The 72,089-nt window shown below is 40.9% G+C and overlaps 1 protein-coding gene across 11 annotated transcripts; it reads right to left on the bottom strand.

Annotated features, from left to right (window-relative positions):
• Window positions 1-11,596: 11,596 nt before the first annotated feature.
• On the bottom strand, window positions 11,597-51,009 carry LOC121142004 (rho GTPase-activating protein 20-like). Of its 11 annotated transcripts, none has more exons than XM_040751087.1 (15): window positions 48,543-49,981; window positions 47,565-47,709; window positions 46,576-46,689; window positions 43,131-43,315; window positions 41,863-42,012; window positions 36,411-36,452; window positions 35,774-35,858; window positions 31,081-31,158; window positions 28,312-28,378; window positions 24,521-24,706; window positions 22,139-22,311; window positions 20,579-20,740; window positions 17,027-17,136; window positions 15,905-16,094; window positions 13,737-14,399 (listed from the first exon to the last, which is right to left on the bottom strand). In XM_040751087.1, the coding sequence occupies exons 4-15, from the start codon at window positions 43,277-43,279 to the stop codon at window positions 14,112-14,114; spliced, it is 1,680 nt and encodes a 559-aa protein (XP_040607021.1). In that variant the 5' UTR covers window positions 43,280-43,315; window positions 46,576-46,689; window positions 47,565-47,709; window positions 48,543-49,981; the 3' UTR covers window positions 13,737-14,111. The 11 variants fall into 11 exon arrangements, with proteins under 11 accessions (XP_040607026.1, XP_040607025.1, XP_040607021.1 ...); XM_040751086.1 differs by having other exon boundaries at window positions 43,131-45,457; XM_040751092.1 differs by lacking the exons at window positions 13,737-14,399; window positions 46,576-46,689 and adding an exon at window positions 11,597-13,367.
• Window positions 51,010-72,089: the final 21,080 nt, after the last annotated feature.

Raw genomic sequence — 72,089 nt, forward strand, 5'->3', positions numbered from 1 at the left:
TTTTTTTATTGTCTCTATTTCAGTTTTCAACCCTTGCAGTGTTTGCATTGCTTCTTGCAATTTTCGGTTTATCTTTTCGTCCATTTGTTGCCTTTTATGAATTTTTTGGTTTGTTCTTTCTTCCATTTCTTGCATTTTTTGGTTTGCTTTTTGTTCCATTTCTTTCATTTTTTGCTTTGTTTCTTCTTCCATTTCCTGCCTTTTTTGGTTTGTTTTTTCTTCCATTTCTTTCATTTTTTGCTTTGTTTTTTCTTCCATTTCTTTGAGGGAATTTCCTATATCCTCTTTTAGGGACTCTATAATTTTCATGAAAATGGTTTTAAGGTCGTTCTCTTCTGCTTCGTTCGCATTGGGATGTTGGAGTTTTGCTGGTGTGGAGTCTCTAGAATCTGGTGGTGTCATATTTGTTTTTCTGTTGATGAGTGTGTTTTTGTATTGTCTCTTTCCCATCTCTTCTTCTAGTGGGTGCAGAAAGAGCCCCTTACTGGTCTGGGGACCAGAGTTCCCTTTTGGTGGGTGCTAGCAAGTCCAATAATGTGGTGGTTCTTCTATTCCTTGTCTTCGTTCTGGTCCCATGGGTGGAGAAGAAGAACAGGAATCTGGGGCGCTTGGCCTCCTACCTGGTCCCCTGGACCCTGTGCTGGATTCTGTTGTACCTGATCCTGCGGCAGGCTGGAACTGCTGCTTCCCTGGCCTCCCTGACTCTTCTGGTTTCCTGGTCTCGTTGGTGGGAGAGAAGACCTGGAGTCTGGGGTGCTTGGCTCCTGTCGGGATTGGAAGCTCTGTGCAGTTCCCAGGCAATCTGCAGGCACTGGAACACAGGCCGAGAAGCTGGCCTGTTTTCCTGATGCTGCCGCCGGAACAGCTGCTTCCCTGGACTCTCTTTTTCATTGTTTTTGTTCAGATCCCCATCTATTGGAGAAAATGGGCCACTGAAATCACACACACACTATTTCTGAGTTGGGTTCATTTTGTTCTTGTTTGTTTTTTTGTTTTTGAGACAGGGTTTCTCTGTGTAGTCCTTGTTTTGCTTAAACCCAGACTGGCCTTGAATTCACACAGATCCACTTGCCTCTGCCTCATGATTGCTGGAATTAAAGGCATGTGCCTCCATCTCCTGGCCCTCGTCTGTTTCTTTATGTCCAGTATCTGCTTTTCATGAAAATGGGTGCACCTGTGCTTGGTGCTTCTCTCTGGGATTATAATCTGTTCTTGGTTAATTGTTCTCCTAAAGAGAATGGAGTCTCCTTCTTTATCTCCTCTTACTAATTTTAGTTTGAAGTCAGTTTTGTCAGTGAATGGTAAGATCATAGCAATTATTATCCTACATGGGAAGAAATGATGGCCTTTCTTCTGATACCATGAGAAAGCATGCCCACACTGACATTTCTTTACCTACACTTCTTCAAAATGTGATTTATGGTTTTACTTATCACACACACACACACGCACGCATGCGCATGCATGCATGCACACACACACACACACACACACACACACACACACACGAGGGTGAGGAGGTTGCCTTGGGTATCATAAGAGTGTACCAGATTCCCAGGAGCTGAAGTTTCAGGCAGTCCTGTGTTACTTGAATGTTGGAGTTGAGAAGCAAACCTGGTCCTCCAGTTAGAGGTGTATTGCCCTTCACCACTGAGCCATCTCTCTACTCTGTCCTGCCTGCTCCACTCTTGTGAACATTATAATATATTTGTTGTTACTTAGTGTAGGAATGTTTGCCTGCATGGATGAATGTCTGCCGTAGATATGAATATAACATGTATTTGTAACAATAATTAAAAGTAAAAAAGACCAGAAGACATGGAAATGAGAGGGGAGGGGCATACTAGAGGGGTTACAGGGGGATAGGGAAAATGGATTATGATATAATTATATTTTAGTTAAAATGACTCACTTTAATTGTGACTGTTACAAAGGATCATAAATAGGAAAATACAATATTAACAACATGAAGAAAAGCAACTAATATAATGTGGTTGTTAAACTTAATGCTTACAATTAATGTTTGATTCCACATCCTATAATGTAATTATACAGTTAGGTGCCTAACAATACACAGGAGACTGTTCAACAGTGACAAAAAGAACAGTGCAAACAAAAAGAACACAAAGGATGCGTGAGGAATGTGTGATCAGAAAACTGCAGCTCAGAGCACTGCCAATTAGACTGGCTAGAGCTCTTGTTTTCAAAAACAATATAGGCAGATTGCTTTAAAACTATATTAAATATTTCAACAGGAAACATACAAAATATGGGTAATATGTTATACGATGACACTCAAATGGCAAGTTTATATGTTATACTCTGTAATTAATAATGCTTGAAACATGGTGTTTTGTAATGAGTGATTCCTATTTTCCCAGTGTCCCTGTTGAATTTAGCAATGCCATTTGATGTCTTGAGGCCAGATTTTGATGTCTTTTAGTGTTCATATAGGAGAAATTCTATTCAGAGCACCCTAACATCAAGGGTAGACATTCCTTCAGGGTAAAAGGATGGAAAAGGATATTCCAAGTAAATTGACCTGGGAAGCAAGCTGGTCCAACCATATTAATATCTGATAAAACAGACTTCAATCTAAAATCAGAAGGGATAGGGAAGGACAATACATGCTCATGAATTGAAAAATCCACTAAGAAGGTAGTGCAATTCTAAACATCTATGCACAAAACCCATGGCCACCCAAGTTGGTAAAGGAAACACTACTGCAGATTAAATCGTAGACTGACCTTTACACACTTAAAGTGGTTGTGGTGGTTAGAAAGAAAATAGCCCCCAAACTCCGGTGAGCCCAGCTTCAGGTGAGATGGGGTCTCCGGCGGAGACACCCCCCATCCACTGCCCAACACCCATCCCCTCGATATTCCGGGGACACTCCTGGCATCCAGAAGACCCACCCACACAGGAAAGACATCAGCCCTTCCAGGCCCCAGACTCCAGCGAGCCCAGCTTCAGGAAGGACATCAACCCTTCCAGGCCCCAAATTCTGGCAACCCCAGCTTCAGCTTAAGCTTCAGTGTCAGCATCCCCATCTTCAGCTTCAAGGAAGGAGACCAGTGGAGACAGAAAGACCCCACCAGCACCCACTGGAAGAAGAGATGGGAAGAAGACAGACTAAGAGCTCACTCAGCAATAGAAAGGCCAACATGACTCCACCAGAATCTAGGGAACCAGCAGCAGCAAGACCTGAAAAGCAATACATAGACGAAGCAGAGGAGACAGACCTTAAAAATTATTTTATGGAGATGATAGAGACCCTCAAAGAAGAAACGAGGAAATCCCTTAAAGAAATAGAAGAAAAAACAAACAAAAATCCATGAAATGGGGGAAAAATTCAAGAAATAAACAAATCTCTCAAAGAATCTAAAGAGTACCAAGAAAAAACAACCAAACAAATGAAGGAAACAACTCAAACAGTTGAAGGATTGAAAGCTGAAATAGAAATGATAAAGAAAACACAGTACGAGGTGATGCTGGAAATGGAAAAGCTGGGTAAAAGATCAGGAACTACAGATGCAAGTATCACCAATAGAATACAAGAGATAGAAAAGAGAATCTCAGGTGTTGAAGACTCATTAGAGGATACAGAGTCGTCAACCAAAGAAAATCTTGAAACCAAGAAATCCCTAACACAAAATATCCAGGAAATATGGGACACCGTGAAGAAGCCAAACCTGAGAATAATAGGTATAGAAGGAGGCGAAGAAATACATCTCAAAGGTACAGAAAATATATTCAACAAAATCATAGAAGAAAACTTCCCTAACCTAAAGAAAGATATGCCTATGAAAATACAAGAATCTTACAGAACACCAAATAGGCTGGACCAGAAAAAGAAGTCACCTCGGCATATAATGATCAAAACATTAAACCTACAGAATAAAGAGATAAAGAGAAAATATTAAGAGCAGCTAAAGGAAAAGGCCAAGTAACATATAAAGGCAGACCTATCTGAATTACACCTGACTTCTCAATGGAAACGATGAAAGCCAGAAGATCCTGGACAGATGTCCTACAAATGCTAAGGGAACAAGGATGCCAGCCCAGACTACTATATCTAGCAAAGCTTTCAATTACCACAGATGGAGAAAACAGAATATTCCATGACAAAGCCAGATTTAAACAATACATATCCATGAATCCAGCTCTGCAGAAAGTGCTAGAAGGAAAACTTAGATCCAAGGAAGATAACTACACTCACAAAGACACAGGCAATATATAATCCCACTTTACAAAACACCAAAAGAAAAAGGGATAAGAAACTACACAAAATAACTTCACTAGCAATAAATCAAGCACAAACAAGAATCATCAATCAATGGTCATTAATATCCCTCAATGTCAATGGCCTCAACTTGCCAATAAAAAGAAACAGACTAGCAGAATGGATACAAAGACAGAACTCTTACTTCTGCTGCATACAAGAAACACATCTGAACATCAAAGACAGACATTATCTCAGAGTAAAGGGTTAGGAAAAGATCTTCCAATCAAACGGTTCCAAGAAACAAACGGGTGTAGCAATCCCAATATCTAACAAACTAGACTTCAAATTAAAATCAATCAAAACAGATGAAGAAGGCCACTTCATATTCATCAAAGGAAAAGTCCATCAAGATGAAGTATCAAATTTAAATATCTATGCCCCAAATACAAAGGTGCCTACATTCGTGAAAGAAACATTACTAAAGCTCAAAATGCACATAAAATCTCACACACTAATAGTAGGAGACTTCAACACTCCGCTCTCACCGCTAGACAGGACCTCCAGACAGAAACTTAACAAAGAAACAAAAGAACTAATAGAAGTTATGACCCAACTAGGTTTAACAGACATCTATAGAACCTTCCACCCAAACACAAAGGGATATACCTTCTTCTCAGCGTCACATGGAACCTTCTCTAAAATTGACCACATAATAGCAAACATAGCAAATCTTCACAGATACAAAAAATTGGAATAACCTCCTGTATCTTATCAGACCACCATGCATTTAAAATTAAAATTCAACAATAACACAAATTGCAGAAACCCTACAAACTCATGGAAATTGAACAATCATCAATTGCACCATCCCTGGGTAAAGGAAAAAATAAAAAAAGAAATTAAAGACTTCCTCGAATTCAATGAGAATGAAGGCACAACACACACAAACTTATGGGACACTTTGAAAGCAGTGTTGAGAAGTAAGTTTATAGCACTAAGTGCCCACATGAAGAAACTGGAGAACAGTCATACTAGAGAATTAATAGCACAGCTGAATGTTCTAGAACAAAAAGAAGCAAATTCACCCGGGATGAGCAGACCCCAGGAAATAATCAAATTGAGGGCTGAAATCAATCAAGTAGAAACCAGGAAAACACTGAGAACAACCAATGAAACAAAGAGTTGGTTCTTTGAGAAAATCAACAAAATAGACAAACCTCTGCCCAAACTAACCAAAAGACAGAGAGAGAGCATGTTAATTAACAAAATCAGAAATGAAAAAGGAGACATAACAACAGACTCTGAGGAAATCCAGAGAATCACCAGGGCATACTTTGAAAATCTGTACTCCACAAAATTTGAAAATTTAAAGGAAATGGACAATTTCCTGGATAGATATCATTTGCCAAAACTAAACCAAGAGCAGATAAACAATCTAAACAGACTTATAACCCCTAATGAAATAGAAGCAACCATCAAAAGTCTCCCAAACAAAAAAAGCCCAGGCCCAGATGGCTTCAGTGCAGAATTCTACCAGAAATTCAAAGAAGAGCTAATTCCAATACTCCTCAAAGTATTCCAAACAATAGAAGCAGGAGGATCACTGTCAAACTCTTTTTACAAGGCTACAATTATCTTGATACCCAAGCCACACAAAGACACAACTAAGAAAGAGAACTATAGACCAATTTCCCTCATGAACATCGATGCAAAAATACTCAATAAAGTACTTGCAAACCGGATTCAAGAACACATCAGAAAAATCATCCACCATGGTCAAGTAGGCTTCATCCCAGGAAAGCAGGGATGGTTCAACATTAGAAAATCTATCAATTTATTCCACCATATACAGAAACTGCGAAAGAAAAACCACACGATCATCTCACTAGATGCTGAAAACGCCTTTGACATAATCCAGCACCCCTCCATGATAAAGGTCCTAGAGAGATCAGGGATAACAGGAACATACCTGAGTATAATAAAAGCAATATACAGTAAACCAACAGTTAACATCAAACTAAATGGAGAGACACTCAAAGCAATTCCTCTAAAATCAGGAACAAGACAAGGCTGTCCACTCTCTCCATATCTCTTCAATATTGTACTTGAAGTTCTAGCTACAGCAATAAGACAAAAAAGGAGATAAAGGTGATACAAATAGGAAAAGAAGAAGTCAAACTTTCACTATTTGCAGATAATATGATAGTTTACATAAGTGACCCGAGAAACTCCGCAAGGGAACTCCTAGAGCTGATAAACGCCTTCAGCAATGTGGCAGGATACAAGGTAAACACAAGGTAAACACAAAAAAGTCAGTGGCCCTATTATATGCAGATGATGAAGTGACTGAGAAAGATATCAGAAAAACATCACCCTTTACAATAGCCATAAACAGCATCAAATATCTGGGGATAATGTTAACCAAGAAAGTGAAAGACCTTTATATCAAGAACTTTGAGTGTTTAAAGAAAGAAAACAAAGAGGATACCAGAAAATGGAAAGATCTCCCATGCTCTTGGATTGGTAGGATTAACATAATAAAAATGTCAATCTTGCCAAAAGCAGTCTACAGATTCAATGCAATCCCTATCAAAGTTCCATCACAATTCTTCAAGGACCTGGAAAGAACAATAATCAACTTTATATGGAAAAACAAAAGACCTAGGATAGCCAAAACAACCCTATACAATAAAGGAACTTCAGGAGGCATCATCATACCTGACTTCAAGCTCTATTATAGAGCCATAGTCCTGAAAACAGCTTGGTATTGGCACAAAAATAGGCAGGTAGACCAATGGAATTGAAAACCCTGATTTTAACCCACACATCTATGAACCCTTGATTTTTGACAAAGAAGCTAAAACTATACAATGGAAAAAAGAAAGCATCTTCAACAAAGTGTGCTGGCATAACTGAGTACAGGTATGCAGAAGACTGCAGATAGATCCATGTTTATCGCCTTGTACAACACTTAAGTCCAAATGGATCAAAGATCTCAACATAAATCCAGCCACACTTAAACTTTTAGAAGAGAAAGTGGGAGATACTCTTCAACGAGTTGGTACAGGAGACCACTTCCTGAACATAACACCAGTGGCACAAACACTGAGATCGACAATTACCAAATGGAACCTCCTGAAACTAAAAAGCTTCTGTAAGGCAAAGGACACAGTCAACAAGACAAAAAGGCAGTCCACCGAATGAGAAAAGATATTCACTAACCCTACATATGACATAGGGCTAATCTCCAAATTTTACAAAGAACTCAAGAAGCAAGTCTCCAAAACACCAAAGGATCCAATTAAAAGGTGGGGTGGAGAACTAAACAGAGAATTCTCAATAGAGGAGGCTAAAATGGCCACGAGACACTTAAGAAAGTGCTCAACATCCTTAGCCATCAGAGAAATGCAAATCAAAACAACATTGAGATACCATCTTACTCCTGTCAGAATGGCTAAAATCAAAAACACCGAAGAAAATTTATGCTGGAGAGGATGTGGAGAGAGGGGAACACTACTCCACTGCTGGTGGGAGTGCCAACTCATACAGCCACTTTGGAAAGCAGTATGGAGATTCCTCAGGAAAATGGGAATCAATCTACCACAAGACCCAGCAATTCCACTCTTAGGCATATATCCAAAGTAGGCAAATTCATACAACAAGGGCATCTGCTCCACTATATTCATAGCAGCATTATTTGTAATAGCCAGAACTTGGAAGCAACCTAGATGCACCTCAACTGAAGAGTGGATAGAGAAAATGTGGTACATTTACACAATGGAGTATTACTCAGCAGAAAAAAAACAATGGAATCTTGAAATTTGCAGGTAAATGGATAGCACTGGAAGAAACCATCCTGAGTGAGGTAACCCAGTTGCAAAAAGACAAGCATGGTATGTACTCACTCATATATGGATTTTAGACATGGATCAGGATAGTGACAGTCTGTACTTCCACTGATAGAGAGTCTGGGAAACAGGAAATAACCTAAAAGATACACATAGTACCCAAGAGAAGAGGAATGAGGCAAGATCCTCTGAACAGATGGGGAACATTGCGAGGGGTCGAGGGGAGTGGGAGCTGGGAAGAAGAGGGGGGAGAAAAAGAAGAGAGAGTAGGTCATGGGGGAACAGGAAGGTTGAGTAGGGGCGGTAGAATAGGGGGAAGAGGGAATCATAGGTTAGAAGACAGATCAGGCACCAGTGTGACCTCTAGTGATCTAAAGGGATGACACCAATTGGCAAGCTAAGTAAATGTGGAGAGACCACCTCGAATGCCCATTCCTGATAATGAACTTGATGTCTGTAAGCATCCGGGAGCCTTCAACCAGTGACCGATGGAGGCAGAGGCAAACACCCACAGTTAAACACTGAACTGAACCCAAGGAACCCAGTGCCAGAGGGAGAGGAACGATCAGCAAATTGGTAAAGAATGGGCTGGCAAAACCAGCAGAGACAGCTGATCTGAACAAGGGAGATCTCTTGGACCCCAGAAGGACAGCGGGGAGGCCAGCATGGGACTGATCCGGACCCCCTAATGTGAGTGTCAGTGAAGAGGGTTGGGCAACCTCTGGGGCTCTGAGCTGTGGATCAGTGTCTATCCCTGGAATACAAACAGACATTGTGTGACCATAGCACAAAGAGGGATCCTCTCTCAGCCTGGACTCAGGGGAGTGCCTGGACCCTACCCTGAGTGAAATGACAGACCCAAATATCCCCTATGTGGAAGGAATGGCAATAGGGTGGGAGGCTGGGATTGGATGGGGGGTTGCGGGAGGAGGAGAGGGAGAGGGAACTGGGATTGACATGTAAAACAAGCTATTTAAAATTAAAATAAAAAATAAAAAAATAAAATTGAGTGCTAAACCAAAAAAAAAAGGCCCCCCAAAGGGAGTGGCACCATTTGGAGGCATGGCTGTGTTGGAGTAGATGTGACCTTGTTGGTGGAAGCGTGTTCCTGTGGGGGTGGACTTTAAGGTCTCCTATGATCAAGCTACACTTGGCAAGAGGCATCATTTCCTGTTGCATGTGGATGAAGCTGTGCGACTCTCAGCTCCCTTTCTCGCATCATGTGTATCTGCATGCTCCCTTGTCTTACCATGATGATATTCGACTTGTTTTCTCTCAGAAGGGCTTCCGTGGTCATGGTACATCTTCACTGTAATGGAAACCCTAACAAAGCCAGTGGGAGACTTCAATACTCGGCTTTCAACAATAGACAGATCATCCAGACAATAGCTAAACAAAGAAATGCTGGAGCTAACTGACATCATAAAGCAAATGGAACTAGCAGACATCTACAGAACATTTCACCCAAATAATAAAGAATACATGTTCTTATCTGCTCCTCAGAGAATTTTCTCTAAAATTGAGAACATGCTTGGATACAAAGATAGCAGGATAACAAGGAAATTCAGTTAACATTCTGCAACCTATATGACACCTTGGATTAAAGCTGTATTTAAAACATAAAAAACAGAAAGCCAACAAACTCATGGAAACAACTCACTACTGTGAATGAAAATGGGTCAAAAGAGAAGTTAGGAAAGAAATGTAAAACTTTCTAGAATTGAATGAAAATAACACAACGTAACTCAGACTTCTGGGACACAATGAAGGGAGTTCTAAGAGGAAAATAGCTCTACGTGCCTACAATAAAAAGAAAGTAACTTAACATCACACCCGACAAGTTCTAGACCAACAAGAAGAAATCACATGCAAAAGGAGTATATAGAAAGAATATTCAAACTCAGGTCTCAAATCAATAAAATAGAAACAAACAAAAACAACAGTAAAACATAAAAACATCAATGGGAGGAGATGGTCATCAATGGGAGGAGATGGTTCTTTGAGACTATCAATAAGACTGACATGCCCTTATCCAAATTAACTAAAAGGCAGAGTCAGAAGATCCAAATTAACAAAATTAGAAATGAAAAGAGAGGCATAACGACAGAGACCAAAGAAATCCAGAGAATCATAATGACAAACTTTATAAACCTGTACTCCACCAAGTTGGAAAATCTAAAACAAATAGGTAATTTTCTCAATACATGGCACTTAAGAATGTTAAATCAATATAAGAAAAACCAATTTAAATATGCCTCTAACCCCTGGTGAAATAGGACAAGTTAAGAATAACCATTCTCTCCATATCTATGTCTTAGCTAGAGCAAAGTGGGAACTGGAGGGAATTCAAAGGATCTTTATTTGCAAATGGTATGATTTTATACTTAAGTGACCCTTAAAATTCCACAAGGAAACCACTACAGCTGATAAATACTTTCATCAAAGTGATGAGATACAAAATTAACTCACAAAAATCAGGAACCTCCTATGTACAAATGACAAAGAGACCGAGAAAGAAAACAGGAAAATACCTGTCACAATAGCCTCAAAAGTTTTAATCTCTTGGGGTAATGCTAACAAGCAAGTGAAAACTTGTATGATTAAAAACATTAGGTGTTTGACGAAAGAAGCTGAAGATGATATCAGAAGATTTAAAGATCCCCCATGCTCTTGGATTAGTAGGATTAATATAGTAAAAATGGCCATCCTACCAAAAAAGCAATATACACATTCAATGAAATCCCCATGAAAATTCCAACATAATTTTTTACAGAATTTGAAAGGGCAATTTTCATCTTCATATACAAACACACACACACACACAATCCAGGATAGCTAAAACAATATTCAAAAATAAAAGAACTGCTTGAGATATTGACATCTCTGATCTCAAAGAGCACTACAGAACTCTACTAATAGAAACACCAAGGTATGGGCACAAAACAGACATGTGATCAACAGAATAGCGCTGAAGACCCAGCCATAAGTCCACACAACTCTGGACAGCTGATTTTTGATAAAGAAATCAGAATTTCACACTGGAATAAAGACAGCATCATCTACAATATTACTTTTCACACTGGATGGTTGCATGTAGAAGAATGTAAGTAGATCCATCCTTACCACCTTGCACAAAACTCAAATCTAAATGAGTCAAAGGCCTCAATATAAGGCCAGACACACCCAATCTGCCAGAAGAGAAGGTGAAGACTAGAACACTTCGTAAACAGATCACTGACAGCGCATGTAGAAAGAAAACAATTAAAACATGATCTCATGAAACTGACAAAGCTTCAGGCTACAGAATGGAATAAGATTTTTTCCACCTGCACATCCAATGAAGGATTCTTATCTGCAATAGTCAAGATAATAGCCTGATAGTCAAGACAACCTGAGAGTCACAGAATCAAGTCATCTGCTCAACATGTCAGGCATAATTACCAGTGCCCCCTCCTAGTAGCACCAATTTCTTTGGAAACACGTTTTGTCCTTTGTATTAAAAAAACTACTTGTTCTGGACAAATAAGATTAATCACTTACACTTCTTTAATTCCAGTACGTGGGAGGCAGCGGCAGGTGGATCTCTGACTTCAAGGCCAGCCTGGTTTATACATCGAGTTCCAGGACAGATGTGGCCACAATGGAAAAAACAAAAACCCAAACAAACAAATGGGTTGATTACCCCAAACACAGCAATCACTGTATTATGACTTTTGCCAGGACAGCTAATACTTAACTTTAGTTAATAATTCTAAAAAATTGTTCTCTAATAAATATTATCACCTCACATGGAGAGAACACTCCCAAATGGCAAACTCTACATGTAAGTTATTCTATTGTCTTATTCTGACTTTATGTTGTCATGGGCATGCTCATCAGGTCTTACAAGTTTAAGTTGGAAATGATTTATATTGCTTATTGTGAAGGAAAAGTTACTCTAATCAGTTTCTTAATCTTTCTTTTCATGAACACCTTTTCAAATAGCAGATGACCAGAATTAACCATACCTGTATACACATGTGAGAATGTTTTTTCTTTTATGTTTAACAAATTAATAGCACATATTTCTTGATTTGAACGTTCTCAGATTTTATGATACATATGTCTGCAAAACCCACTGTGTCCACTGATGACCTAATGACAAGATTTCTACACAGTTTTGTATTTTGATTTGTTACATACAGTAGAGTACAGAAATCCAATTTTGTATAAGCTTTTGTCACTGAGAAGTTTAACTTATTCCCTAAGGTTAGGATGTGGCTCAGTTCCTTTGGAATGTGTTTCCAGTGCATTCAGGAAATGTCTAAAGCTGAGAAGATGATGATGTGTTGTAGTGAGTTTACACTGAATTGACTCAGCAGCTTGACACTTTTCAAATAAGAGCCTCCCAGAAACATGAAGGCCTCATTTCTAAACCCTAGCAGCTGGAATTCTACTGACTTCTCATCAACTCCTGTAGAAATTCTGGTTTTAACTCTCTCATCCTAGACCTTGACCAGTGGAATATTAGTACACTTGACTGTGACAAGGGAGCAGTGTCAGTGTCTCCTTTGCTGGTATACTTTTACTCTACAACATGAAGAAACAGGGACTAACTTATCATAGACAAAGGGGCAGGTAACAAGCCATCTGCACGTGATATACATGTACAGGAACCGCAGTTAAGCTCCCAGAAAACTGAATATTAATTACAACTGAGGACAGGCATAAGGCTCCTCTGAGCATTTTCTAAAGTGTTACTGGAAATCTCGAACAAAACATTGTCTAAGCAATCAGATTCTAGAATACTTATTATAACAATAAAATATAGGTAATACAATGAAAAAATTCAATATAAATGCTAAGTAGAATTCCTATAGTAAACATAATAATATGGAGATAGGGATATTTTGGAGAAAGAAAGGTCTTCTCAAATATAAACAATGAAGGAGGAAAAGGAACAATCCCGAGTAATGAACTGGAACCCGAGTGAAGCTGGTTCAGGTCTCAGGTGAAGAAAGTTTAAGAACACCTTCAGGTGCTTAGTTTTTGGTGTCTGTACAGCATTTTGTTGGAGAATCAATTTCAGACAAGAGGATTTAAGCCATGTTCTGACATATCCTGGGAACACAGCACTAAAGGAATAAGCAAATATGGTCGTGAGGATTATAGTTGCCAGTGAAGAAATCCCAGGCTGGTTCCAGGTGGACGGGTCCCGACAGGGCCTCACACATCATGCTGCAGCTCTGGAGTTGTTCCTTCTGTAGAATACTGGGCATTTAACAGTCTAGGATCCAGAGGTTGTTCCATACTCACTGCTGAATGAAACATAGATGTATCATCTGGTATAAACACCCCCCCCGAAGACACTAGACCACTAGACTAACCTCACTTCTGGTTATAATGCATTTTGTAAGTTTTTTCCCAAGCAACAAATTAAATATCATACAACCATGAAATGCCAGAAACATGAAGGGATTCAAGGCTGTGTCCTCTGGTCTGACTCTCATCTCCACTCTGAACAGCAAAATGCTGCTAGCTGCTTTAAAACCTGAGCTTGGGTGATGTTAACTGTTGATTCAGGGGAAATTTTGTTGGCTTCCATACAACATTGAAACTCATGTAATGCAATGCTTTTATTTAATCTTTATGAAAATAATATATTTTCTGTATTTGAGATGAAATCAGTAAGACTTACAGAATTTATTTGGACACTTAACAACACAGGTTAGAAGGTGAACCACAAGACTTTGTTTTATACAATGTTTCTTTGATGTTAAATAGAGTAATAGTTTTTCTCAAACATCTTGACTCTTTCAAATAGTTTTAAAGAGCACTAGTCATCTGGGTGTTCTCTGGGACCTCTGGGAAGAGAGAAGATAAATACAAACGTGTCTCTACCGGGCACCTCACATAGTTACAATAGGGCACATTGACTGAGTGCAAGGATGAGCTTCCACGTACAGTTTTATTGAGAAAGTTGTCAAATTCTGTGATGGCATAGTGTGTTTTGATGCTGTTGTCAGGGAAACAGCTGTTACTGAGTGTGTGCATATCCTCTAACCCTGATTTTCATTGTCAGAGTTAGATGACCACTCAACTGAGCATTCACCCTCATGAGGAGCGGCAGGTGGATGCCGCGGCTCTGTGTCACCACTGGAATGCCTCGTTTCACTAGCACAGGTTTTCTCATCATCCTGGACAGCATCCATTTCACGTAAACCGATGAATGTATCCAAAGACTCCTTGCCATTACTAGGCATCACTGAGCCTTGTCCTAAATGTATATTCGTGTTGCCTTCAAATATCTTTTCAAAATTTTCAATAAAGAACTGTACAAGAGAAATCTGTTGACAACAAAGGACAAAAATGGCAGCTGTCATCTGATATGGTTAGGAACCACATTTCGTATAGAAGAGTGAGATAGGGGACTTTGAAATTCAAATTTCTGATCAAAATCGGTATAAAAGATATGAGTTGTTTTTCTTTTAAAAGGAAACTGTGTAAGTTACAATAGAACAGACCTTAAAATACAATCAATAAAGTACAATTTGTTAATGTTCCAGGTATTCAGTATGATGATCATGCTTTGTTGTACTAGAATGGCATTATATTCACAGAGAAGACACAGCTCCGTGTCTGTCTGTGAGGGTGTGTATACAGAGGATCAGTTAAAGATGAATACTCATCGTGACTGAGGATGTACAACCTTTGCACATGAAGTCAGAATGAGCAGAAAGGGAGTGAATGAAGAAGCCAGGTTAGCACTCCTCCCCTTGTTCTCTGCTTCCTGACTGCACAGCCAATTGTACAGTACTTCAAGTCCCTGAACGTGTACTTCACATGTAATGACTGCATCAGGTCATGCTGTGAGCTAAATCAATCTCCGCACTTTCTCAGGTGTTTTTGTCATTACAAGGAGAAAGAGAACTAATAAACTAATATGGGGTGGGCTGGGCGTTGGTGGCACATGCCTTTAATCCCAGCACTCAGGAGGCAGAGGCAGGCAGATCTCTGTGAGTTCGAGGCCTGCCTGGTCTACAGAACGAGTTCCAGGAGAGGCTCCAAAACAATACAGAGAAACTCTGTCTCGAAAAACCAAAAAAAAAAGTTATGGGGTGAAGAGTAGAGTTTGTTGTTGAGGTTTACAAACCACCAAATTAAAGGAAAACAAGAGAACTTCAGGTTTTACATGAATTGTGTATACTTTGGGCAGCAGAGCTCCCTGGGTCTTCTGTGTAGGAAGAAGGCATCTGCAAAGAAACACCATCACTACCTCCATGCATTGGTGTTCAGCAGCTGCCTGTTTAGTTGACCTTAGTAAATTGTTTAGCCACTTTTACTTCCAGGAAATTCTAGAAGTTTTGCTTGGCTTCTTCTTCCATTATCAAAGATGAAATGTGCCCTAGTTTAGTGTTCAATGTCCCCCAGGAGGCTTACATGTTGAAGGCTTGCTCCTGGATTAACGTGGAGGTATGCTTGAAGAAGCAAGGCCTAGAGATGGATAGTAAGATGGGTCCCTAGCCTCTCTTCATTCTTTTCTGATTCCTCACAAAAGTACACAATTTGTTGGATCAGGCACTCTATTTAAAATATTCTTCTCATGGCTTGAAAATTTATAGGATCAATCACTGACAAGTTAGAAATTTGAAAAATGGGTGAAGATGAACAATTCATCTCCAGATAGAATAGTTTCATCTATTTTTGGTATAGAACGAGGAAGGTACCTAACTCAGAAATGGTTACTCTTCTGCTCTCCTGAAGGGAAGAAATGGATAAGAGAACCTTCCTTGCAAAACACCAGGGCAGATCATTGTACTGAACCGAAGCACAAAAGTATACATCTAATTACCTGTTTTGAGATTTCTTTTCCTAATTCCAACATGCTGGTGTTAGGCAGACACAGAAGACTGGGTGCCATACACACAGATAAGTTATAAGATGTCATATAGTTAGTTGATGAATGTCTCTCAATGCTGTGTAAGACATGGAATAGCTGTCTCAAGAGGACCACGTTTGGTGTTGGCAGTTGCTCTAAAAGACTGAACAGAAACAAATTCTTTTGAAATGGGAAATTTTACTAATGAAGTTCTATGTATGGAGAAAAGAAACAGAAAACATTTTGTATATCATATATAGTTAATTGAGATTAAAAAGAAACAGGAACATGTCCTAAAATATTGCTTTGTTTTACCAAGAGTTCTATATTTTCATTTGAACAAAATTTATCCAAATATATATATATTTTTTTGTTTTTTGAGACAGTGTTTCTCTGTGGCTTTGTAGACTGTACTGAATCTAGGTCTTGTCGACCAGGCTGGTTTCGAACTCACAGAGATTGCCTGCCTCTGCCCCCTGAGTGCTGGGACTAAAGGTGTGTACCACCATTGCCTTAGTTTTAGGTAAAAAGCATTTCTGTGTGAAGATTAGAACCCAAATCTTATCTGGTATCTGAGAGTTCATTCCAGGACTTCATAGACACAGAAATGTTTCATAGAATTTAGTCCATATTTGGACATGGACCTCTCTGTTGAAAAATCATTTAAGACTCTTGAAATCATTCACTAATAGACTGGATGATGAAGTATATTCTGTGGGACAGTGAATTTCCTTTCACTGTGTCATTTATTCAGGCTGTATGTATTGGTTTATGTTCTATAATAATTGTACTAGGAGAAAATCAATATAACCATAATAGTAAGACATTGGTTTTGTTTTCTGAGACTGTCTCATAAAGTAGCCCCAGCTGTCCTAGAATCATTGAATAACTCTGAGGATAATCTTCACAATCGTCTGTCTCATGCTTAGATTACAGGGTTTGATACTCTGAAGTGCTTAGACTTTAGTTCTCCTTTAAAAAGATGCACATTATGTGTGGCCTAAATAAATCTTTGGTGCTGGGCATGATTTTAGTCATATTTATAAGAATACATTGTCTGCATTTTGTTCTTCCAATTCAAGAGTGCATCATTACCTCTGGATGGAAGCTATTCTTTCCTTCTCAATGTCTAGATCAGTGACTGACATCCATTTATCATAGAGGCTAGATGAGAATACTCCTCCGGGGATGTTTCGAAGAAAATCCTTACAAAGATGAAAATGCAGATTATTCTTATGAAAGTTTACATTGGAAAATTACTGAGAGAATTGTCAACTGAAGAATTCAGCTTAACCCCAATCGTTTCAAAGCTCCCCAGGCTGCACCCACACAGAACCTTGTCTGAGATCTACTGACTGGCACAGGCAGAAGAGGGGTTTGGATTCACTGTACTGAACATAGAGACCTAAGAGTAGAGTGTGGTGGTGGTGGGGACGTAGATGAATCTCTTCCCAGGTCAAATTTCCTCTAGGATGTTTGCAAAATCAGGTGAAAGTGAGAAAGGCTGGTGCAACTGTTCAGTATGCATACATCTTTAATAAATTAACATGTGCATTTTTTTATCGCTTTTGAATGCAGCCTTTACTTCCTAGTCAGAAAGGTTCTAAGGCAAGTGATCTAAATACTGTCTTGAATTACAGGTGAGGACAGGAATGTCCTCTGCTACCTGTGTTCTCCAGGAGTGACAGCAGTGCAATGAGTCACTCCTTAATGTGTAAAAGTTCAGTTCCTTAGGATTAAAGTAGCAGTTTGTTGGCAAAACACCAACAAGACATTGTACAAAATAATTTCTAAAAAGGACAATAAAATTTAAGCCAATCTCAATTTGGACCACTAATTATCACATTCAAGATATGAGCCCCTCTCGGATGCCCTGGCTTAGAGACTGCATCCAGGTCGAACTCCGGCCCCCCCCCCCAGCCAACAGACGACCAAACTACCAGGAGCTGCAGAGAGGACTGCTCCACTTCCACCCTCACTCAGGGCACAGGGCAGAGGACAGAGAGCAGAAGTCAGAGAATATTAGATTTGCTTACACCCACTGAAAGGGAACCCTGGTCGCCTGCACACCAGGTGAGGAAGAGACTCTTTCTACACACACTGGAAGAAGTGATGGGGAAGAGGCAATATAACAACACATTCAGCAACAGGAAAACAAATATGACACCACTAGAGTCTAGAGATTCTACACCAATAAGACCTGAACACCCCAATGCAGATGAAGCAGAAGGGAATGACCTTAAAAACCGCTTCATGAAAATGATAGAGGCCATTAAACAGGATGTGAGAAAATCCCTTAAACAAGTGGAAGAAGAAACTAACCACAAAATGCAAGAAATAGAAGAAAAAAACAAAAAAATCCAACAAATGCAAGAAAGGGAAGAAAACACGAAGCAAATATTACAAGAAAAAATTCAAAGAGTGCAAGAGTTGAAAGCTGATATGGAGACAATAAAATAAAACACAGTCTGAAGGAATGCTGGAAATAGAAAAACTGGGGAAACAGTCAGGTACTGCAGATGCAAGCAAAACCAACAGAATATAAGAGATGGAAGAGAGAGTCTCAAGTTTTGAAGAAACACTAGGAGAGATATATTCATCAATCAATGAAAATCTTAAGACCAATAAATCCCTAACACAAAATATCCAGGAAATATGGGACACCGTGAAAAGACCAAACCTAAGAATAATAAGTATAGAAGAAGGTGAAGAAACCCAACTCAAAGGGACAGAAAACATATTCAACAAAATCATAGGAGAAAACTTTCCCAACCTAAAGAAAGACATGTCAATGAAGGTACAAGAAGCTTATAGAACACCAAGTGGAGTGGATCACAAAAAAGTCCCCTTGCCACATAATAATCAAGAACCTAAACATACAGAATAAAGAAAGAATACTTAGAACAGCTAAGGAACAATGCCAAATAACATGTAAAGGCAAACCTATAAGAATTAGACCTGTCTTCTACATGGAAAGTCTGAAAGCCAGAAGGTCCTGAATGCATACTCTATTAACACTAAGAGACCACGGATGCGAGCCCAGACTACTATACCCAGCAAAGATTTCAATCACTACAGAGGGAGAAAACAAGATATTCCATGACAAAACCAGATTTAAACAATACATATCCACTAACCCACCCTACAGAAAGTTCTGGAAGGACAACTCCAGTCAAACGAAGTTAACTACAACCAGAAAAATATAGGAAATAGATAATCCCACTTTACCAACACCCAAAAACACAAAAGGGGTGGAAATACACATACAATTTCACCAACAACAACCATTTCAAGAGAGGGGAACACTCCTCCACTGCTGGTGGGAATGCCAACTTGTTCAGCCACTTTCCTGGAGATTCCTCAGGAAAATGGGAATCAGTCTACCACATGACCCAGGAATTCCACTTTTGGGCATATACCCAAAAGATGTCATTTCATACAACAAGGATGTCTGTTCCACTATGTTCATAGCAGCATTATTTGTAATAGCTATATCCTCGGAGCAACCTAGATGCCCCTCAACTGAAGAGTGGATAGAGATAATGTGGTACATTTACACAATGGAGTACTACTCAATAGTAAAAAAACAAAACAAAACAAGGGAATCTTGAAATTTGCAGGCAAATGGATGACACTAGAAGAAACCATACTGAGTGAGGTAACCCAGTCAAAAAAAAAAAACAAACAAACGTGGTTTGTACTCACTCATATATGGATTTTAGACATGGATCAGGGGAGTGTCACCCTACAATCCCAAGGCCAGTGAGTCTGGGAAACAGGGAGGTTCCCAAGAGATATGCATTATGCCCCAGAGAAGTGGAAAGAGGCAAGATCTCCTGAGCAGATTGGAACATGGGGGGAGAGGAGAGAGAACCAGGAAAATGAGAGGGGGATAAGAGAAGGGTAGAAAAAGACATAGGGAAGCAGGAGGGTTGAGTCAGTGTAAGAATAAAGAGAGCAAGATGAGTGATGCCATAATAGTAGGAGTCATTATAGCTTTGAGGAGAGGGCTGACACTAGTGAGATTTCCATATATATACAAGGATAACAAAAACTGGAAAAGTATAATAGGGGAGACTATATTAATAGCCATTACCGGATGATAAGGTTGATGACTACCTTATATGACATCATAGAATGTTCATCCTGTGACTGATGGAAGCAGAGAGAGGTACTCACAGCTAAAGACTGAACTGACCCCCTGGATCCCAGTTACATAGATGCAGGAGTGATGAGCAAAAGGGTCAAGACCGTGCTGGTGAATCCCACAAAGACAGCTGACTGGACAAGGGAGAGCTCTTCAAGCCCAGACTAATGGCTAAGAGGCCAACAGGGGACTGATCCAAACTCCATGAATGTAGTGTCAGTGAGGAGGCCTCAGAAAGCTCTGGGGCCTTCGGTAGTAGATTAGTGTTCACCATGGCATACAAATGAACTCCGGGAGCCCATTCCATATAGATTGATGCTATCTCAGCCTGCACAAATGGATGAAATGATAATCTCTGGAGATCTGCCCAAGGAGGGCCTCACCCTCCCTGGGGAATGATGTGGGGATTTGGCTGGGGATGGGGGAGTGGGATTTGGGCTGGTGGAGGGAGAAGGTGAGGAGTTGGGATTGACATTTGAAGCATGCACCTTCCCAAATACCTTTAAAACTGAAGACACGACAACGATGGATTCCTCCCTCAGATTTACTTCTTCTCCCAAATCCAGCTTGTCCTTAACGTCTTGGCATTCTGCAATACTTCCTGATTTTCTAAAAATGCCTTCAATGGCAGGTCCAGTTTCCTCCAGAAGAGACAGCATAGTCTGTGTGTGGAAAGATAAGAACCTGCCATTATAGATCCACACTTGCAGGGCAGCGACATGAGTCTTCATGACTCACCGAGCAATGGGTGTGTGGTGGTTTCAATGGGAATGGTCCCCATAGGCTCATATATTTGAATGTTTAGTCACCAAGGCGTGAGGTATTTGAAAATATTAGGAAGTGTGGCTTGTTGGAAGAAGTGTGTCACTTGGGTTGGGATTGTGGTTTCAAAAGCTTCTGTCAGGCCCAGTCTCTTCCTGATTGAATCTAGTGATCCTACAGGAGTTCCTCTCTCAGAACCACTCTAACATTTCATGCTGAGAACTGGGAACACGTTGGAAGCAGATTTTCATCTGCAGTGATGGATGGTCTGAAATCAATCTGTCTCTAGACCTGGACACTGTTTCTTGTACTTTGCTGTTCTTCCTATGAATGCCCTTCCCCAGGGTGTCATCCTATTTCCCTTGGAAATCTTTTCTGATTATGACCCTATTCCTACTTTGATTATGTCCTGGGCTCTAAATATAACAAGGCTCAAACTGACATTTAAAGTGCCCTTTTCTACTTGTATTTCTTTAAGTCACCCTTTTGTCTCCTCCTGCTCTGTCTTCATAGTTTCAATTATGCCAGGAACCATGGGAATCACAATTTACCCTGTCTGTGATTTACCACGGAAGCTTGGGTACCATACACAATGAGACTAGGGCTTTTAGTGATTGAGTTGGCATCGGCTGGATGGTGACATCATGGTTACTTCCACGTCTTATGACTTATGTAAGGTTTACTCTACTATCATTCATGAGTCTGATAATGATAGACTGGTTCCTATGCAGTGTAAACATCACTACTGGGAAGGTGTTGGACATTCTGTGTTTCTACTGACAGTTTGGATACTTTCTAGAGTAACATAGGCCAAAATTTGGGTCTTCTTGACATAATTCTTCAGGGTGAGAGGATTCATCCATAGCAAATGGTAAGGTTTTATATTTAAACTCTTGGAAAGAAAACCAAAAGATGCCAGATATTTAGATTAGAAGAGTGATCAGGCTACAATGAAATGACCGTGGAGTTATGTCTGATGACACTGTGGGTTTCAAGGAAGAAACTGATTATGAGGTGAGGATGCTTCAGAGCATCACATCTTAGGGCTGATTAGTCTCAGAGAGTCAGTGTGTACCTTGCTGGACAGGAGAAGGAACTAGAAGGCATTTTCCTGTTGTGATTTCCATGATTCATCAAAACAATCTCGGGATACTTTTCTTAAATAGTGATACTTGGAGGCTTCCCCATCTAACTGATGTTTGCCTATAATGCCCTCTTAATGCTACTCTAAGGAGAATGCTTTCCCATTTGGAGACTTTCCTGCTCAGATGGCCACAGAGTAAAAACACCATGCTCACCAGAATTGAAGTTGGCAGATTGCCATCTTGACAAATAGCCCCTAGAGGGTTATTAAAGAGGCGACCAGGACTTGGGGCTGGAGCACGGGAACACGCACAGTCATGGCAGGTGGATGCTCCACGGCGAAATATCCGACTTAGGAGGGAGCGTCTCCTAACTGTTGTCTCTGCATCTGAGGAGAACGGAGATCATCATTTCAGAAGTCTGATGGTCTCTCAGTAGAGCACCCTAACGTGTATATAAATGGTCACATGTGCTAAGTAGGTAAACCTGAACAGACATGTCACGTAGAAGACGCTGCAATCCCACGAAATACTATCATTTAAATGTTCACATGGCTTTTGGTGAGGTTACTCCTTAAATAAACTCTGCTCACTGTACAAGGCACTACATAGGAGGGTAGTGCATCTTGGCTCTACAACCTAACAGTAAGTTGGCTACTCCAAACTGTAGATAAGTGTATTTTACTTGGAAATGATATAGAAGCTGGGAACCAAGTAAGGACTATGGCAAGGGATTTCAAAACAGGGTATATTGAACATATGGGGCAAAGGGAGTAATGTAACACAAAGGTTAAATAGATTAAGTATGAGAAGGCAGTATAGTAGAGTTTATAAAAAGGATAATTAATCCTAAACATGTTTTAAAAATGTGATATGGAAATATATTGCTTCATATGATCCCTAAAATATATACATTTGTTTATTAAAATGTTTAAATTGAATTATCTTATATTTTGGTGATAATGTCCTTACTAGGCCCCACAAGCTAACAAATAAAGACTCCAATGCCAGAAATAGGTTAAAGCTTTGAAATTCCTGGACTGAGAGAATCTCACAGAACCCCAAAACATACAGACCATTGCCAGTGATCTGGCTTACACTCCAGAATTTGGGTTAGACTCACAGAAGCAGAGAATCCATTTGAAACTGATATAATGCTCTAACTCAGCTCTACTGTGCTATGCACACTACAGGAAGAGTAAAGTAACAGAAATACCCAGTTGTGACCTTATGAACTACTATAACACTGGCCTGGCAAGGTATAGTCAGTGGAGCAATAGGGTTACAGGTGACATGAGTCTTGCCAACCTCATTCTGAATGGGTTTGAAGATACAACAGACAAGATGAACCCCATACTACGCACCTGTTTTGGTACATGGGTCAGGGGTCATAGTGGAAATGCTACTGCTTAACTGTGAATAGTATTAAAGTGCCTGCTAATTGTGGGGTTTTATACTCATAGATCATTGTATCACACAACCCCTGTCAAAGAAGTGTCTTTGCATTTGATGGTGATCAACACAGGTTTCCACAACTTGCCGATGTGCTGAGAATAAGTGTCTTTGGAAGTCATATCCCTAAATATGCTGCCTGTATTTTATTTTCTCTTATCAAGGCTCAAGTAACATCACAAAAAGGGGGCAGATAGATGGTCAAAGTTATAACAGTTGTTTTGGAGTCAACAAAACCTTTTCTGTGCATAACATTGCACTTCCAGCTATGAACTCTGAAGAGTTGTTACAGTACATCCAAGGTGCTTTTCATCAAGGAGGGAGGGAGATAAAAAGTCCCGGGCCTAAGTGAGGCAGTGCAGGCCATTGGTTGCTGCTACAATATTGAGATTCTGTTTTCTATAAGGGTGTGGCCTGTATTAGAGTTGGACCATGTACCAGGGAATGACCCCTACCAAATGCACATGGGAAACACAAATCTGATTTGATATTGTTATGTTTGAAGGCATTTGGTTCTCAATTTTAAGGTCAAGACCAATTTGGGATCGATTTCGGATGTTTAGATTATGATTCATAACAGTATCAAATTTACTGATATGAAATAATTTTATGGTTGGAGTCAACACAACACAACACAAAGAAGTGTACTAAGTGCTCACATTAGTCAGGTGGAGAACCACTGTTTTAAGGTGGGGGGAGTGGACAACAGTTGAATATTCTGGTAGAGGGGAGTTGATCGTGGAACACTTGGGAGAACGTAATTCAATTTGGTAAAACACACTATAGGAAACTTTCAAAGAAGCAATAAAAATCGGGCACATATTTATACAGTTCACCTAAATCCTTGCTTAGCTCAATGCATGGTCATAGAATTCTTTGTAATAATAATGTTCACCACAGATCCCGTTGTCAACCCTAACAATGTCTGCACTAATATATATAGATGGGTTTAGATTCACACATAATTGTCATCTCACAAATATATTAAAGAGAATATCTGTTCTTGTGAAATATATCCCGAGCTAATACTACCTTTCATTAGAAAAAGTAATTATCAGTTGGGTATCATTGGAAATGTCCCAGGAAAAAGGCAACAGAAGGATTTAAAAGCCATGGAACATGAAAACTTAAAGGGATGATACTCACTGCTCTGCTGATGGTCTCGGGGTGACTCCTTGGGCTTTAGAATGAGTTTTCCTGGCACATGAGGGGCCTGCATATCCTGGATCACCTTTTGGATGTTGAGATAAGCGGTGTAGTTGCTCGGACCCAGGGCCATAAATGCATCATTTCGAAGTTCACTCATTTTGATAGCATATGGATTCTCATGTCCTGTACAGAGAAAATTCTCAATATAGATTGATGCGAAGTGATGAGTAATCACACCTCCCTGCCTGTGAGTGTGTGGATACACTATGAAGACATACAGTTCTCCCCATGCTCTTGGAATCAGAAGGCTGTTGTCCCTAAAGTATCTGGTATCCTAAGTGAGGATGCTCTAGTAAAGCAGGTGTCTAAGCACAGGGCTTTAAAAACACAGAGGAAAAAATCTGAACCTATTAGCTTGCACGGAATGCACAGAACATGATATCACCATACCATAGCAGAGTTTCTGCTATGACTATCCTTTAAACTCTCTATGGTGTCTACTTTACTGACTTCCACTATGGGGAGCCACGTGTACCTCCTACCTCTGTGTTAACCCTTTTAAACACTCATTCTTCTCATCGCAGCAGTTCCTCACGCAAGAGGAAATGTGTTGCTTTTGTGTTACCTGGTATTCTTTCCACACCCTAGTTTACAATTTTCCATTTACCCGTTTGTGCTTATCATTTCTCCCCGGACGAATATTCTCCAAGCTAGAAATGTTATGAAATGAGAGGTTGCAGCTGATCATAGTCTGTCCTGGGTATTCCTTGAATTCTAACAGTGACAACACACATTATATGAGAAAAATCTTATTATCAAGGTTCACTTCATTTAACAGTTTCCTTAATTATATTACAACGTGTGCATAGATGTGTTTCCAGGATAAAATAGAAGCAGGTTCTATCATCTGTCTATCTATCATCAATCCTTCAATCTCTCCTCCCTCTCTCTCTGTCTCTCTGTCTCTCTCTCATCTATCATTTCTCTATCCATCTTTTTATCTAGTATCTATCGTTTATCAACCAATCAATCAATCATGTATCTATCTACCATCTATGTATGTATGTACATACCTATCATGTATCTATCATCTTTCAATTAATCATGTATCTATCATGTATCTACCCATCTATCCTTCAATCAACTATCTATCATGTGTTTCTTTCTACAATCTATCAGTTAATCATATATTGTTTCTTTCCATCAATCTATCATGTACATATCTATCTATGCACCTACCTTATTTCAATTTCTACCTACTTATCAACTACCTATGTTATGTATTGTGTTTATGTCTATATATTTATATATATATGTATCTATCTATTCACAAGTAACAACAGTTAACAACAATCACCATAAAAATGAAGATACGAATTTAAATTAGAAGGAGTGTTATAGGAAGGTTTGAGGAGGGGAGCCAAAGTTAGAAATGTTGTAATTATATTTTAATTGCAAGATGAGATAAAATCAAGCAATTAAAATCTAAGAAAAGACAAATATCTCCAGATGCCCTCACTACAGTGTTAGTGTTCCAATGTCTTTGTTTCAGTCAATCACAGGGAGGTGAATTAATAAACCAAAATATTTTTGTAGCTAAAATATTCTGAGATCTTTTTTATAACACGAATGCCCTGTCTATCAATCACAATAAGAACCCATTATACAAAATGCAATAAAATAAAGGGTACGTTTTACACTCAGAAAAATATTTTAAGAGTGTGAATATTATCTCATTTCATTTTTGTAATGAGCAAAGGCTTTGAAACGAACATGTGTACAATGAAGTTCTACCATAGACTCAGGACCATGGCTGTATTTTAGCATTTTAGGAGCAAATATAACAAAATTGGTACATGAACACTAACTTTGAAAAATGAGTGTCTTAACACTTTTTTTACTTCCAGAAGAGTAGAAAATCTCTGAGGGTTTTTCATTGTAATGCAGAAAAGTTCACATTTTCTCTTCAAGTAACCAGACCTTGTACATAAAGAGATTTATGGAATCCATAACTGGTTAGAGAAGACATGACTATGGAGTGCTCATCCCACCTGGTACATGCACAGTGCAACTTCTTCTTGTAGAAGAAGTACCACAGGCAATGAATATTTGCAGAGAGAGGGAGACTCGGTGTTCTTCAGGGATGCACTCCTGAGAGGGTATCCAAATTCAAGTGGATTGGATACACATTTGAGCAACACTAAATAGGCTTAGAGAGTTTTATATGCATAAACATATAGCAAGAAAATTAAAGAAGAAAAGTTAATGTGTTTGATGGGGAATGAGGTGGACATAGCAAGGGTGCACGAAGCCAGAGAAACGGGCTGAAGAGGATATAAATCCATTACTCATATAATGCTAAATGAACCATGCCTCCCAGAAGGTGAAGTTAGTTCCTGTTGCTGAAACTACTTTACACTTTGGACAAGGGGCTCTGGTGATTTGAACTGAATCTGACCTGAAAGTCTCCTCTGTTTACACCAGTGGTTCTCAACCTGTGAGTTGTGACCCCTTGGGGGTTGATGACCTTTTCAGAGGAGTTGTCTAGGCCATCAGAAAACAAATTTTTATGTCATTATTCACAACAGTAGCAAAATTACATTTATGAAGTAGCAATGAAAAACGTTTTCTGTTTGGTGAACAACACAACGTGAGAAACTAACTGTATTAAAGGGTTACAGCATTAGGAAGGTACAGATTCACTGTTTTAGACTTTTCATGGTACTGGGATGCATTCAATAGTTCACACAGCAAAGGCCTGTGAACCACACCAATGACCAGCATGGTGGGATATCTGGAAGGCTGCCATAGGATCACTTATGACTTGATGACACCTACCAGAGAAAGTGTGTCTGATATTGTAAACTTAGCCAACTCCATACTAATTTGGCCATGGGATATTAGAGGGGAACCTACTGCTGCCATTTCCTAAACTCAAATAACTACATCTGAATTCTCAACTTTGTCTTTACATCCACAGACCAGTGTAGGTCTCACTTGTCATCTGAGGTGCTTCCTTCTGCAGTAGCAGGAACCTTTACTACTAGTCAAATGAAAAGAACTACTGATTTGGGGCGCCCAACACCAATGGATGCACCTACAACAGAACTCCTATGCCTAAGACTCATGGGAAATCATGGGGAAAGACACCTAAAGATGGTAAGAGCCAGATAATTAGTTATACTGCTGTGAGATTGAGTTTTCTCTATATAAGATTGCACCCATGAACTCGCAGCAACTCAATGGCCTAAAAAATGTAAATAGAACAGCTGGCATGCCAGCGTGAATCTGGGAAATCTCATGAGGCCCCACAACTGCATGAAGAGCTACAAGCAATGAAACAGATTCTGGGTGTCATTAGCTTTTCCCAGGGATGCAATCTCTGATTGGTTATCAGATACCAAGTATTCAGTCAGTCCTAGAATATTTCTATTCCCTTGTATGCATATGTAACAAAGATGGCTAAAGAAAAGGAACCCCTTCATTTGGGATGGGGAGTAACAACTGGAAATGTAGAAGAAAGGATTAGGAGGAGGGAATGATGTAATTATATTTTAATTAAATAAAAAGATATTTAAAAACCAATTACCAATTACAAAAACGAATTCCCAGAAATGTCTTCTTATCATATACCTGGGTTAGAGTAAGACTCTGTTATTGTATCTTAGATGTGTAGAAGAACTCACATAGGAGATCTTCTTTAAGGCTATTTAATCTGGAGACTAAACAACAGAAACTTTGACAGTGTAGGGTTACAGTGTGGAGTTCAGTGGACACCACACGCTTACCGAGGAGTGGGCATGGCGCTTCTTCATTGCTAGAAGAGAACCACAGCTGGTAATCCTCCTCAGCATTCTGGGAGACAGGAGAACAAGTGTCACAAAGCAATTTCTCAGGAGATACATGAAGTGCAAACTTCCTTTCCATTTCCATGTCTCTAAAGCTAGAAAATATCATGGCCAGCAATTCTGCTCTATGAAGTGGCCGTCACTGTGAGTGGAGACAGTTCAGAGGCCTCTGCCCCCTCCCTGAATCTGCAGAGATACAAAGGTCCCTGCTTTCTTCGTCCTGTGCACAAAGATCCGAGGAGCCACAAAGCAGTAAGTCTGTCACTGTTTTGTGACTCTCAGAATTTTTTAAAATTCACTTCATTCCCAGTTACTCTGTAAGAAAAAGCATCCCAAGATCCCAGTCAGTTGCTTCCCTATGCTCTTTGAGTAACATTGAGTTTTTTCATCACAAGAACCAGCTCTAGATAAATTATTGCCCAAGAGCCACACTTTCACCATGACTGTGATGGCTGAGCCAAGTGATCCTTGAAAGCCTGGAATTTCAGCAAGTCTGAGCAAAAGAGACAAAGGCCAGAGAGGCCTGGAGGAGACTGGGGTGTGAAGTCAGCATGTGATTTCCTTCAGAGAATCCCCAATCTGCAAAGGGAAGGGGCAAGGGTCTGGAAGTGAAAATAGTCCCAATGCAGTAAATGAGTTCCACAGAATTCCTGTCCACACTGGGAATACATTTGAAACAAGTACACGTAAATTATATAGAACCTATTGGTCTATATCACATCTCTACCAGAATGGAAAACATACTCCTCACAAGGTGATATTGTTTATTAGGGTATTAAGATGTTTTGATGCCCGATTAAAATTACAGCTTTGTTTTGCAGTGGGGACCCAATTAGAAGTGCAACTCACACATGTGCTCTTCAAGAACACACACAAATACAAGCACACACACACACACACACATACACAGTGGTGGCGGGGGAGAGATACAGTAATGTCACCAAAATTGTTGCAGAAAGGAACTAAGATCTAATAAAAATACTTCCCTGCAACATGCTAAAAAATGAGTTAGAATACCACAAATCATGTATACAAATATGAGCAAATAATCATGACTCTTGCCTGTCGTTGGTGGCTCACGCCTTTAATCCCAGCACTCCGGAGGCAGAAGCGGGCAGAGCTCTGTGAGTTCAAGGCCAGCCTGGTCTACAGAGCAAGTTCCAGGACAGCCTCCAAAACAATACAGAGAAACCCTGTCTCAAAAGCCAAAAATAATCATGACTCTTTATATTAAAACCCTGCTTTTCTTGCTGGCGAGACCAAACCATTTACACATAAGTATTCATGAATGTGAACAAGATTAAGTTCATTTCATTGTCAGTCAGTGTACCCAAGGAGAACCATATGATTCACTCCCAATAGTCAATTCTTACAAAGACACATGTATCATGCATGATGGATATCAATGTTAAGATGTCTGCTATAAAATATAAAAATGTGTATGCTTAAAATAATTATTTCATTATACACATATGTAGAAGTGACTATGTCATATACTGACTCAAGAGATTTAATCTTATCATTCCAACAAAATTTAAATATAAATTCTAGATATATTGTTATAACAAGGAATTTTCACAGGAAAGATGCTGCAAAAGTGGTTTTTTTTAATGATTTGGTCCTGTGGACCTTCCTCTTTTGGCCTGCAACCCTCAGACATCCCCAAGTCTGCTATCAGCAATGCCAACCATGGATAGCGTCCCCTCATAGCCTAAAGAGATGCTGCAAAGTATTCAAGCCAATGACATAAGTGAGCGGGAAGATATGGCTCAGGAAGTACAGGTGCTTGCCTCCAGACACGGAGAACAAATCCACAAAGTTGTCCTTTGCATGCATTTCCACCCAATGATCACACGCCCCTACATACACTTGCACACATCTGCACACACATGTACACACACAAATTAAAATGTGCGAGTAAAGGAATAATTAAGTAGCAACATCCATGGTCTCTTTCAATCCTCATCACCCTCTTTACAGGCATCATCTGTTGGGTTTCCATGCTATAATGACTTTAATCACATGATAATTCAAGTTATGCATCAAACCTGTCATTAAGCAATTATTGAAACAGTCCTCAAGGAATAAAATAGTATAAAAAAGCAGGAAATAGAAAAGAAAATACAGAAAGAACAACCGAAAAACACATTTGGAAAGTGCTATTAACAAGTAGTAAATAGGTATATAAACATATGTACAAACATTGCATATATATATGTATATATATATATCCATATAAAATATACACATCAAAATTCATGTTGGTTTTGCACTTGACCATACACGTGTTTCATTTATTGTTCTATTATTTTTATTTATTTTGGCTCTTCTTTTTTTCCCTCTCTGAAAACAGGGTTTGTAGTGTAATGGCCCTGGCTATCCTGGAACTATGGAGACCAGGCTGGCCTTCAATTCACAGAGCTCTTCCTGCCTCTGCCTCCCAAGTGCTGGGATTTAAGACATGCACCACCACGCCCAGCATGCTTCGGGTTTTCATTCACATGAAAGTTCACAGAATAATAAAGTAGCCCCTACCTAGGGCCTTAGGTAGCATGCTGGCTGTCTGTGCTGCTTCAAGTGGAGATGAAAGAGCAGAAAACTGACACAGAATAGTCAGGTATCTGACAGCAATGTTTACACGAACATTAAATGCATATGGACCACAAAAATAAAAATTGGCAAGTTAAGAAGTGTTTTGGAGTCACTCACGAGTATTCCCAACAATGGTCGTAACTTCATGATTATATCATTCACTGTGTCCAAATGTGTTGCTGTTATAGTGAAAGACTGTAGAAAACACAGAGAAAAGTATTTTGCCAATTAACAATATGAAATCCTTTGATTTAATAGTTATTAACCCACTTATTACCACACATGACCAGAGCTTACAAGAAATAATGACAGAGAAAAGCATATAGAAACATGAGAATTGATTATGATTTTCTTTCCTTCACATAGCGTGAGACCAGTAAGAAGTTTTAGGATATAATGGGTATCTCTCAAAAGCCTTGGTGTATTCAAAATATAATATGATAGGGACAATGACTCAGCATGTAAAAATGCTTTTCTGAAGCTTGGTGAATGAAATAAATTCCTGGAAAACATGGTGCTCGTCAATGTTACATCTTAAAAGTTCACAGTCAAATAGTAGTTATATAAAAGAATACTCTTATGCTTGGGAGATTGCTAAGCATTCAGAGCCATAGTAATTTATACCAGATCACATACACATAAGTGAATATTACCAAACAAGTGAATATATACTGAAGTATATGATGCTCTTTGTAATATTGTGCTTTTTTGTATGTATATAATTGTGCCAACTTAAGGAGAAAACATTTAAAGCTAACTAAATGTCATTTAAAAGACATAGAATATTCCATACAATTAAGCAATGTATATTCTATTTAGTAGCCCACAGAATTATTGCTAAATCAGATGACGTGAAGGGTCATTAACAAATCTTCAGAAACTGTGAAAAACTGAAATAACTCAATGCATTCATTCTATCTGAGCATAATGAACTCAGATTTAAATGAATGGCAAACAAATAACTAGTAATAACAAAAGCTCATGGAGATGAAAATATCTCATAATTGAAGGATAGGTAGATAAATTTTAAAAAATCAAGAAATAAATAAAAGCGAAAACTGGAACTCAGTGAAAATAGAAAGCACAGCACAACAGAACATCTAAGACATACTGAAAGCAGTTCTAGGAGCTACTTTATAGTTCTAATTGCATAAGATAAAAGATCCAAACGAGCAATTCTTAAGCGATAAACATCCTTAGCCATCAGGGAAATGCAAATCAAAACAACTCTGAAATACCATCTTACACCTATCAGAATGGCGAAAATAAAAAAAATACCAATGGCAGTTTATGCTGGAGAGGATGTGGAGAAAGGAGAATCCTTCTACATTGCTGGTGGGAGTGCCAACTTGTACAGCCACTTTGGAAATCAGTCTGGGTTTACTCAGGAAAATGGGAATCAGTCTACCTCAAGACCCAGCAATTCCACTCTTAGGCATACACCCAATGATGTACATTCTTACGACAAGGACATCTCTTCAGGTATTTTCATAGCAGCACTGTTTGTAATGGTCAGAACTTTGAATCAACCTAGATGCCTCTCAATGGAAGAATGGATAAAGAAAATATGGTACATTTACACAATGGAGTACTGCTCAGAAGTAAAAAAAAAAATGACATCTTGAAATTTGCAGGCAAATGGATGGAACTAGAAGAAACCTCCTAAGTGAGGTAACCCACACACAGAAAGACAAACATAAATAAAAAATTCATAAATAGACATTAGACATAGAAAGATAACCAGCCTGCAATGCACTACCTCAGAGAAGCTAGGAAACAAGGAAGACCCTAAGAGAAACATACATGGACTCCCCAAGAAGGGGGAAAGGAGCAAGTAAATTAGGAGCCCCCCCGGAGGGGCAAGGGAGGGAGTAGGAAGAGTAGGGGGGAAGGGGGAGGGAAAGGAAAACATGAGGAATCAAGAAGGTAGAGCTGAGGGAAGAACAGAAATGGGCTCAAGGAAAGAGATCCCTTAATATTGGTAGCCATTATGGGCTTAATGAGAAATCTGGAACTAGAGACCTTTCCAGGAATCCACAAGGATGACCCCAACTAAGAATCTAAGCAATAGTGGAGAGAGTACCTTAAATGCCCTTCCCCTAAAACGACATTGATGACTACCTTAAATGCCAACCTAGAGCCTTCATCCAGTAGCTGATGGAAACAGAAGCAGAGATCCATAGCCAAGTCCTGAGCTGAACTCCTGGAATCCAGTTGTTGAGAGAGAAGAATGATGAGCAAAGGGGTCGAGACCATGCTGGGAAAACCCAGAAAAACAGCTGACCTGAGCAAGTGAGAGTTCATGGACTCCAGACTGGCAACTGGGGAACTTGCATAAGACTGATCCAGGCCCCCTGAATGTGGGTGTCAGTTGGGGGACAGGGTAGTCTATGGGGCCTCTTCCAGTGGAACCTGCATTTATCCCTAGTGCATGAGTGGGCTTTGGAAAACCATTCCCTATGTAGGGATATCTCTCAGCCTAGATGCACAGGAGAAGGCTAAGGTCCTGCCCCAAATAATGTGACAGACGTTGATGATACCCCTGAGGAGTGGATGGGGCCTGGGATGAGGACATGGAAGGGGTAATGGGAGAATGGGAGGGAAAGGGAACTGGGATTGGTATGTACAATAAGATTGTTTATAATTTAAATGAAAATTAATTTTAAAAAATAAAAAAGTGCACAATTCAAGGACTTAGTGATACAACTCAAGAATATAGAAAAAGAACAAACCAAACCCAAATTTAGTATATTGGGATGAATCTAATATAAGGCTAAAGGCCCTAAATGAGAACTATAAATCTCTGAAAGAAAGTGATTGAGTCAGACATTAAGAAATGGAAAGACCTCCCATGCTCATGAGTCAGTAAAATGACTATTATGAAAATGTCCATTGTACACAAAACAACCTGCAGAGTCAATAGAACCCATATCAAAGTCCCACAATGTTTTTCATAGAAATGTAAAACATACTAAAATTTATGGAATTCGCAAAATATCCTAAATAACAAAAACAATTCTGTTCAAAAAATTAATGATGGAAGTTTTACCATTACTGATTTCAAGACAGAAGAATGCAGAGTAGTGACACAACACAAACTTGTAGAGCAACAGAGCCAAAACAAAGACCTCAACATGAGCACACACAATTACAGCCACCCTATGTTTGGCAAAGACATTAAAAACATCAACGATGGTGATGGGAGTGGGCAGGGGTGGCACATGCATTCATCCCAGCACTCAGCAGGCAGAGGCAGGAAGATCTCCGAGTTTGAGGTTAGTCCGGTCTGGACAGAGAGTCCCAGGACAGCCTGAACTATACACCCTGTGTCAAAAAACAAAGCCACAGCAAAACGGTGCTGAGAATGATGGATGTCCTCATGCATAAATAGAGAAACTATGAAGGGATCAATTACTCCCCAAAGTATCAAATCCAAATGGATTGAAGACCACAATGTGGCGCCTGAGACGCTGAAAGTAGTAGCAGAAAGTGTAGGCAGTGCTTCATGATGTAGGTGTGGGGAAGGAATTTCTGACTAGGACTCCGGATGCACAGGAACTGAGACAACAGTGAATAGAAACCTCTGTACAGCTAAGGAATCCATCACTGAGTGACAACAGAGAGGAGAGGAAGGGGGAGAGCCACTGCTAGGCATTCGCCTGGCAGACGGCCAATATTCAGGTTATAGAAGATAGAGTCAAGAAAACAATCGACACAGTTGAAAGATGTGTCCCACATCTGAACAGAGTCCTCCAAAAAAGAAATAAAAATGGCTAAGGGATATCTTTAAACTTGTTCATTTTCCTTAGCAATTAGGTAAATGCAAAATGAAAACAAATGTGGTTTCATTTTGACCTGGTCAGAATGTCTAAAATAAAGAAAACAACTGACAACAAGTGCTGGAAATGATGGGGGAAACGGGAGAACTCGTCACTGTTGTGAGATGGTAAACAGAAAACGGGGAGCACTCATTCACTGTTGTGAGATTGTAAACAGAAAAAGGGGAGCACACAATTACCATGGTACCCAAGCACCACAAAGGCATAACTAAGAAAGAGAACTGCAGACCAATATCTCCCATGAATATTGATGCAAAAATACTCAATAAGAAACTGACAAATTGAATTCAAGAACACATCAGAAAAATCATCCACCATGATCAAGTAGGCTTCATCCCAGGGATGAAGGGATGGTTCAACATATAAAAATCCATCAGTAGAATCCACCACATAAACAAACTGAAAAAGATGATCATCTCAATAGATGCTGGAAAAGCATTTGACAAAATCCAACACCCCTTCATGGTAAATGTCCTGGAGAGATCAGGGATAACAGGAACATACCTGAACATATTAGAAACAATATACAGCAAACCAACATCTGACATCAAACTAAATGCCTGCTTAGGAAAACTGTTCTATAGGAACACCACCAGGGCTAGAGAGCTGGCTCAGCTGTTAAAGGCTAGGCTCACAACCAAAAATATATAAGAATACCACCAATACTCGGTTCATTGTCATTTTGTAGGAGCCATTTTGCTATGTCTGTGTAATGTAGCTAGCAAGGCTTACTCTTGATTCATGTTAATTAGCAGTTGTTTTATACAGGCAAAGATGCATTTGTATACAGGAAATACTTATTTCCTGGTAGCACAGACTAAACTTTCAATGTCCTGCCATTTTTATCTCTCTAATTCTACCCCTTTTCATCCCACTTCTCCCCATTCTTCCACTATCTTCTCCTCCTTGACCTCATCTTCCTTTTCTGCATCTATCATTATTATAACGTCATTTTAGTCTGAGGTACATACAGTTTTCGAGCTCGGGATGTCATCTGTGAATATCTCCAGTGCAGTACTCCTCCCATGGTACTTCTCCTTTGTCTGTTTAATAGATCTGCTCACATTCAAGAAAAAGACAAAGATATGAAATAAACTAGTTCATCAATCCAGTTTGTCAATGCTTAAACATGTTAAAAGCAAATGGATGAACTCAGCAGAAATATCATTGCACATCAAATGAAAAACACGGTTTGGAATAACAGGATAAGTTCTAGAAGACAGAGCTGTCTTAGGTTTTGACAATTAGGAAACAGTGCCAGTTCTCAAACATTCCTGTGTACATTACTGTAGACGACACTTTACAGAGTTTATGAACAAGGAGTAGCATTTGTTTTCAGTGATGTGACTGAGCAGTACTATTATCTTTTGGAATAATCTTTGCTCCAACATAAAGGAGGGAGAAGAGGAACATATGAGAATGGCAGCCACCACACTTCCTCAAACACAGAGAAGAGAGAAATTACAATAGTCGCCAGACCATCTAGCCCAGAAGATGACTTGGGACAGACTAAAAGCTCTATCAGAACAAGGGGAACAGGCTTGTGTGTTGCACAGACTCTTATTCATTCATTACTGCTTACAGAATTAAAAATGCACAACAAACTACCTTTCAAGGAAACACCACCAATCTCTTTTTTGGTCCACAGACCTGTAATATAAAGATGGAGAAAAGTTAAATCATATAAAGTCGAGTTTCTTTCATGACACAATATTAGAAGCCTGTGGTCTGTGGTTATCAAGTGAGTGTCCTGCACACATCTGGGAACCTGACAGACCTGCCCTTTGACAGAGGACCTCCTGGTGACGAGAAGTGAGCAGTGGTGGGGAACTTGGTTGACTGAAGCTGTGTGATCTGTGATAACTGAACTCTGTCTGGTGAGGCAGCTGCTCTGAGCTTGATGTTCACAGATAAAAGGGAGATTGAGCCTTGTGGGTTCCTGCTGACTGAAGAGATTGCAAAGGTAGAAGATTTGTTTGCATTGGATCATTAAAGAGATATATAAAATTGAACACTTACTGAAAGTATTTCATTTCTGTTATCCATTTAATGGTTGAATATTTAGTTTCTTACACTATTGCTAGTAATGAATTATGCTATTGAAATTTTTGTGCATAGTCTTTAATGTAGTGTGTTTTCATTTTACACGAGTCTACAACTAAGATCAGAGCTGCCGACTCAAATGGACTAGTTGTTGGACTTCCCGTGGAACCATTCAATTGTCCTTTTTCCCAATGGTGAGCATATTTCTTGCTTACTTCACTAACAGCTCCTCAAGTGCTCCCGATTTCCCATCTGTATTATTCTGGGGATGCATTTATCAGAGAGGTCTACCAGCCATCCCGAGAATCATTAGGTCATACTTTGAAAACCTGTACTCCACAAAATTCAAAAATTTAAAGGAAATGGATGACTTCCTGGATAGCTATCACTTGCCAAAACTAAATCAAGAACAGATAAGCAATTTAAATAGACCTATAACCCCTATGGAAATAGAAGCAGTCATCAAAAGTCTCCCAACCAAAAAAGCCCAGGTCCAGATGGCCTCAGTGCAGAATTCTACCAGAAATTCAAAGAACAGCTTATACCAATTCTTCTCAAAGTGTTCCACACAATAAAAGCAGAAGGGTCTTTGCCAAACTCTTTCTATGAGGCTTCAATAACCTTGATCCCCAAGCCACACAAAGATACAACTAAGAAAGAGAACCTCAGACCAATATCCCTCATGAATATTGATGCAAAAATACTCAATAAAATACTGGCAAGTCGTATTCAAGAACACATCAATACAATCATTCACCACGATCAAGTAGGTTTCATCCCAGGGATGCAGGGTGGTTCAACATACGAAAATCCATCAACGTAATCCACCATATAAACAAGCTGAAAAACAAAAATCACATGATCATCTCACTAGATGCTGAAAAAGCCTTTGACAAAATCCAACACCCCTTCATGATAAAGGTCTTGGAGAGATCTGGGATTACAGGGACATACTTAAACATAATAAAAGCTATATACAGTAAACCAACAGCCAACATCAAACTAAATGGACAGAAACTCAACGCAATTCCTCTAAAGTCAGGAACAAAACAAGGTGTCCACTCTCTCCATACCTTTTCAACATGGTACTTGAAGTTCTAGCTATTGCCATACGACAACAAAGAGGGATCAAGGGGATACAAATTGGGAAGGAAGAGGTCAAACTTTCACTGTTTGCAGATGATATGATAGTTTACATCAATGACCCAAAGAACTCTACCAGGGAACTCTTACAGCTGATTAACACCTTCAGCAAAGTGGCAGGCTACAAGATCAACTCAAGAAAATCAGTAGCCCTACTTTATACAGATTATAAAAGGGCTGAAAAAGAAATCAGAGAAACATCACCCTTTACAATTGCCACAAACAACATAAAATACCTTGGGGTAACACTAACCAAACAAGTGAAAAACCTGTATCGTAAGAACTTTGAATCTTTAAAGAAAGAAATTAAAGAAGCCTTCAGAAAATGGAAAGATCTCCCATGCTCTTGGATAGGTAGGATCAATGTAGTAAAAATGGCAATCCTGCCAAAAGCAATCTACAGATTCAATGCTATCCCCATTAAAATCCCAGCACAATTCTTCACAGACCTTGAAAGAACAATAATCAATTTTGTATGGAAAAACAAAAGACCCAGGATAGCCAAAACAACCCTGTTCAACAAGGCAACGTCCGGAGGCATCACCATCCCTGACCTCAAGCTCTATTATAGAGCTATAGTCCTGAAAACAAATTGGTATTGGCACAAAGATAGACAGGTAGACCAATGGAATCGAATTGAAAACCCGAGTATTAACCCACACACATACGAACATCTGATCTTTGACAAAGAAGCTAAAAATATACAATGGAATAAAGAAAGCATCTTCAACAAATGGTGCTGGCATAACTGGAGACTGGCATACAGAAGAATGCGGATCGATCCATGTTTATCGCCATGCACAAAACTTAAGTCCAAATGGATCAAGACCTCAACATAAATCCAGCCACACTGAACGTCTTAGAAGAGAAAGTGGGTGGTACTCTTGAACGAATTGGTACAGGAGACAGCTTCCTGAACATAACACCAGCAGCACAGACAGTGAGATCAACAATTAATAAATGGGACCTACTGAAACTGAGAAGCTTCTGTAAGGCAAAGGACACAGTCAGCAAGACAAAAAGGCAGCCCACAGAATGGGAAAAAATATTCACTAATCCCACATCTGACAGAGGGTTGATCTCCAAAATTACAAAGAACTCAAGAAGCAAGTCTCCAAAACATCAAAGGACCCAATTAAAAAGTGGGCTGCAGAATTAAATAGAGAGTTTTCAATAGAGGAGTCTAAAATGGCTGAGAGGCACTTGAGAAAGTGCTCAACATCCTTAGCCATCTGGAAAATGCAAATCAAAACAACTCTGAGATACCATCTGACTCCTGTCAGAATGGCTAAAATCAAAAACACCAATGATAATTTATGCTGGAGAGGATGTGGTGAAAGGGGGACACTCCTCCATTGCTGGTGGGAATGCCAACTGGTTCAGCCACTTTGGAAATCAGTATGGAGATTCCTCAGAAAAATGGGAATAAACCTACCACAAGACCCAGCAACTCCACTCTTAGGCATATATCCAAAAGATGCCCATTCATACAACTAAGATGTCTGTTCCACTATGTTCATAGCAGCTTTATTTGTAATAGCCAGAACTTGGAGGCAACCTAGATGTCGCTCAACCCAAGAGTGGATAGAGAAAATGTGGTACATTTACACAATGGAGTACTATTCAGCGGAAAAAAAACATTGGAATCCTGAGATTCAAAGGCAAATGGATAACACTAGAAGAAACCATCCTGAGTGAGGTAACCCAGTCACAAAAAGAGAAACATGGCATGTACTCTCTCATATATGGATTTTAGACATAGATCTGGGGAGTGCCAGCCTACAATCCTATGGCCAGAGTGTCTGGGAAACAGAAACTGCATTTAGTGGCTGATCGAAGAAGAGGCAGACTCCCTCGGTTAAGTACTGAGCTGAACTCAAGAAAGCCAGTAACAGAGAGGGAGGACTGATGATCAAAGGGATGAAGACTGGGCTGGTTTAACCCCCCAGAAACAGCTGACTAGACAAAGGTTAACTCTTGAATCCCAGGCATCAACCTGGGAATCCAGCATGGGACTGATCAAGACCCCCTGAATATGGGTGTCAGTGAGGAGGCCTAGGGAATCTATTGAGCCTTGGGCAGCAGATCAGTACCCATCCCAAGTATACACATGGATTTTGGACTCCCATAGAACAATGTGAGGTGCACTCTCAGCCTGAACTCTTGCGGAAGGGTCTAGGCCCTGCCCTATATGAAATGACAGACTATGGACACCCCCATGGAGGGCCTCACCCTCCCTGGGGGAATGAGGGGATAAGGGGGGGTTTGGGGGGAGGGCATGGGAGGAGGGGAGGGAAAGGGAGAGGGACCTGGAACTGACTTGTGAAGCAACCTTGTTTCTTATCTAAATTTAAACTGGAAAATAAAAAAAAAAGAACTGGTCTGAACAACCAACCTAACATAATGAACATATCTAAAGTTCAGCCACTCAGTGTAAGAAGAACTCTTGGAAATTTCTCATCAAACTCTTTACATATATGCATTTAAACTGCTTCATCACATGTCAAACATAAGGGAACAATCAAAATAAAATGTAATAACCTGGCAAATCAGTGATACAATAGAAAGGACTGAGAGAAGGACACAATGATGGATTTCTCCCTAAAAATCTCTGGGAATGTTTTCCTTACGTAATGAGCTGAGGCTGTATTGAGTAATGTTACAAAGCAAGAAGACACCTGTATTAGCTGAGGGAACTCTGGGGTGAGGCTTGAGGTCTGGAGGAGGATTGATGGGAGGACAGAACAGTGTGGACATCATGGATGAACTTTTCATATGGTAGCGAGTGTGTTTTCATATGGTAGCCACTGTGTTTTCATATAGTATTTAGTTTGTTTTCATATGGTAGCCAGTTTGTTTTCATATGGTAGCTAGTATGTTTTCATATGGTAGCCAGTGTGTTTTCATATGGTAGCTAGTGTGTTTTCATATGGTAGCTACTGTGTTTTCATATGGTAGCCAGTGTGTTTTCATATGGTAGCCAGTGTGTTTTCATATGGTAGCCAGTGTGTTTTCATATGGTAGCCAGTGTGTTTTCATATGGTAGGTGGATTGTTTTCATATGGTAGGTGGATTGTTTTCATACGGTAGCTAGTGTGTTTCATATAGAGCTGCTCTGTGGCTGTCCAGAGTAGCATGTGCTTCCACACGATCCCTGGGAGTCCCTAAGCTCAGTGCCACTTGAGAGCTCTCTAGGACACACTGACAGTCCCTATCTATATGGTGGCCTGAGAATGGGAAACTAGCCTGCTCCCCACAAGTCACCTCTGAGAGTCTAATGATGCCAGTCTCGCCTCTTGTCTGTAGTCATCAAATATGTAAATTGATAAACAGACACTTGCAGTTCTTGACATTGATGACAGAAATATAATTTAGTACAGTAAGATCCTGATCATTTGGGGGCATCAAAGGAATTTTTATGCTATCTGGCATAATTAATATTACTGAAGAAAAGTACCTAACATATTCATCTATTAGGATAACACCTGATCATCTATCTAAGATTCTGGAAAAGAAGTCCCACAGTCTTCCTCCCTACACTTCCTTCCATAGAAGCTGCACACACTTTTAGTCTGGCTACCAGGAAATTGGTGTCTGCTAAAAACCCAATGATCAATATCTTAGGATGTTCCTTAAATGACTCCCACTTTTGATTCATTTTAAAATGAAAGCCTGTTGAAATGTCTCTTAGAAAATAATACAGTAGGTTATAAAGAGACAGTGTTCATACAATCAGATTAAAATGGTTTTTTTCTTTTAAGTTCTGAGAACAGATTTTACATTTAAACTGTCTGTGTGTACTAGATATTATAATGTCAATTGTGTCCTTCCATACACACCCAGTGCCACCAAAAGAACAAGTTCTGGTTATTACCGGAAAGTGGCGATGAAGTTCTCCATGGGCCAGCCTAGGAAAATGGATTTCCTGGCCTGACTGGGGCCTACAAAGTCTGTGTCCACACAGTCCCCAATCCAGAGGGATGTCAGAGGGATGACATATTTTATCTTAAAGGTTATCTTATACCTAAAAAAGAATTAAAGAAAATCTGTGTTAGTTTGTTTTTTTAAATGGGGTAATCTGTGCTCATGGCATAAGCAAATCAGCACCAATTCATCTCTATCCCTCCAGGCACAGCCCAGCAAGTGGGCAGATAGAATCCAGTAAAGCCTCACTGAGGGCAGTGTGCCTCGGGGAGGCTCTGACAGTACCCTTTCCACATCTGCATTGAGTATAGATTATACAATGCATTTGAAGCATACTGTCTTAACTATTCATTCTCATATGTACAGAGAGGAAACATTCATTTCAATAATTTGGTCTTATTTCAATGAATTCAGGTTTCACGCTTCCTTAAACCCGAGTCAACAGTTGGATTTAAAGAACACATTACCCATTCTGCTGTGACATGATGGATAGCTACCTGCCATTTTCTAAGAAACCTAAAAATTATTGCTGTTCAATTTCACCTCAACAGCATCAGATAATCTCTATTAACCCCACTCCATGCGTGAGGAAGGGTCAGAATGGCTAATAGCCCAAAGCAACAGAGACAGGGTTTGGATCCAGGAAGTGTAATAGCCAACCACAGATCAGAACTGCTGAGCCTCCCCAACTCTTCATGTTCTCAGCATCCTTGTGGGAGCACAGCTCTGGGGAACAAGTCTCTCCTCCATCCAGCGTGGGCTTCCTCTTTCCAAGGGCCAGCATTCTTTGCACTGGGATTGCTTTTTTATAGTTGGAGTGTGTGGATCAATTCCATGAACTTGTTAAGGGATTTTTAAATCTACAAGCTATCTTGGAAGTATGAATAATGTACCACAACAGAATTTTATTCTCAAACATTCCCTCCCACGTTGCCATTTGTTTCTTCCCCCCTTAATAGCCAGATCTATAGTTGGTTATATACTAATAACATCCCAAAATGTTTGTGTTATTGGTATGTGCAAACAAGCATGGCTGCCAGTATAGATTTGTCATTTTATTTTCTACTAGGGCATTGGACAAAACAAAGGCTCCATGGATTGTTAAATAAGGAATCAAAACATTTGTAAAATCATAAGGGTAAATTCCCTTAGATTGTCCCACGGTAAGGGAGACACATTGTGATTTCTGGTAATTAGGAGTCTGAAAGTAAAGCATACCGACTATTTGTCACAACCAAGAAATCTCTGTACAGGTAGAGGTGACACTTCTTACTGACACTGCCTCTTCTGAGTTCCACTGCTCCATGGAACATCAGGGGTTGATTCTTGATTTTTGCATCTGTGACTTTCCCATTTAGAATTTCCATCTCAGTAAAGAGGCTTCTCCTGTGACAGGGCAAACACTAACGGAACAAAAGTCAGCAGGATAGTCAGAGGTCACTACGATAGATAGCCAGAAGTCAACAGGATATTCAGAGGTCAACAGGAAAGAGGGCAATAGGATAGTCAGAGGTCACCAGGATAGCCAGAGATCACCAAGATTGTCAGAGGTCAATAGGATAGCCACAGGTCAATAAGATAGCCAGAGGTCATTAGGATAGTCATAGGTCACCATGATAGCCAGAGTTCAACAGGATAGTCAGAGGCCACAGGATAGAGGTCAATTGGATAGTCAAGAGGTCAGTAGCATAATCAGGGGTCAGGAGGATAAAGTTTATGAGAAATGTGAAGAGTGCCATAGACTCAGTTTTCTAAACGTAACTAAATCATTGTTTTCATTCTCTGTCTTATTCACTTGGATTTGCTGAGATACATGTATGTTTGTATATAAGTTCATATATGTATATGTTGATATTTGTTTATATGTTTTCATAAATATATGTTCATGAAAGTCACTGTGATTCAACCTTCAAGAAAGACTCAAATAAGATAGTTTTGACTAGGAAATATCTCAACAAGTGCTCATCTTCCTTATCAGTTCTTGAAGTGCCAATCAAAAACAAGTTTGTGATTTCATCTCACCCCACTCAGAATGGCTAAGGTCAACAAAACAAAGGCCATCACACACAAAAGTGTGGGAAACCAGGAAACTCATTGGTAGCGGGAATAAAAACTTAAGAAGCCACCCGGGCAATCAGTCTGGAGAGTCCTCACTTAGAGAAATCTGCCATATGGCCCAGCTGGCCAACTCCTCGGCATATGCACAAAGAACTTCAACTCTACTCCGCAGACACCTGCTGAGCCGTGTTCACTGTTGCTCTGTTCACAGCATTTGGAAAATAGAGCAACCGGAATATCCCTCAACAGATGAATGGACAATAAAATTGCAGTACATGCACACGAAAAAATACTGTTCAGTTGTATAGAACAACAGAGTCATGATCTTTGCAGTTACATGTATGGAAATCCAAAAAATATATAGTAAGAGTTAACAGAGACATCGAAAGACAAACAGCACATGTTCTCTCTCGTCTGCAGTTCTTAGCTCAAAAATCTCAAAAATGAATATACAACATGGAGTAACTGCAAAAAGAGCAGAAGTAAAAAGGGACCATGGGGGCAGGGACTGTGAAGAGGACCACCAGGAAGCAGGTGATCTGAAGGAGAAAGTGGGATGCATGGAGAGGGAGGCTCTGATTCCACAGTCACTACAGAAGCAGAGGAAGGGCTGAGAGACAAATAGAAAGTCTGATTAACCCTCAAGGAATCAAGTTAGCTTATGTTTACCTAAACATACATTGCGCATTTGTGTGTATACATATTCCTGTGTGGTTACCCCAGCTGGGGTGATAGTGGTCACCCAAAGAATTACAAGCAAGATATCACACAAAAAGCTTAAGGCCATGCATTGAAAATCTCTTCTCCTTGTGATGTTCAGAGTAAACAAATGACTACAGAAACAATACAGGCAGTTTCTGTGTGGCTTGCTTTCCTCTCAGCGGTGGAGGGTAAGTCCATAATGCTGAAATGCCACGACTTCAGACACAAACTCAGGAGGAATCTGGGTCTGACCTGAGATACTCCTTCACACGCTGTAACTCGCATCACCAGCCATACCCCTATATTTGTCATAGCGATGTTCATATGTCGTGGAAAGCAACAGCTGTCTAATTTGACTGAAGGCCAAAGTAATTCACACTTGGTTTCATGTAAATTCAAGTACATAAGGATGTTTGGAAAAGCCATTCCTATCTTAGGTAAAACAGAGTTCAAATTTGTAAAATTGGTGTTAGCAACAATAAATACAGAAACACTAAAAAATTTCTGAGAACCAGAAAGTTCTTAGATGTTTGGTTGAGGTCCTACCGCTATTCAGTTGGCCTTCATGCTCACACTGGGCAAAATGACCAAGTTCAGCAAAACGTAAATCCTCCTACCTAACTTGGACAGGCATGTTCATTTACAAGCACTTTTGTCCCACGTGTCCAAGGACCTCTGTCCCCTGACACCGTGATATCTCCTTTCTGAGGGGATCAGCACTGAACTTCATAAAATGATTCGTTTCTCACAAGGGCTGTGCTGAGTGGAGAACAAGTTCACATGATCTGGAGAAAACACAACAGAATAATTCGAGCCCACCCATCTATCATAAGGATCAGAACTAGTTCTTAAGAGAATACCTTTCCAGTGCACCCTTGAATGGAGAGCCTTTCAGTAGACTAAACTTCTCTTCATCCTTGGCACTAGACATCAAAGGCAGACAGAGCAGTTGGCAGACCAACCACTGAGACCTAAGGATTCTACGTTAGTCAGAGTGACTGACCTTTGTGATGTCAAGCCTGGAAGGCTCATTTCATAACTGACAAAATGACATATTTACTATCCATCTGTATGTTAGCTTTTAAAATTATGTTTGAGATATTTTTAGATTCACATTACTATATCCTGTATCCCAAACACTCTAATGCACTCCCATAACCCTACACACTGGATCGTGGTCCGTCTTTAACTGTTTTAGTGGTCAAAGGACAAGAGGCAATATACTGTCTCATGAACATGGACTCAGATCAGGGCCAAATTGTTGATGTCACATAACAGCAAATGACACTTTGGGAGAATATTTGAGAGAGATATGTTGAGGCAGGAAGCCAGAGTAACCGGGACTAGTCTTGTTCTCTGAAAAACAATCCTTCTGCAGGACTTGAGCAGGTTATAGGTAAAAACAAACTTAACTCCTGCAGAGAGCAGCAGTCCCACTTCCAGGGCTGCTGCACTATATATAGGCCCTGACTCTTACAAGTACAACCATCTCTCAATATTGCCACATGGGGACCAAGCTGCTAGCATATTAGCCATTGGGGCAGTAATTGTGTCCAAGGTAGGAGGGAAAAATTGTTAATTAGAAACCAATAGAAGTAAGATTAGGACATTTCTACTTCTACAATCATAGCCATAATTCCCAACCCATAACAGCTATCTTCTTAATTCCTGTCAATCAGTTTCTTCATTTGTCATGTCTATAATACTGTGTTTTGATGAATGCTATAAAATCACATGAACTTTTGGAATTTTATACCACTCACATGGGGGGTGGGGCATGGAGTTAAGCAGGTCAGGATGTGGGGAGCATCTAGTAAGAGTTGGAGGAGGTTAAACTGCAATATCTTCTATTAATACAGTTTTAAGGTTAAAAAAAGAAATAGCCAGGCATGGTGACACATACCTTTAATCTTAGCACTTGGGAGGCAGAGGCAAAGGCGGGCAGACTTCTGAGCTCAAGGCCTGGTCTACAGTGCTATTTCTAGAATAGCCAGGTGTACTAAGGGATACTCTATTTCTAAAAAAAGAAAGAAAGAAATAAGAGGAGGAGGAGAAACACAAGGAGGAGAAATTTATGTAATGCAGCAAATTGATAATATAGTTTCTTTACTGTATGTATTATCTAGGAATTAAAATATCTGAAAATTTTTCTCTTAGAAACTTTCTAGGAAGACAATGAGTACTTAGGCAAGGCATTCACCATGTTGAGATAAAGACCTGGTTTCATAAAGAGAGACATAACACATGTCTTCATGTGTGTGCATGCACATGTGCGCATTTGAGGGTGTGGCTTTGACATACATGATGTGTGTGTATGCAGGTCTGGGGGGTCACATGTGGAGGAGGTTTGAGCCTAATTACGTGAGAGGATAACATCCATATTTAGTTGTTGCCTCACTTCTTACCTGAGACAGGTTCTCTTTTATTCTCTGGCTAACTGACTCGCAGTGTGTGGTGATCTCTCTACCTGCTACCACTGGGGACGTGATTCTGGCTTGGAGATGCTTGAGCCACAACATCCTCATTTCTACTGTTATTTGTTTTGTCTGGAAGATCTGGTGATCTGGGCTCAAGTAATCATGCTCAAGTCTCAAGTGCTCTAGACACTGAACCATCTCTTCACGCCCTGGGATATTTTCTCAAAATTTTAATTGTTAATTTCAACCTATGGGTCATTATCATTTATTTTTGATTTAGTTGTACCTGGAATCATCTCTGAGACAAGACTCCAAGCACAACTGAGGAAAATATGGATTAATTTGATGTGTGAAGAGCCACACCCCAACTGGTCTGCACCAAGCCTTGTCCATGGAATGCACCAAGTCTTGTCATGGAATGCATACAAGGAGAAAGCTTGCTGGGTGTTAACATTTGGTGTTCTCTGCTTCTTACCTGAGTAACCTGAGTAACCAGCTTGATCAGCCCTATCATCTCCTGCCAACAGAATTTCCCCCATGATGATGTCCTTTGTTCTCATATGCAGTCACATAAATCAGTGCTCATGTAAGTAACATGCTGGAGTATTCTGGGGCCACAGCTGTGACAGAAACAACAACAATAACAAACAAATGCAAAAAGAAAACAGCAATAAAATGCTTTGAAATCAGTTGCTTTCCCACCATTTGTTATCACATTAACAGGAAAAGAAACAAAGATGCTCCATGTTCCTGGCCTGAAAACAAAGATGGTTTCTCAAGGACTTCGTATCAGTTCCTACATTTCCTTTTGTAATTAATTTATATACCAATCCCAGTTCCTCTCCCTCCCATCCTCCAATTCCCCCCACCATCTCTCCATCCCACCCCCATCCACACCTCAGGAGGGTGAGGCCTCCCATGGGGGAGCATCAAAGTCTATCATATCATTTGGGGCAGACCTAGGTCCTCCCCCTTGCATCTAGGCTGAGAGAATATCCATCCATAGAGAAGGGGCTCCCAAAGCTCATTAATGCACTAGGGTAAATACTAATTCCACTGCCACAGGCCCCATAGACTGCCCAGGCCCCCCAACTAACACCCACATTTAGGGTACCTAGTTGGGTCTTTTTTTAAAATTTTTTTAAATTTATTTTTCAGTTTAAATGTAGAAAAGAAACAAGGTTGCTTCACAAGTCAGTTCCACGTCCCTCTCCCTTTCCCTCCCCTTCTCCCATGCCCTCCCCCCAACCCCCCATTATCCCCTCATTTCCCCCTGGGGGGGTGAGGCCCTCCTTGGGGGTGTCCATAGTCTGTCATTTCATACAGGGCAGGGCCTAGACCCTCCCCCAAGAGTTCAGGGTGAGAGTGCACCTCACATTGTTGGATGGGAGTCCAAATCTGTGTGTATACTTGGGATGAGTACTGATCTGCTGCCCAAGGCTCAATAGATTACCTAGGTCTCCTCACTGACACCCACATTCAGGGGGTCTTGATCAGTCCCATGCTGGATTCCCAGGACTAGTTCAGTCTTAATGCAGGCTCCCCATTGTCGTCTGGAATCTGTGAGCTCCCACTTGCACAGGTCAGTTGTTTCTGTGGGTTTCCCAAGCTGGTCACTGCTCCCTCTCTACAATAGATAGCATTAAGACCAGACCACCAGAGGGCAGCATACATAACCACACAGAGGCCTAATTTACCACCAGAGGGCTGCACACACAGAGGCCCTATTTAAACATTCTGCTCTCTTTGAAAGTGTTACATTGAAAATCGGTCTGTACAATTATGGTTAAGACAAGAATCTTTCATATCCAGTGGTTCCCTTAGACAAATCAATGATCATTCTCGAACTGATGGTAACAATTTGGTCACCTATGTTTTGAGGATATAGACCCTCCATTCATGTATAGGGCTCTATCTTCTTTGGGTAGGTCATTTACAATTTAGTGAGTACTTATGGCTTGCTTTGTCATCTAAGCAGTGATGGAACAAGTACCATAGATGTAATAATTTCAAGCTATTTTCTTGGCCTTTTACATAAATGTTTGTGCCATGAATAGTTTGTTTAATAAAGAGATTGATTTTAAACATTTATGCGGTAAATTTGCTTTCCTAAGACAAATTCCCTACCACTTTTGCAATAAAATCTGGATGATAAATATCAAATTGACAGTATCTGGACCCTCAAAGGAAGTAATGCTATTGGTACAGCTGTAAGTGATTAGTTCAGTTAGTGTTTGCCAATGCCGTGAAGTATTATCATAGTTAGGCTAGTAGAGGTGGGACTATTCACCCCAAAAGTCTCAGCATCCACACCCTAGCCTTGGGTCCTGGTTGCCTAACAACTGGAGGTGTTACCCAATTACAAGGCTTCATCTCCTTCTTCATGTGACGTGCACATTGACAGGCACTGCCATCATGCCTGGAAGCCTCACATCACCAAAGTCAGTTGAATTACTCAGGGATCCTGAAGCCTTGGCTATAACTGCAACTCCGTGAGCTGTCCATAGAGAATTTCCTGGTGTCTACTCCTAATATTTTGAGATTTTACCAGAGAAATGTGAAACACCAGAGTACACACACACATCATACACTGTCATTTATCATCACTAACATCACATACATGAGTTCTGAGGTTTGAAATGGTGAAAAATATAAAATCCAGAATTCTGAGAGAAATGTATATTCTATGAAAAGATAGGACCCTGATTGTCCCTAGGAAAGACTAAGTTATTTTCAGGAAGATGAAGAGCATATATAATAATATAATAAGCACAATAAATAAGAGCAGTTTCAATGCTCTTGTTGTGACAGCTGTTCGGGGAAAGTCCTGTGCATCTGTCAATAAAGCACTGCTGGCCAATAGGAATCTAGATAGGTGGGACTAGGAGTCCAGGAGAACTCTGGGAAAGAGAAACACAGGGAGTCAAGATGTAACACCATGGGGTAGGAAGCCCGGAACTAGTCTCCGTTAAGAGAAATACTTAGATTAACAATTATGGGGTAATTACTTAAATCAGAGCTAGCCAGTAAGAAACAAGCAAGGCCATCAGCTTCATAATTAATATAGCCTCCGGTGTGTTTATTTGGGACTGATGCGGCTCTGGAACCAGGCTGGCGGGAAGGTTTCTCTCAAGAAAAAGGCTTCTCTTTACAGACAGCTAATTGTGTGTAAGGCTGTGTGTTTTTACATGTGAGTTCATGTGCCAACTGAAGCCAAACTAGCACATCAGATTCCCTGGAGATGAAGTTTCAGGCAGGTGTGCATCTCCAGATGTGTAATGAAGGATGTTACGTTAGTTCTTCTACAGGAATGTGTGCTCTGCACTAAGAGTTGTGTCTCCAGTCTCTGTGAAAATTCATAGCTTTTATGCAACTAGTGCTCACATACACACACTGAGGTGTAGATGCATGGATGTTTCCAGAAGTATGCAAACAAGGAGGGAAGTGTCCCTTTGAACTTGGGTATACAATCTCATTAATTCATGTTCCAGATCTATTAAAAAGAGAGGAAAAATATGATAAAAATATATTGTCCTAAACTATATTTTGGCCAAGTGGTGGTGATGCATACTTATAATCCCAGCACACAGGAAGTAGAGACAGACCGATTTCTGGGAGCTCAAGTATAGTCTACACAGTGGGCTCCAGGATAGCCAGGACTACACAGGGCTGTCCTAAATTTCTCAAAAAAAGAGAAGAGGACAAATTGAGTTGAGAAAGAGTGCAAGAAGCCAGGCATGGTAGCACTTAAGGCAGAGTCAGGAGGATCTCTAACTTCAAAGTCAGCTTGGTATACACAGCAAGTTCCGGGACGGCCAGGGGTACACAGAGAAACCCTGTCACAAAGAAAACAAAACAAAATAAAAAAGAAAAGAAAGATTAATACTTTATATATCTTACCAGTAATACCTGTCTCTGTCCTCCAACATCATGTTCTTTCTTAAAAAATATTAAGTACGAGAGGAGGCAGGGAGTCCAGGGCAGCAGCTGTTCGGGCGGCAGCATCAGGTAAACAGGCCGGCTTCTGCGCATAAGTACCAGAGCCTGTGGATCACCTGGGAACTGCACAGAGCTTCCTATCCCGGCAGGAGTCAAGCACCCCAGACTCCAGGTCTTCTCTCCCACAAACCAGACCAGGAAACCAGAGGAGCCAGGGAGTCCAGGGGAGCAGCTGTTCCAGCCTGCAGCAGGATCAGGTACAACAGGATCCAGCATAGGGTCCAGGGGACCAGGTAGGAGGCTAAGCGCCCCAGATTCCTGTTCTTCTTCTCCACCCACGGGATAGAACGAGTACAAGTAATAGAAGAACAACCAGATTATTGGACTTGCTAGCACCCACCAAAAGGGAATGCTGGTCCCCTAACCACCAGACCAGTAAGGGGCTCTTTCTGCACCCACTAGAAGAAGAGATGGGAAAGAGACAATACAAAAAAACACTCATCAACAGAAAAACAAATATGACACCACCAGATTCTAGAGACTCCACACCAGCAAGACTCCAACATTCCAATGCAAACGAAGCAGAAGAGAACGACCTTAAAACCACTTTCATGAAAATGATAGAGGCCCTAACAGAGGATATAGGAAAATCCCTCAAAGAAATGGAAGAAAAAACAAACCGAAAAATGCAAGAATTGGAAGAAAAAACAAACCAGAAAAGGCAGGAAATGGAAGAAGAAACGAAGCAAAAAATGCAAGATATGGAAGAAAAAACAAAGCAAAAAATGCAAGAATTGGAAGAAGAAACATACCAAAAAAGGCAGGAAATGGAAGAAGAAACAAAGCAAAAAATGCAAGAAACAGTAGAAAAAACAAAGCAAAAAATGAAAGAAATGGAAGAAGAAACAAACCATACGAGGAAGGAAATGGAAGAGGAAACAAAGTAAAAAATGCAAGAAATGGAACAAAAAGCAAACCAAAAAATGCCAGAAATGGAAGAAAGAACAAAACAAAAAATTCATAAAAGGCAACAAATGGATGAAAAGATAAACCGAAAATTGCAAGAAGCAATGCAAACACTGCAAGGGTTGAAAACTGAAATATAGACAATAAAAAAACACAATCTGAAGAAAGGGAGGAAATAGAAAAGCTGGGCAAACAGGTACTACCGATACAAGCATTACCATCAGAATAGAAGAGATGGAAGAGAGAATCTCAAGTGTTGAAGATACACTAGGAGAAATGGATTCATCAGCCAAAGAAAACCTTAAGTCCAACAAATACTTAACACAAAACATCCAGGAAATATGGGATACCATGAAAAGGCCAAATCTAAGAATAATAGGTATAGAAGAAGGAGAAGAATACCAACTCAAAGGGGCAGAAGACATATTCAACAAAATCATAGAAGAAAACTTTCCCAACATTAAGAAAGACATGCCAATGAAGGTACAAGAAGCTTACAGAACACCAAATAGAGTGGACGACCACAAAAAAAAATTCCCTCGCCACATAATAATCAAGACCCCAAATATACAGAATAAAGAAAGAATATTAAGAGCAGCTAAGGAAAAAGGTCAAGTAACATATAAAGGCAGACCTATCAGAATTACACCTGACTTCTCCATGGAAACTCTGAAAGCCAGAAGGTCCGGGATAGATATTCTACCAACACTAAGAGACCATGGATGCCAGCCCAGACTACTATACCCGGCAAAGCTCTCAATCACTATAGACAGAGAAAACAAGATATTACATGACAAAACTAGATTCAAGCAATACGTATCCACTAACCCAGCCCTACAGAAAAGTTTGGAAGGAAAACTCCAACCCAAGGAAGCTAATTACAACCAGAAAAACATAGGCATTAGATAATCTCTCTCTCACAACAGCCAAAAGAACGAAGGGGTGAAATTCCACACATAATTCCACCACCACCAAACATTGCAAATCAAAGAAGGATGAGCAATCAATGGTCATTAATATCCCTCAACATTAATGGCCTTAACTCACCCATATAAAGAAACAGGCTAGCAGAATGGATTCGAAGACAGAACCCTTCCTTCTGCTGCATACAAGAAACACACCTCAAACTCAAAGACAGACATTACCTGAGAGTTAAGGGTTGGGAAAATATTTTCAATCAAATGGACCCAAGAAACAAGCAGGGGTAGCAATCCTAATATCTAACAAACTAGACTTTAAAATAAAATCAATCAAAAGAGATGAAGGAGGTCATTACATACTCATCACAGGTGAAACCCACCAAGATGAAGTGTCCATCCTGAACATCTATGCCCCAAATACAAAGGCATCCACATTCAAAAAAGAAACATTATTAGAACTTAAATCACATCTAAAGCCCCACACCGTTATAGTGTGAGACAGTGAGATCAACAATTAATAAATGGGACCTCCTGAACTGAGAAACTTCTGTAAGGCCAAGGACACAGTCAGCAAGACAAAAAGGCAGCCCACAGAATGGGAAAAAATATTCACTAATCCCACATCTGACAGAGGGTTGATCTCCAAAAATTACAAAGAACTCAAGAAGCAAGTCTCCAAAACACCAAAGGACCCAATTAAAATGTGGGCTGCAGAACTAAATAGAGAATTTTCAATAGAGGAGTCCAAAATGTCTGAGAGGCACTTGAGAAAGTGCTCAACATCCTTAGCCATCCGGGAAATGCAAATCAAAACAACTCTCAGATACCATCTCACTCCTGTCAGAATGGCTAAAATCAAAAACCCCGAAGACAATTTATGCTGCAGAGGATGTGGTGAAAGGGGGCACTCCTCCATTGCTGGTGGGAGTGCCAACTGGTTCAGCCACTTTGGAAATCAGTATGGAGGTTCCTCAGAAAAATGGGAATAAACCTACCACAAGACCCAGCAACTCCACTCTTAGGCATATATCCAAAAGATGCCCATTCATACAACAAAGATGTCTGTTCCACTATGTTCATAGCAGCATTATTTGTAATAGCCAGAACTTGGAAGCAACCTAGATATCCCTCAACCGAATAGTGGATAGAGAAAATGTGGTACATTTACACAATGGAGTATTATTCAGCAGAAAAAAACAATGGAATCCTGAGATTCCCAGGCAAATGGATGACACTAGAAGAAACCATCCTGAGTGAGGTAACCCAGTCACAAAAAGAGAAACATGGTATGTACTCTCTCATATATGGATTTTAGACATAGATCTGGGGAGTGCCAGCCTACAATCCCATGGCCAGAGAGTGTGGGAAACAGAAACTTCATTCAGTGGCTGATGGAAGAAGAGGCAGACTCCCTCGGTTAAGTACTGAGCTGAACTCAAGAAAGCCAGTAACAGAGAGGGAGGACTGATGACCAAAGGGATTAAGACTCGGCTGGTTTAACCCACAGAAACACCTGACCTGACATAGGTTAACTCTTGAATCCCAGGCCTCAGCCTGGGAATCCAGTATGGAACTGATCAAGACCCCCTATATGTGCGTGTCACTGAGGAGGCCTAGGTAATCTATTGAGCCTTGGGCAGCAGATCAGTACCCATCTGGAGTATACACACCAACTTTGGACTCCCATCCAACAATGTGAGGTGCACTCTCACCCTGAACTCTTGGGGAAGGCTCTAGGCCATGGCCTATATGAAATGACAGACTATGGACACCCCATGGAGGGCCTCACCCTCCCTGGGGAAATGATGGGATAATGAGGGGTTTGGGGGAAGGGCACAGGAAGAGGGGAGGGAGAGGGAGAGGGACCTGGAACTGACTTGTGAAGCAACCTTGTTTCTTATCTAAATTTAAACTGAAAAATAAAAAAAATATTAAGTGTAGGCTTTACCGGACGCTGTAACGATGCGCGACACAAAATTACTGACAGTAAAGCTAAGTATTTAATGCAGAAATTTACTCACAAGATACCAAACCCAGAGGAGCAGTTTTCAGCTAGCTGCCGGACCGGAAGCCGAACTCCAGGAAAAGAGAGCGAGACTTCCTGTGTGCTGTCTTTTATGCCTTCCCCCGTAACACCCCTAGCCATGCCCAAAAGTGGGCCTGGCTAGTGACGTAGTTCTGCCTACGTACGTATACGTCTTTAGTCCTGCCTAACGTGGGTGTGGTTAGCGGTGTGGTAAACCGCCCTTTTATTACCTCATCTGTATGCGCCTCTAATAAGTCACATGTTTAATGGCGGCATCAGACTTCCTCCTACAATTTCCCTTTTAGTCTAAAAAAGGACAACTAACTTGTGTCCATGAACAAAATGTATCAAACTTCTATCTAAACCTAAACTTATCTGAAAGGAACACCCAAATGTGAACACCTCCTTCCAATCCCAACTCTAAAATAATTGAAAACTAACACTAACAGGTGTAAACTATCTTATAATATCAATAGTAGGGAGAGGGGGCGTGGAATTCTCAAAACTACTTCCTGCTGAGTTGGGACGATGATAATTTCATGGGGACCTGTGAAAAGAAAATGTTAGTATAACAAAATCTCAGTAGATCAGACAGTCTCAGTATGGCAGGAGATGCTTGATTGAAGTTCCTGACTAGGGTTCTAGTGTTGATTGAAGCTCTTATCTTGAAGTTCTGGTCAGATTGTAGAAGATGTGCTGTTTCAGTTTCTTGGTCCGGAGATGTGTAGAGTGATGTAGTTTCAAGCCAGTTTCAAGATAGTGCTTGTCAGGTGGAGTCAATGATGTGGGGCAATTCAGATGCCTCCAGTCAAATCAGGTGAAGTCAAGGAAGTGGATCCTCATTCTCTTTCGGAAACAGTTGAAGATTGCTGTCAGAATATCCCTTGTTCTCTGGAAAACTCAAACATTACTGTTAACAAAGAAATATTTTAACTTTCATATGTATGCATACGGAAGAGGTGACAATAGGGAAGATGGAAAACCTGGAGGAAATTAGACTGTTCAGAAAAAGAAATCCATAGATAACAGTCCCTCATTTTATTTCTTCTGTCTTATATCAATGGCTCTTTGATATAATACAGAAATTCTGAATTGTATTTAAATAATATGCTTGGGTTTAGAGTAGGAGAGCCAATCCAACTCCAAAGCCAGCTTCAGTTAAATGAATGGGGACTGAGGTATGTGAAGAAATAAAGATAAAAGGATACTATGAAAAAACAATATAGAGAGATTTAGACATTGATACCACACAGTGAGATACTGTTTGTTTGATGGTCCTCAGGGTAGCTATTCATTCTTCTACAGGAATCCATATGTCAAGTATTCTTTGCTGAGTTTACCTGTGAAGACAAAACCAAAACTCTTCTCTTTCCTTTTAGGAGGTCACTTTACCCATGGCGGCGGCTATGAATTCGTAGATGGGCTGTTATCTTCCTCCTCCTGAGATGTTTTCTGTTCTGATCGAATTTTAATTAATTTTGATGGAACCCAAACCTTTTCTTCTCCTGTGGAAACAAAAGCATAACCCCTTCCCCAATGTAATACATATCCTGGTTTCCAGACTGAGGTCATAACATCCTTAAAATACACCGGTTGGTTCAGTTCAGAAGTCTTCTCTCTAGTCCAGTGTCTTTCTGCTGCAGTTTGTCCTTTTTCATCAGCATTAAGAAAATTCAACGTTAGTAAAGCATTGCGTAACCTGTGTTTAGGTGTCTTTGTTTTCCCTGGCTGTTTATGAAGCATCTCTTTTAAGGTTTGGTTAGATCTTTCAATTATTGCTTGTCCTGTGGGATTGTAAGGTATACCAGTTACATGTTTTATATTATACTATTTGAAGAAGTGTTCCAATTTACTGGAGACATATGCTGGACCATTGTCAGTTTTTATTGTTTTAGGTATACCCATAACAGCCATTACCTCTAAGAGGTGTGTAATAACAGAGTCAGCTTTTTCAGAGCTGAGGGCAGTAGCCCATTGGAAGCCTGAGTACGTGTCTATAGTATGGTGTACATATTTCAAACTGCCAAATTCTGGGAAGTGAAATACATCCATTTGCAAAAGTTCATTTCTGTGAACACCTTTAGGATTACAACCTGCTGGTAATGGAGTTTGATTGTACAATGAGCAACTGGGACAATTTCTTACTATTTCTTTGGCTTGTTGCCAGGTGATAGAAAAATCCTTCTTTAAACCTTTGCTGTTAACATGGTGTTTCTTATGAAATTCTGAAGCTTCCAACACATTACCTACTAATAAACGATCAATTTCATCATTGCCTTGTGCCAGAGGACCTGGCAGACCTTTATGGGATCTGATGTGTGTTATATATATTGGATGAGTCCTGTTTCTGATGATTTCCTGCAATTGTAAAAACAATGAGGTTAATTCTGTATTATCAGGAACAAATTCTGCAGTCTCAATGTGCAGGACAACTCTTTCTGCATACTGAGAATCCGTGACTATATTGAGAGGCTCTGTAAAGTCTTTAATTACCATGAGAATGGCATATAACTCTGCCTTTTGTATGGAGTTGTAAGGGCTTTGAACTACTTTACTTATATTTCCTGATTTATACCCTGCCTTACCTGATTTGTTTGCATCCGTGTAGAAGGTAAGAACTCCAGAAATAGGTGTTTGCCTCACGATACGTGGAAGAATCCAAATTGTTTTCTTTATGAATTTGATTCTCTCTGTTTTGGGATAGTTATTACTAATACTTCCCAAAAAGTCACTGCAAGCTATTTGCCAATACTCATTATCCTTCCATAAAGAGGAAATTTCCTCATTCGTTAAAGGTACAATAATTTCAGCTGGGTCTTTCCCAGTCAGTTGACGAAGCCTTAATTTACCTTTTAATATCTAATCTGAGACCTTTTCTATATAGGTTTTCAATTTTTTATTTTGTTTATGTGGCAGAAATACCCATTCTAGAATGATGTCGTCCCTCTGCATTAATATTCCTGAGGGATATTCTCTAGATGGTAAAATAACCAGAATACAGTCCAGATTTGGATCCACACGGTCCACATGTGCTTCTAATATTCTCTTTTCTACCCATTCTAATTCTTTTTCAGCCTCAGCTGATAGTACTCGTGGGCTGTTTAGGTCTTTATTAAACTTTAAAGCCATTTTCAGGTGTTTTAAATCATGCCCTTCTACACCAATAATCGTCTGTAATTGAGAGATTTCTCCTAATAGTTTTGGAAGATCATTAAGAGTCCGGTAACGATCTCTTCTGATCTGTACTTTCTGTGGTCTAATTTTCTGAGCATCTATTTTATAACATAAATAGTTAATAGAATCTCCTCTTTGTATTTTTTCTGGGGCAATTTGTAATCCCCAGCGAGGCAAAATTTCCTTTACTGCCTCAAACATCTTTTCCAAAGTATCCTTATTTGAATCAGACAATAATATGTCATCCATATAGTGATACATTAACGAATGTGGAAATTCTTTATGAATTATTTCTAGAGGTTTATTCACAAAATATTGACACAAAGTTGGACTGTTTAACATACCTTGAGGTAGTACCTTCCACTGGAATCTCTGTACCAGACGGGAATTATTATAGGTAGGTACCGTGAAGGCAAACTTTTCTCTGTCGTTTTCTTGTAACGGTATGGTGAAGAAACAATCTTTTAAGTCTATAACTATAATTGGCCAATCCTTAGGAATTAGAGAAGGTAACGGCATCTCAGGTTGTAGAGACCCCATAGGCTGAATTACCTTGTTGATGGCTCTAAGATCAGTAACCATTCTCCACTTACCAGACTTCTTCTTGACAACAAAAACAGGTGAATTCCATGCACTAGTTGATTCCTCAATATGTCCAGCATCTAGCTGTTCCTGAACTAACTTCTCCAAAGCCTCTAACTTCTCAGATGTCATAGGCCATTGACCCACCCAGACAGGTTCATCTGTCAGCCATTTTAATGGTAGAGCTTTTGGTTGCTCTGTAGGTTTGGCACTAGCATCTTGCTTCTGTACAGCCTGTACATTTGGCATCTGTTTTCTGTACTGTCTTACTATATTCTTACTACCACTAATAGCTTGTCTATAATTCCTAGCCGATACAGGAGGAATTTTAATCTGTGTATTCCATTGCTGGAGTAGATCACGACCCCAGAGGTTTATAGCAATATCTGCAACATATGGCTTTAACCTTCCTCTCTGTCCTTCTGGCCCAATAAAGTCAATCCATCTGACACTCTGTTTAACTTCAGATAGGGTTCCAATCCCTAAGAATTGAACATTAACCTCTTTCAAAGCCCAGTTATGTGGCCAGGACTGCTGATTAAGGATAGTGACGTCACTTCCGGTGTCCAGTAATCCGTAAATCACCCTATTATTTACCTTAACTGGAAGTTTGGGTCTATGATATTGTATAGAAGTTTGCCAAAATATATGTTTTGTATCTCCTCCTGATGTAATTGATTCATCCTCTGGAGCTAATGTATTATCCAGTGCCGTATTATTTACAATGGGCAGTGGATCTTCTAATTGTCCTGGGAGAGGCTGTCCTCCACTGTCACTGGGAATGACCGGATAATCTTCCTTTTCGGGGCTATATTGAGCCCCGGAACCCCGTTTCCCTGCTGTAAAGATCTACCTTGTCTGTCTATTGTGGAAAAGCATTCATCAGTCCAATGGCGCCCCTTCCCACACCTCCTGCATAGCCCAGGAGGCTTAGGCCTTCTGTTTGATGCATTCCTGGTAAAAGCATTATTTCTAGGAATGCGTTGTCTACAGTTCCTACTAAGATGTCCTATTCTACCACAGTTAAAGCATGTTGCATCTTTACGCCTATTTAAATTCTTTGAGATTGCCTTCCCTACCCATGCCTCTATATCATCACAGGTAGGGTATTTGGCATCCTGGTGCCTCCTCAAGCCTGTAGAAATAGCTTCACCTACCCAAGCTCCTGTATCCTGACTTTTATATTCCAGGTTCGCTGTATGTAGGACCCATTCCTCCAATGGCGCTGATCTTATTTTTAATGGCCAAATTACCTGCCTGCATTGAGGATTCGCGTTCTCATACGCCAAAGATTCTATAAGAAGACGCCTGGATTCTGGGTTCGCTACCTGTACTTCTACTGCTCTGGATAATCTCTCTAAAAATTCAGTGAACCTTTCCCTTGGGCCCTGTAATACCTTGGTGTAGGGTTGCATTATCTCTCCTGTTTCACAAACCTTATCCAAGGCATTTAAAGCAGCTGTACAGCACAAAGACAACATGTGCTCGTCATATGCAGATTGAACCTGCGTGTCAGCATAAGGACCCTCCCCAAGAATCTTGTCTTGGGGTACTTCATGACCGTTCTGTAATTACTGAATTTCTATTGCTTTTGCTTCTTGCCTCCACAAAGCTCTCCATTGAATTTGACAAGAATTTTCAAGCACTGCAGAGGCTAATTGGGCCCAGTCTTTTGGGGTTACTTTATTTACAGTAGCCCATGAGGTTAGGAGCTCTCTGACAAAGGGAGAATGAAGACCATACATGACAATGGCCTCCTTAATATTTTTTAGATCCTTCATCTGTATAGGCTCCCAGTGATAAGCAATGGGACCATTTGATTGTTTTTTCGTTGCTGGTTTTTCTGATACAGATACTGGAAAAACCATAGGGGAACACATAGCAACCTTAGGGAAATCATTCCGGCATTTGAGAAGCTTTGGGAAACTCCTGTCCTGACCTGTTGCCTGTATTTCTGATTCTGAAGTATCAGATTGAGCATCTTCTAAATCCTGCAGTCTATTCATCATTGTTTCTCTGAGCTCTTGAAGTTCTTGGGACAAATAATTTTCTAAGGACGTCATGGAATCTTTCATTTTTTTACATTCATCATTTACATGTGATTCCAAATTTCTAATATTCTCATCCTTAGCAAGTACCTCAATAGCATGTAAACTGCCTTCTACAAATGATATTCTATCAGTTAGTTTATCATTGCTCTCAGACATGGAACAATTCTTTTCTGCTAGCATTTCAATTTTATGTTCCAGTCTTTGTAATTTGCTAGTGAAATCATCAAACATGGAACCGTGTTTTTCGTTAAATGTTTCAACATTATGTTCCAATTTTTCAATTCTATCTGTGGAACATATTTTTCCTGATAGTAATTCAATTTTGTGTTCCGTCTCTTTAAACCTGTTCGTCAGACCTACATTATCATTTTTAATATCCTGAATATTTTCTACCAACCCTTTCTTACTCTCCTGCAATGAATTTTGCATTTCCTGAATCCTTTGTATTAACATTTCAAAACTATCCTGCGATGACTGCATGACCTGTATAAGTTTATTCCTATTTTTGAGCCATTTCATTAACAAAATTATATTGATTATGAAGCTAATAATCACCATCGTGGGTAGGAAGTACCTTTCAGGTAGGTCCTCAACCCTTTCTAAAATCCCATCCATACAAAAAACAATAAAATTCTTAACATCCTGCATCATAGTATTAGCTGTTGACATTGTATAAAGCAGTTACGTTTGTTACCAATGGAGTAATTCAGGCCGAAATCAACAGGCTGCCAGCGAACGAGCACGTGGCCGGAGTCAGCAGGCCGCCAGTAATACAGCACGTGGCCGCAAGAGAAATCTTGGAATACTGCCTAACCTTACCGGCAGGTAGGAGGTGCTGGTTCCTGGCGGCAGGAATCGTGCCTTGCTGAGCAAAGTGGTGAGGAACTTAGCGAAAGGAGAGTCCACGTGTGCCTGGTCGGGCCGAGAGAAGCCGCTTTTCTGGGTGCCTGGGTCCGGATTCCAATCCCACCGCTGCCACCAAACTGTAGGCTTTACCGGACGCTGTAACGATACGCGACACAAAATAACTGACAGTAAAGCTAAGTATTTAATGCAGAAATTTACTCACAAGATACCAAACCCAGAGGAGCAGTTTTCAGCTAGCTGCCGGACCAGAAGCCGAACTCCAGGAAAAGAGACCGATACTTCCTGTGTGCTGTTTTTTATGCCTTCCCCCCGTAACGCCCCTAGCCATGCCCAAAAGTGGGCCTGGCTAGTGACGTAGTTCTGCCTACGTACGTATACGTCTTTAGTCCTGCCTAACGTGGGTGTGGTTAGCGGTGTGGTAAACTGCCCTTTTATTACCTCATCTGTATGCACCTCTAATAAGTCACATGTTTAATGGCGGCATCAGATTTCCTCCTACAATTAAGTACTTCTTGTACTGCCCAGATATAATTGGATGTACGTGTCTATAATTTTCAAGTTGAAGACTGACAGTGTATAATTCAGGTTGGTAAAGCACTCAAAATTCACTTTAGTGAAGTGCTTAAACTTTATAAGCAAGGCATTTCTTTTTATTTGGTGCAGGAAGGGTTTGTCTCACTGCTGTCTTCCAGATGACCACGCATTATCTCATCTCCCAGTCTGTAAGGTCTTGAGGATGGTCTCTCTGACTCACTTGCTTTCTTTCTCTAGAAGCAAGGATAAACCGTGTGCAGTATAGTTGTTAGGTTCAACAGGAGATCCATGTGTTCATGATCTCTGCTGGCCTGGAAGTCACTTGTAGCCAGGCAGGCTTTGGGCTCACAGTGCTCAGCCTGCACCTGTCTCCCTCATGTAGGGTATAGAGTCATGAACCTCCACACCATGTAGGCTCCTACATTTGAACACTGGTTCTCAGTTGGTGGTGCTGTTTGGGGAGGTTTAGGAGTGTGTCCTTGTTGGAAGAAGTATGTCACTGGAGGCAGGCTTTAAGATTTAAAAACACATGCCATTTTCCAGTTTGTCCTCTCTACTTCTTGTTTTCAATTCCAAGTGTGAGCTCTCAGTATGCTACTTTAGCCACAATGATGCCTGCCTGCTGCCAGGCCTCTGCACCATACAGCGATGGGCACATACCTCTGGAACTATAAGCCTATATAAATCCTTCCTGCGCTTGGTCATGGTGTTTTATCATACCAATAGAAAGGTAACCAATCCATATGCACATCCACATAAATAAGATAAATCTTAAAAATGAAATATTGCATACACTATCAGGACGGATTTTAAACCTGTCTAAAATACCTGATTATGTGAGATTTGACCCTTTCAGGTTCTAGACACCGGTTCAAGTATATGACTGGTGCTTCTGAAAACCTGAACAGTAGATCCCCAGATCAACTTATAGAGAGGTGGACTGGCCCATGAGAAGTGTTTCTTACGACTGCAGTAAGGCTTCCTAGAGTTCAGCTTTCACGGAGATAAAGGAGGCATCTTAAGATCAACAGACAGCCAAACAAATTAGAGATTCAAAGCTGTCTTTGAGGATACAATGATATCTGTGTCTTACTAACAACCAGGGCTTTGTTCACCCAGCACAATGGCTACGAGGTCCATACTCCAGTGTCACGAGAAGAAGAGGATCATGGGAAGTTGAAGGGATTATGAGGAGGCACCAGTAGATAAGACATACTTTATTCTGGCCTAATGCTGCCACATAAACCACTAGGCAAGCAACTGCCAGCAGGCACTCAGGCATAATCCAGCACACATATGCTCATTCACAAACCTTCACACCACACACACACACACACACACACACACACACACACAGAGAGAGAGAGAGAGAGAGAGAGAGAGAGAGAGAGAGAGAGAGAGAGAGAGAGAGAGGGAAGGAGGGAGGGAGGGAGGTCCAGGCTTCTGACTTCAGGTCCATGTTTATACCTAACTACACAAAAGCGGTACTCTGTCAAAATTAGTTACATAAGAACTCACACCAATCACTGTTTACTTTGGAGTTTCCTGACTTTCAGTGTCAGTCATTTTGTCCTAATTCATATAATCCCTTGAATATCCGGTGTCAGCCATGTCTTAGACAACTCATATTAGATAGCCATGTCAATGCCATGTCATCTAAACAAAAATGTCTGTGGTGCTTTGAATGAAAACGGCACCTATATGCCCATAGGGAGTGGCTCTATTAGGAGGCGTGTCTTGTTGAAGTAGGTGTGACTTTGATGGAGGAAGTATGTCACTGGGGATGGGCTTTGAGGTCTCAGATGCTCTCTTCCTGCTGCTTGTCAATCTGGATGTTGAACTCTTGGCTCCTTCTCCAGCACCACGTCTGCCTGCATGCTATCATGCTTCCTGCCATGTCAATGGACTAAACCTCTGAAACTGTAAGCCAGTCCCAGTTAAATGTTTTCCTTTGTAAGAGTTGCCATGGTCATGGTATCTCTTCACAGCAATAGAAACCCTAACTAAGACAATGGCAAACCTTTTTAAAATAAATGTTTAGAGCCAGTGTGTTGGTGTAGGTGGATCTCTATGAGTTTGAGGGCAGCCTTGCTTGCTTAATGACTTTCAGGCCAACCAAAGCTATATAGCTAGATCCTGACTTTAAAACTTGTGTGTATGTGAACTGAACTCCTGGAACCAAGTGACAGAGATGGAGGAGTGATGAGCAAAGGGGTAAAGACCATGATGGTGAAACCCGCAAAGACAGCTGACCAGATAAGAGGGAGCTTTCGAATCCCAAATTCATGGCTGAGAGGCCAACATGGGACTGACCCAGACTCCATGAATGTAGTGCCAGTGAGGAGGCTACAGAAATCACTGGGGCCTTGGGTAGCAATGAGTGTTTACCATAGTTTATGAATGATCTTTGGGAGCCCATTCCAAATAGAGGGATGCTCACTTAGCCTGGACACATGGGGAAGGGCCTACGTCCTGTATTGGATGAAATGACAGACTTTGGAGATCCCCCCCAAGGAGGGCTTCACCCTCCCTATGGAATTATGTAGGGATGGGGTGGGGGGCTGGGGGGACTGGTGGAGGGACAAGGGAGGAGGGGTGGGAGAGGGAGCTGGGATTGGCATGTGAAGCATTCATGTTTCTAATTTAAATAAAAACATATATTGATCGGGCGGTGGTGGTGCACGCCTTTAATCCCAGCACTCGGGAGGCAAAGGCAGGCAGATCTCTGTGAGTTCGAGGCTGGGCTGGACCAATAGCCTCCAAAACAATACAGAGAAACCCTGTCTCGAAAAACCAAAAAAATATATATTGAGAAAAAATAAAATCAGAAAAAATCTTGTGTGTATGTATATAGTGTGTATGAGTGTATGTACTGACTTTAAAACTTGTAAGTATGTATGTGGGAACACCAGACTTTGAGCAGACACCCACTTCCCCTTCTGCCTGGGAGTAGGCAGCTGTAAGACAATGTTTACTAAAAACATGTTTACTAAAAAGGATACAATGCCTGGGGCAATAAGTTCCTGGAAAAGGCCTTCCCACGGAAACTGCCCTGACCTCAACCTTGTAAAAAGACTAACCGCACCTTCAAACCCACACACATCCACCTCTGGGTCAGAGCAGAACCAGCCAGGGGAGAGGAGAGAGCAGAAGCTTCTCTGGGAAGCTTTCTTAGGAAGTTTTCCTGAACCTTTTTGGAGCCTGCTTAAAGTTTTCGTTACATCGTTGAACAAGTCTCTGTGTTGTCAATCCCCGACACCCTCCACACATTCTCAGACACAGGCCGAGAAGCAGACGTGACAATTGGAGGTCCTACCGAGATCATGGAAGTGAGGTAAGTGGACGGGATCATCCCTTTTGCCAGCCAGGGACAGATGGGGGAAAATAGGGGAAAAAACGATGGGAAATAGTCCCTGGAAGTTTAAATTACAGTATCACATAAAAAGTTACTTGAAGAACAGGGGACTACAACCATGGAAGGCTTTCTAAAATGGATTGAACGTGCGAGTCCATGGTTCATTATTGGGGGAGGCTTAAATGTCCCAGGTTGGGAGGATGTTCGCCATGATTTTCAGAGAGCCGGGTGTTGGTGGCACACACCTTTAATCCCAAAACTCCGGAGGCAGAGGTAGGTAGGATGGAGGCCATCCTGGTCTATAGAGCCAGTTCTAGGACAGCCTCCAAAAGGATAGAGAGAAACCCAGTCAAAAAAAAAGAAATAAAGAAAAAGGGTAAAATAAGAAATAAAATAAAAAATCTCCAGTCTTTTGCCTGATCCACTGAGGTCAGAAAAGTAAAGGGGAACTGAGAGATCTAAAAGGCTGGCCAGTAAGGCTATGCGGATGTGTTACAAAGGGGTACCAAGCTAGGGGTACCGGATTAAATCTCCAGGCCTTCGCCTGACAAAGGTCAGGAAAGAAAGGGGACCCTGAGAGATCGCCCTCAGTTGGGGGGTGGATTGGATTAAATCTCCAGGCCTTCGCCTGACACCAAGGTCAGGAAAGAAAGGGGAATCTGAGAGATCACCCTCAGTTGGAGGATGGATTAAAAGTGGGTGAATTAAAAATTGGTAATGGTTAATAAAGGAGGTACTGGTATTAAGTAAAAGAAAAGGAAAAAGGTATATGGAATGAAAAATTTTGTTTGCATTTAAATTCTATTTTGTGAGTCATCTCTAAAAACTTTTGGCCAAAAGCCTGGCCTCTCCACCTTGCATCTACAGAATTACAAGGAGTAGGTACGGCTGTACCCCGTGACTGTAGCTCAAATGGAGGAATGATAAAGAACATACAGGACTTTTAACCCTTTTAGTTCAAGGATTGGCTGGAGTTGTTCTTTTACGTAGATTTCAATTAAGGAAGCTTCATTGCAACAGACTAATCATGACCTAGGGAAAAAGGATGACTGAAAGATGCATGTATGTTCTGAATGTATGGTGTGGCCACACCGGTATGTATGAAATGTGATTGTGAATGCGTGAGTGTGAACTGCTTATATGATTAAAAGGATATTTAAATCCCTTCAAAAATAGTTAAGAAGCTACCTAGATTGCTTTAAATATAGACAAAAGGAACATCCAGCCAGTCTGTTAATGTTTTAACAGAAAAATTTAAGATGCAAATGAGGCCTTGTCAGCTAGTGAGAGCTCTACAGATTAGATTGGGAAAGACTACTCACAGACTTCCAATAATTTTCAAAAGTTATGTGGACACAGTATAGTTTACAATCTTTGAGTGATTTTCAGAAGTTTTTGGGAAATATTTAAAGGATATGTCCTTTTTAATGGGCATCTACAAATAATCTAAGTAGGGACCCCAATTTACCTAGATAGTTAACCAAGGAGGGTAGACAAATCCTTCTACTGTTATGGTCCAGCTTCAACAGTTCAAAAAATTTTTTTTAGAAAATATAAAAGGGGGAATAATATCCCCAGTCCCCACATGACTCATCAAATAATACACTCCTCATTTAAAAATTTTATAATGAGAATGCCAGTGAACTTCAGACAGATTCTGGCATGATGGAACTTGAGCAACCATTGCTCAGGTCAAATGGAGACATCCATGCACTAGACAGTGGAGAAGACCCTAATTTGGGGTCGAGGGCATGTTTGTGTTTTCTTGCAGGAAAAGAATAAAGCTTCAACAGCTGTCAGACCATTTAGTGAGATGCATGGAGCAGAAAAAAACTGGACCTGAGACCATGGAAGCCTACCTAAGCCAGTTTGAGGGAGATTTCCTAAATCAGTGTTCCTGACCCTTGATGTCATCGAATCTAGAGCCCAAGAAAGAAAGAAAACAGTCGGTTCGAGATTTCCAGTTTCTCAACAGACCTGCTGCATCAACCTTCCGGATCCATGAGTTTTCATCGTGAAGCCAACAGAGAAAAAAGGACCCATTTAAAATATTTGGACATTGGTATGGACTATGATGAGTGGCAAAAGCCTCTTTTCAGTATTTGAACAGGACATGGTCACTTGAAATATCAGACTTGGTGGTTCCTGTTTCTGGAATCACGACTAGGCCAGTGTATTTTTCTGGAGAAATGCAACTTGTCCTAATGCGACAAAAAGGAGACTTTGACTCAAGTCGCATAATCAGCTGATGTTAAATCAACAAACTGCATCACCACAGGAACAAATTGGTGCTCTGTGGATAGTGCAACAAGCCTATTGTTCATATTTTTCATAATGCTACATGTGTAACATCAATGATTGTACCTAATGTATCTGTGCAAGTGCACTTTCTAAATGCTTTCCTGAGCAGATCTTAAAACGATTGTAAACTTTATCAAATTGTAAATGTAAATCACATGTGGGTTACCCTTGTAACAGAATGTAAATCACGTGCAGGTTACCCTTGTAACAGACGAAGGCTGGTAGAATGTTATGGCCCAGATCTGGTGATGGGTATGGTGATGGAGAGGTGCTATGTCAATGGGGGTCCTGGAAATGGTGGCAGTGGCGGTAGGCATCTGGCTTTATGCCGAGCTCAAACGTGCCTTGTTCCAGAGGCAAGAGATCCGTAACCAAGTATTGCTTAGCTTAGCCCATGGCAATCCCGATAGCCATGAAGGTTGGTTACAGATGATTTAAGGTTGGGGTGTCTCCGACGACGGGCAACCTGTGGGGAAGACCCCTCCCACCTAAGACAGGGGTTCAAGGTCCCCCAAAGACGGGCAAGGGATGGTGACCCTACTTGACCTAAGCCAGGAGTGCCTCATTTGAAAATAAAAAGGGGTGAATTGTGGGAACACCAGACCTTGAGCACAGACCCACTTCCCCTTCTGCCTGGGAGTAGGCAGCTGTAAGACAATGTTTACTAAAAACATGTTTACTAAAAAGGATACAATGCCCGGGGCAATAAGTTCCTGGAAAAGGCCTTCCCACGGAAACCGCCCTGACCTCGACCTTGTCCAAAGACTAACCGCACCTTCAAACCCACACACATCCACCTCTGGTGTCAGAGCAGAACCAGCCAGGGGAGAGGAGAGAGCAGAAGCTTCTCTGGTGGGAGCTTTTCTTAGGAAGTTTTCTTGAACCTTTTTGGAGCCTGCTTAAGGTTTTCTTTATATCATTGAACGAGTCTCTGTGTTGTCAATCTGAGACACCCTCCACACGTTCTCGGACACAGGCCGAGAAGCAGATGCGACATATGTATATAGTGTGTATGTGTGCTTCTAAGTGTATGTGCACCACATGCGTGCAGGAACCCACAGAGGCCAGAAGAAAGCACCAGACCCCCTGGAGTAATAAAAAGTTGCGAGTTGTCATGTGGATACTGTAAACTGAACTCAGTTCCTCTGTAAGAGCAGCAGGTGCTCTGAACTGTTGAGACGTTTCTCCAGTCCATGGCATACCATTTAACCAGGATGAAAATGCATGTACGTACTTGGCAAAGAGTGTTTGTTTGTTTGCTTTTATTTTTGAGACAGGATCTCAATATGTAACCCTGACTGACCTGGCAGTCACTATGCAGACCAGGCTGACCTCAAATTCACAGATATCAGCCTGCATCTCACTCCTCAGTGCTGGGATTAAAGGTGTGTGGCACCACACCTGAATATTCTAATGTTTGCTTATTTGTATTTTGTTATGTGTACATGCCAGAGTGTACGCACATGCACTAGGTGCAGAAGGAGCCCTCAGAAGTCAAAGGAGGGCGTCAGAGCCGCTAGAACTGGAGTCACAGGGGCTTGTGAGATGTCATGTTGCTACTGGGAACTAAACCCGGGTATTCTGCAAGAGCAGCAAGTGCTTCTAACTACAGAACCACCTCTTCATCCTCTGCAAAGAGGGTTTTAAATGTCTGCTGAGCAGACACTTTTACTGTGCTCGTGGGAGTTTATGCTCCCCTGAGCCTAGGAAATGAAACTGTATTTCAAGTTTAAAAAGCTTGTGGCTGACTCTGACATCACAAGCTGAGGACATGTGACTGGAAACACGGGGGGATTGTCTGCCTTGAGAGTACCGAATTCCTTGATTTTCACGGGATGTGCTGAGAATTATCTAAATCTGGTAGGGAGAAATAACGTGACCTCTGGAATTCCTGCTGTGGGCCATCTGAGGCAGACTCTTGGCATGGGTGCTTCCGGTTGTGTTCTCAGATGAGGTGACATACTCTGTACTTCTGAAGAGCACAGCATCACAGTCTGGGAAGACTCAAAATGTTCCTGCCCCCAAAAGCCTTCCTGATCCCAGGAGTGAGAATGTAGAGGGCAAGGTCTTGCCAGCATCCTATGAAGATAAGGTACACCTGTCCCTGTGATGGTCTTTGTAATGACGCTGATGGCTGGACTTCTTTTCTGACCTCTATGTGGGATGCTGTGGGGTATGATAGTAAATGTTTTTAACTGCAGTGATGGGGAGGTCCTTCTGCATGCTGCAAATATGTGTTGCTTTCATTGACTGATGAATAAAGTAGTTTCAGTCAATGGACAGGCAGGATTTATCTGAGAATTCCAAACAAAGAAGCAGGGAAAAGAAAGACGAAAGGAGACACTATGTAGGTACGTTGTCTGGAAGCGTGAGGCGGCAGATCCGATACCTAACACCCATGTAGAAAGCTGGACATGGCTGGACATGTCTGTAACCTCAGCACTTGTCAAGAGACAAAAGACAGGCTGGTCCTAAGAGCCAACTGTGGAATGTACACTGTGGAAGCCCCTTAGTGAATATTCACTGCTATTTGCTCTGAGTTAGCGATAATCTAGATATTATCAAACCAGCATTGAGAGGGGTGCAAGACTCGTGGTGTGACACTCCCCCACCCCCACATATGCATGCATGCACACAGGCACACAGGTGGGGGAGGCTTTGACAATGAAAAACACAAGACCAAAGGGAAAAGACTAAATTTTGAAGGCGGGCTTTGCCCTGCTTCCCAGATTGCTGGCTCTCTGAGTAAAACACCGTTTAAACATTGAGTTCTGTGAAGGTGAGGATGGGATCCTTCAGGTTCAGTGCTAGAGCATGGGGAAGGCCATGTTTGCTACAGGTATCATGCTGCCCACACAAGCCTGCATGAGGCCAGCCATGGCTCCTCTCCTAGCTGCACACGGTGGGTATTCAATACCCCTAGGATGGCCTCTCTGCTGAGGTTTGATCTCTGCTTCCCAGACCATGTTCTCCCTGGGTGCTACTTGGTTATGCTGTCCCTGAAGGAAAGGGTCCCCTGGCTGCTGCCTGACCTCCCTTCCTCCACTCTCATTTCCTAATAAGAACCTCTGTGGCCTCCGTTGTGGTGTGGGTCTTCTGAGTCCAGACATTCTGTACCCTCATCTAGTCCATGTGTCTCTAGAGGCACTGTGATAGTTACAGGTTGCGGGGTGTGGGGGTGTGGCGGATTTGAGTTGTGAGTGGTGGGGGTATGGGGTGTGGGGGTGGGGACTGAGTGCACCTCAGCACTGCTGGTGACACCTCAGCACTGCTGGCAAAAGAAGTGAGGTCACCTAGAGAAGCAGCCTCGGAGCTCATCAAGGTTTCCATCTTTGGGGTCCGGAGAGATGGCTCAGTGGTTAAGAGCACTGACTGCTCTTCCTGAGGACCTGGTTTGGTTCCCAGCACCCACATGGTGGCTCACAGCTGTCTGCAACTCCAGCTCCAGAAGCTCCAACAACCTCTTGGCCTCCTCCAGTGCTACACACAGTGGTACACACACATGCAGACAAAATACTCAACACATAAAACAAATAAAAAGTCCATCTTCAAAACAATTTAAACTTTATTTGTTGCATGGGAGGAACCCACATCATGTGTGTGGTCAGAAGAGAATCTGTAAGAGTTGGTTCTCTCCTTTCACCACATGGGGCCTGGGGCTCAAATTCAAGCTATCAGGCTTGGTGGCAAGTGCCTTTACCATCCAAGTGCCATCTTGCTATCCCAGATTTCCCTGACTGGATTCTTAATCCTAGAACCCAGGCCTTCCTCTCCACTCCGTGTACCAAGCCTCAAGTGCCGTCCCTCATCTGTCCAGCCCCAGACTATTTCTCCAGCTGGCACTGAAAATGTCACTGACAGAGTCCCAGAAATACACATCATCCCCTACTGCCTTCCAAGAGAAAGTTAACTCCCTGTGTGTCCATCAAGGCCAGCTCTGCCCTACCCTCTGCCATCCCTCAGTGGTTCCCTGACTCCTCCTTCCCACAGGCTAGCCTAGCCTCAGCCCTCCCCATTTATACCATCTGGGCTAACATTTTTCTCATCTAACACAATAAATCTTGAGGGCACTCAAAATCGGCCCCAGCAGGATGTAAGCTTGATGCGTGAACAAGTAAAGGTGTCCATGGAGGTAGCTCAGGGGTGCACACAGTCCTGGGTTCAATCTCTTGAGAATGAAAAACACAATTTAAAAGGTGTGTGTGTAGTTCCCATCATCCGTGTGCTAGCACATAGCCATCTATAGCCCCACCCTGGGGGATCTGACTCACTCTTTTGGCCTCTG

The sequence above is a fragment of the Mesocricetus auratus genome, unplaced genomic scaffold, assembly GCF_017639785.1.
Source record: "Mesocricetus auratus isolate SY011 unplaced genomic scaffold, BCM_Maur_2.0 Super-Scaffold_100008, whole genome shotgun sequence".
Classification (NCBI taxonomy): Eukaryota; Metazoa; Chordata; class Mammalia; order Rodentia; family Cricetidae; genus Mesocricetus; species Mesocricetus auratus.

Excerpts from the sequence above, each read along its gene's own strand:
- LOC121142004 (XM_040751085.1), bottom strand. The coding sequence starts at position 47,603 with ATGATAGGGCTGATCAAGCTGGTTACTCAGGTTACTCAG. Across the intron at positions 43,316-47,564 it reads TGGTTACTCAGGTTACTCAG|TGTTTGCCCTGTCACAGGAG; the intron begins GTAAGAAGCAGA and ends TTGTTCCGTTAG. Across the intron at positions 14,400-15,904 it reads GAAAAGAAATCTCAAAACAG|ATTTCTCTTGTACAGTTCTT; the intron begins GTAATTAGATGT and ends TGTTGTCAACAG.